Source organism: Mustela lutreola, chromosome 9 (genome assembly GCF_030435805.1).
Source record: "Mustela lutreola isolate mMusLut2 chromosome 9, mMusLut2.pri, whole genome shotgun sequence".
NCBI classification, from domain to species: Eukaryota; Metazoa; Chordata; class Mammalia; order Carnivora; family Mustelidae; genus Mustela; species Mustela lutreola.
Genome location: NC_081298.1, coordinates 132,661,537 through 132,733,625, shown reverse-complemented (window position 1 = coordinate 132,733,625; position 72,089 = coordinate 132,661,537). Strand labels below are relative to the sequence as shown.

Sequence of the window (72,089 nt, the reverse complement as noted above, 5' to 3'; positions counted from 1 at the left end):
GGATATTAACCATGGAGTATCCACCAGTGAGAGGCCCAGCCGTTGCAGGGGACAAGGAGCCTCGATCAAGGAGAACAGGCTGGAAATAAGTGAGCGTGCTTGTATGCTGGTCACTGGCTGCACTGGCCTGGGACACGACACCAGAACTCTTGTCTCTGGTGGGCTGTGCTTGGACTCCCAATGTCATCTCAGAGGTAAAGAGAGAAACAGCAATTGTGGAAGCTGTAAAACAATGCAGGTATCAGAGCTGCTTACGAAATCCAATGCCTACAGACCAGACAGATAAATATGTGTGAATCTGCCAATGGGACAGCACGTATTGCCCAAAGGAGGCTAGCCACGACTCAGCTGCAGCCCTGTGTGATCATCCAGGGTAGGGAGAAAGTGTGTGTGTGTGTGTGTGTGTGTGTGTGTGTGTCTGTATGTGTGTGTGTGTGTGTATTGTGTGTATATTGTGTGTCGCAGGAACGGCTTGGGTCATCAGCACGTCTATGGATGCAAAAGCAGAAGTAGCAGTGATGAGTAATTGTGTAACCACGAAACTACATGACATCTGTCCAGGAGCTGCCTCTGTCTAAACAGTGTCACCACAGTGCCACCCAGAGTTAACACCCTCCCCCCTCAGGCCTACAGGTGTCTCTCTCCCAGTACTGGAGGGCAAAAGTGTAGAAGTAAGTTTCTCAGGGCCAAATGTATGGCTCTGTTTCAAAGGGACTCTCCAAGCCAACCCTGATGGGGCCAAATAAAATTCCCATGACAGCAGGATGCCAGGAGTGACGGCAAGTCTGAGTCTCCTGCTCTTAAGGGATGTGAACCTGCTCAAAACCAGCAACTAAGGCAAAGCTTCACCTTTACTTCGACCGGTGGTTTTGTTCCTTTCTTTCTCTCTTTCCTCCTCTTTCCCCTCCTCCTCTTCTCCTCTTCCTCCTTCTCATTTTGAGAAAACACATTTTTCTTCCTTTCTCATGTCTCCTAATCCTAAATTTGTCTCCATACACCCAAAGAGCCCACGCTGAATTGGGTAGGAGAGACAGAAGCAGCAACTCTTAGAGGAGGTGAGAGAGGCCACTTCTTGGCATAGGAGGGAAAGGAGAAAGCTGGAAATTATTTGCTCTGAGTGATTCTAAGTGTCAAAGTCTCTCACATACTTCAGTACTTCAGAAATGATAACCAAACTCTTTTCAAATTTGCTTTTGGACCTTCCACTCAGAAGAGATAGCTGCTGACAGCGCTGTTTAGCATCCTGGGGCGGCAGAGGGCAGTTCTGCCACCAGACTCATCATTTCCCAGAAAAAAGACAGAGGCGCATCCCCCTGACTCCCCGATAGAGGGGAACCAAAGATAAATACCACCCAGGGTGCTGGCGTGAGTCTTTGGGGGACCCTCCAAGGTTTGTTAACAGTGTCGGAGCTCCCCACCAGCCATCGGGGCACATGCAGATGGTAGGACCCAACATCCTGTCAGACTTGACCCTCCAACCATTCAGAAACTGTCTCCGATGAGTGCCCAAGATCATCCCATGGAGCTTTAAGGAAGCAGCCTGCTGACCCATAACCACTCCCCCTTCCCCCAGTGCTTGGGGCTCTGTTTACAGATTAAATCTCAGGATGTGTATATTCAATGTTCTTATCCCAGGATGCGAATGGCAGGATGAATTTGTCCGGTGATGGCTCTCTCTGTCACATTAATGCCTGATGGACGGTTCCGATGTGAAAGGTGCACAGGCCGCGCCGCGGGCTCTGCGAGCGCGAGTCAGAGGCTGCTAGGCTGGAATGTGAGCTTGTTTCGAGTGAGCCCAAATGGAGTCGACTTAACCTGTAGGAGTCATCTTAAATTCCACAGCCCCAGAAGGCAGGGGCTTGATAAATAGAATGAAACATGCAAAATATTGACGCTGTGATTCACAATCTGCCTAATGTGGTCCGACAGCATTTTGAGGCAGCTTTGTGGGTTTTAACCATTATTTCAAAATCTCTAGTCAGTTCAGAGGTCAGCTAGCTACAGGGCTCTGCAGATTCTTTGTGCCTGTTTAAGCCTTCTCGAGGTACCTGGGGCATCTCCTGCCTGGAGAAATCTGGAGAGAAAGCTCACAGAAGGGGAGGGGCGTGATGAGGCTGGGGAGTTGTCTCTTGGATTTACTGAATAGTCCGTGAGCATCTGTACTGTGCCCATCACCGAGCTGGCTGATAAGTGGGAGAGATAGAGGTTTTGGTTCTAGAGTCTGACTGGGAAGTGAGGTCAAATTACAGGAAGAAAACAGGGAACCAAATCCAACAATGAAACCTAATGTTCAAGGATATGATCGAAGACGTAGCCAGACATTGAAAGACTCGGTAAGATCTGCTTTCAAAGTGTGTCAGCAAATTCAAGATATGTCTGAGGTGAACCAACCTGAAAAGCATTTGGTGTTTCTTCAACCGTCATCTTGAGCTAAAGATCTGCCAGCCTGTGTCTCATCTCTTGTCTTCCATCCTCTCCACACACCCTGCTTAGGATCCTTTAGACATGACAGAGTCACAGAGCTCAGAAACAAGAGACAGCTCTGAGTTTCCCCTGTGAGGCTGCTGCCTGGTTCATACCAAGCCTCAAGAAACCACCCTTCCCAGCGTCTGCGTGAGAACATGGTAAACCTCCTCTGTCTCACTGAGGTTACTCTAGAGTCTGGAGTCCTAAAACCAGTAGAAAAGAGAAGTCGTGATTTAAAAAAAAAAAAAAAAAAAAAAAAAGTTTAAGATTAAAAATATTGTTATAAAAGCCAGCTTTATTTCCCCCTGGTCTTGCTTTGTAATAACTAGTGAAAGCAAACATCACTGTACTGTATATATTTGTACAGTTTTAGTCAGTTCCAGAATATTTAACTAAATATAGAACTACTTTAAAAAGATGAACTTTTTTTTTGAGAGTGAGTTGCTTTGTCTCATGGACATATGAGAAAATTAAAAAAAAAAAAAAAAATATATATATATATATATATATATATATATATCAGCTCTTTAAAAACCTATTCCGATAGAGAGGCAAGGCTAAGAAGAATGGAGGCACACGCTTCCGGCCATTAATCCAGGCGACACTTGCCGAGTGTCCCTCTGTGCCACACCCTGCGTCAGAGACTGAGGGCAGAGTGGCTCAGACATTGAAAGTTCCTGGCCCCTCAAGAGGCAGGAGTTGAAGAGGAGGACTGTTTATGTGCGTTTCTTCTGTAAGACAAAGAGTATCCTAGAAAACTCTACCCAGAATCTTCTAACCTTCCATCCCTGCTCTTTTATAACTCACACTAAAAACCTTTAGTCTGGATCAAACAGAAGAGAAAAGAAAAGAAAAAAGGAAGAGAAGGGAAGAGAAGGAAGAATGAGAGGGAGGAAGGGAGAGACAATGAAAGAAAGAGAAAGAAAGAAAGAGAAGTAAATACGTTTGACAATAAATTTGAGATCACAAACCTTGGGATTCCTTTTATAACCCCATGTACTTTGAAATCACGCAGTCTTTTTCATTCAACATAGATTTCAAGGTAGCTCAAAGAAAACACAGGATTAACTATAAGTAGTGGGAGAGCAAGCAGGAGTCAAGCTTCCAAATAAACACATCCGAGGCTCAGTCTAAAAAAAGACAGAACACAAATAACCTCTCCTTGATGTGCCTACAGTTTCATTGAACTGTCCCCGGGTCAGGAACTAATTTGCCAAAACGAGGTTCCCGTCAGTGCAGCAAGGGAGCATTTCAGGAGACAGGTTTTATGCATGCGGTCTGCGGAGGCCGGGCCGCTCCAGGCCTGCAGGAGAACGGCTCTCACATGAGCACTTTTGAAAACTCCTCAGTATACATTAGTGAACGGGCAATGCTTTCAGAAGTTGGAGAATATGAGCCTTCATGAACATGGGCTTGGCTTAGACCCAAATGTTGATGTCTCCAAATCAGAAAGTTAGCCCAAATAAATGTGTTTCAAAAGGCTGCGTGAGCTCGGGCAGCCCCCCTCCCTTCCCAGGCCAGGTGTCCTCCCTATAAAGCAAGGAGCTTGCATGAGCTGCTCTTTCAAATCTCTTCCAGGATTCCGAGGCCCTTTCTCAAAGACTCAGCACAGGAAGGCTGGCCTCTACCCCTAGAAGCTTCCAAATGAAGGAGAGCCGTCAAGAAGCCAAAGTCCTCCGAGCTTAGCTGTGGGGTGGTTTCCGTTCCCGGTGATCGCTCAGAACTCTGGGACTGGAGGGCGAGCAGCAGCATTGCATCCTTTCCAAGCAAAGACCTAAGTTCTCATCCCAGGTCGCAGGATTTCTCCCCAAATTTTACGCTTCATCATCTGCTGCCTCGTCTGACCTAACTCAGTGAGTCTGCTGCTTTTAATGTGTGCAGAAGTTACCTGGGGATTTAGCTCAAATGCATGTTCCTGGGCCTGGCTTCAGATGATTCTCATCCAATAGGGCTGGGCCGGGGCCTGCAAAGAGGCCTGCTTCACATGACCCCCCCCCCCCAACCCTGCTCCCCCGACATGGATTCCTTGCTCCTGGGGCCACTTTTCTAACTATTCAGAATACGGGATCTGTCCCCTTCACGTACTTATTCTCTCACAGGCCAGGGACCGCTCTGACGCAGAGAGCATAGCCAAAGGGACAGGCCAGGCATCCAACCCCAGTCTGATGAGGGAATATATCAGTGAAGGAATAAGGCCCAGCTAACTGGGAAGGGCCTTGTCCCCGTGCACTCCCAAACACCGAGGTCAGCGGGAACCTGTCAGGCTATGCTTGAGAAGCTAAGACCAGCGAGAGAGGGATGCCAGATAGACTCCAAGGCTGGGTCTCTGTTGTGTCACCAAAAACAGTAGGCTGCTGGCTAAGGGATGCCGCTGCTTCTCGCAAACACATTTATCGGGAGGGAGTCCCTAAGCCTCCACTATATTTTAAGCTGCATCCTTCAAAACGTCAAAAGTGGGATTAAAGTGTAAATGATTGCCAATTCCCTCCTGTCCCCCTGGTCCTGTGCTGAGCCGTACAGGCCATCTGGGGATGTGGCGCGGCAGAGGGCGGGGCGTTGGGGACGCTCTTTCGATGTACGGGAATCGAGTGAGCTCCGGTGTGTCTTGGGAGGATAAAGCAGTTCACAGGCTGCTACTTTTTTGTGACATAGCTTTTATGGGGGGAGAGCCAGAATATTAAGCTCATTGCTTCCAGATGGGAAGGTTGGACAAGACAGAGAGGCCTTGGCTCGGGAAGCCTGGACGCCGCGGAGCGATATGGATGTGACATATTGAAGTAATCGAGATAGAAGATCTGGCTTTAGCCAAGGCTGTCAGATAGATACTTTTTAAAACATTACATGGTTTGTAACAAGGTATTGTGTATCCTCCCAGAAACCCTGCCGCCTCAGTCTCTGGGAAGGCGGTGGGGGGAAAAGTGTGCTTATTTTGCTTGAGTTACTAAAGCTCCTTTTATATATGAGGAATTTGGCATCTCCCCGGCTGAGCGGCTGAGCCAACAGTCGGATGCACTTGTAATGTAGATCATGCTGGTGACTCGCTAAGTAAGTCCAGGTGCTTGCAGAAGAGGCAGGGTCCTAAGCACTCCCTTATTTGAGCCCTGAAGCCATCATGGCCCAGCGCCTCCAATGAGCCTCAAATCTGTTTAATAAATCATCTATTTATAGAGTTAATTCAGGGAGAAATCTTTCAGGTTATCTGGCGGGGCCTCTTCCACCAGAGGGCGCACAATGCCCACCTCTTGTGGTCAGGGCGGCCCTCCGGTTACTGGGGATTTCAGCTCCCCTGGAAGGCCTTTGTCCAGTCCTTTCCTTCTCCTGTAACCTTCAGACCTTGGATGCAGACTAAAGGGTCAAAGCAGGCTGGGGATGGGGAAGAAAACCTCGCTTTCTCTGGAGGAGTCCTCCTTCAGAGTCCCAGCGAGCGTTTAGTTCTGGGTTGGCCTGCCCGTGCACACTTTGTAGAGGCGAAAAAGGTCCAGCTGCATTTGGAAATCCTTAGTGTGCAACACGCTGGTTTCCTTGTAATTCTCTTAGTCAGAGGACTGCCCCTTCCTTGAAGGAACTTCACACCTGAGAACAGGTTCGGAAGTCCCCACGGAACCAGTGTCTGCTTCACATTTCAAAGCCTGGGAACTGTTAAGCTTGTGTTTTGATTAAAATTTTGTATTAGCTTTTCTTCCCCTTTCAGTGTAATTTCAGGATATTTAATTTCAACCAATCATCCTAGGGGAGGGGGGAGAATGTATGTGATGTGAAACAGCACACAGGGAAAGCCAGCCAAGTCAGAAAAGAGAGCAGCTCTGGCTAGTTCCATGTGACAACTGAAATCTCTTTTGTTCTCTCAGGCAGGCTGTGAAACTAGAGCCCCTCAAGGACAGGAGATCTAGCCCCGGCTTCGAATCAAGGTGACCAGTCGTCCAGGCCAGCCTAGACTCTGCTGCCTTTGGGGCCTTGGGCACGTCCTTGAGATTTTCCTGGCTTTGGTCATCTGGTGGGGCTCTGGGGACAGGAGCTCCTACCATTGCCACTGGTCATGGGGATATGGAAACAAAAACAGCAAGTCTTCAGAAAAGCCAGTCTCCGGAGACTCTGGTGGGACATTAGCTACAATATCCTAGCCTCAGAATGATTCAAATTTCACGTTACGATAGTTCCACTAAAAAGAAGGAAGGGCCGTTTGTCACCATTAACCTGTCTCGGTTTTCTGTAGGACGGCAGTCACTGACTCAAATGTCTGCAGGGTCCAGGCAAGTAACGCCAACATAATTCTGAGGGCATTCTGGGCACACAGCAGGAATGTAGGAGATAAGTGTTGACTGGGTGAGGGAGTAGGTGCGTGTCTGGCATGAGGCGAACAAGGAGGTGGGGACTACGGTGTGCGCACCATCTTCGATGGTCAAGTTACAGTTCTTGAAAACACGAAATATCTTCTGAGCCAATGGCTACTGATATGTAGCGCTACACACCCTTTTAAAGATTTGGGGCCTATTTGCAATGCCAAGAAAGGGGTAAAATAAATTTGGTAGTATAGAGAGCCCCAAATCTGCCTAGTTGAGCCTGATTTTAATACTCCACTCTTGCTCATGCAGACAGTTCCATTTCTACTTGTCCTCTTCGGATTAGGTTAACACAGTCCCTCTGGAAACTGTGTATATGGGTCGTAGTACATAGAATGAAGGATCATAGAAATATTCTCGATTGCAGACCTCTCTACAGAAGACAGACTAATGAGCGAATGACCAATCCCTACATCATCTTCCTCAAAGAAAGCCCCCATCAACAAAACCACAAGCTTATGAGAGAGCCTGAGGGGTAGCTGGCCTGATTTTAGACCTGGTCATGGGACTGGGCTCTGCTTAGTTCATGGAGCTGTTCGTGAGGATTCGTGAGATAAGGTCACAGGAAAGGGCTTTGCCAATCGCCATGTGCTGAATGAATGAAAAGAGTTGACGCTCTCATTATGGGGGAGAGAAACTGGAAGAATTGTCATCTACTGGTTCATTGCATCCCTTAAATTGGATTATTGGCATGATCCTCTCCAAAGCTGAGTAAAATTCCTCTATTTATGGGCCAACCTTTTTTACCCCCTAATGTTATATCTGACGTGAACTAATGAGTCCGAAACTCACAGTTGCATGTTAGCCCTGACCCCCACCCTGTGCTCATGCTTGGCCTTGCTCCTTAGAGTGGATATGGGGTGAGGAGCTATGGGCCCAGATATTTCATAGGCTGCTCCTTGGCCTCTCTCTCGCCTTCCCACAGTGGACTCCTTCTCAGTCATCTGCTACTTGTATTTTTATTTTTTTTGTTTTCTTTTGTAGAGAGAGAGAGAGAGCAGGGGAGGAGCAGAAGGAGAGGGAGAGAGAGAGAATCAGAAGTGGGCTCCCTGCTGCATGTGGAGCCCTCTGCAAGGCTCCATCTCATGATGTCCTGAGCCAAAATCAAGAGTCAGATGCTTAACCAACTGAGCCACTCAGGCACTGTTTGCAGTTCTGTTGTTTCTGTGTTTACCTCAAGGATCTGAGGTTGCAGAATTCTTATATTGTATTCCAGGTAAACGTGCAATGTGATCTCATCCTAGATCCGAGGAAGAGTGCACCTAGCAGTGTTCATAAGCAGGTATAGCAGAGGGGGTGGCTAAAACCAGCTCTTTCTGCCAGAACCCAGCCCTGCTCCCTGCTCTGGTGGAGGCAGATGCTTGGAGTTATGTTTCTAATAAGAGGCATGGATTTGCACTGCCTAATGATCAAAGTCAAAGTCCTAAGCCTGGAATTCAAGGCTCTCCAAATCTGGCAATATCTTTCTTGCCTTATTCTCCCCCACCTCCTTAGAAGCACCCTGGGCTTCAGGCGTCACGGAGCACCCCCCTTCTGCACACACATTCCACATTTTCTCCCATCAAGCCTTTATATGTACAATATCTTCTGTCTGAAATTCTTTTCCGGATTGTCTGTCTACTACATTCACGAGCATTTTTAGGGAGAATTGCTAATTTGCCCCTCACATCTCCACAGAGAAGGAAAGGCAAGGCGGAGAGTTTCACCAGCCTCTCCCAGAATGCAAAAGTAGAGGAACATTTCTGCCATTCTCTCTATATTTCACAGGAAAGAGTTGACAGGGCTCAAGACCTCTGCACACTGGCTCTAGTGTTTCTTCTTCCCTATTTGGAGGGCTCCCACTGTCTGCAGACCAGTGGCTTCCTGCCTGGTCCCTACTAGCTGCCTTTGGCCAGGGTTCTGTGCCGCCTTCTAGAAGCAGTCACTAGACCCCACTCTCTGTGCCTGTCTATGCACTGTTGCAGGACTGGCCTGAGCTAGGGATGCCCCTGTGAGTAGACAGCCTAAGCACATGCGGCCTGCAGACCCTCACAGGGGGCCTCCCAAGCTTCAGACACAAAGGCGTGGGGTTCGGGGCCATGTTCTCCCATCCAGAGGTAGCAGCAGGAACGCCGATGTTTTTAGCTCCTTTATATGACTCCATCTCTCATGCTTGATCAGTTCTGAACCCTGAGAGCGAAGAGAGAAGTTATTAATTATATCCTCAGACCTCAACACCCAAATATCACGTCTTCAGAGAAGTCTTCTCCAGCTCTCTTACCAGATGGACAAATCCCCTCCCTTTTTCCTCTGAGCTTATGCCTTACAGAATTTCTATTTCAATTCATTTTTTTATCCTTATATTCAATACTCACAGGTGTTTGCAGCGTTGGGATTCTCCCGAATTTAGGAGATGACGAGAAGTCACATTTTAAATGATTGCATCTGAAAATCCAATTCTCGCATTCATGCAGTATCATGAGGACAATATTGGATAGCAGGCCTAGATTCAGGTCTTGGAGTGAGGTTTATAAAATACTGAGAGCCTATTAGATGCCAGCAAGGGTACTAGGTTTTTGTTTTTTTAAGATTTTTATTTATTTATTTATTTGACAGACAGAGACCACAAGTAGACAGAGAGAGAGGAGGAAGCAGGCTCCCCACTGAGCAGAGAGCCCGACATGGGGCTCAATCCCAGGACCCTGAGATCATGTCCTGAGCCAAAAGCAGAGGCTTTAACCCATGAACCACCCAGGCACCCCTAGGGTACTAGGTGCTTTTTGAGACACAATCTTGAGATAGCTGAGCACCATTATCTCTTTTTTATAAGAAAGATAGCTGAAGCTCAAAGACAGAAACAATACCCAAAACAAGAAAGATGCCGAGGCCTATGGTCAGCGGTTGGCAGAGCCAGGGCTTAGAGCCAAAGCTCAAGACCTAGAACATTATGCATCTGGTGCCACACCACCCTCCCCCTCAGTGCCCCTCAGAGTCCCTCTGTAGTGACCAGCGAAATCTAACAAACGTGACATGGGCAGTAAATGATACGCGCTTCAGGCTGTGATCCTGTGGAAAGCTTCCACGCAGAGCTCATCCCACAGCCTCACACACTTGTGGCAGGTTCAGTGGAAGGGGGACGGTTGACCAGATACTGGGAGGGGAAGACTCCAGAAGGCAGAGAGGACTGGGGGGAGCACCTAGGCAGCAGGTCCCATAGGAACAAAGCAGCAGAGTGGGGGATAAAACACTGGATTTACCAGCCCAGCAGGTCCACAGTGGCCACAGATGAGATGGGAGACAATCAGAAGGGACAGCTCAATCTCTCCTTGACCAGACAGACAGTGGTCATCAACTTAGGATACAATGCAGCATCACGGTTTTGAACATAGAATTCCCCAGGCCCCAGGTCTACTGAATCAGAGTCTCCCCGGCTGGTGCGGAGCACTGGTTCTTTTTTCCCTCCCCCCGACCCCAGATGACTCTGATGCAGCATAAAGGCTGGAAATCACTGAAAAAGGAAGAAAGGACATAAGGCCGATAAAGGGCCCTGGACTTAGATTCATGAAACCTCAACTGGAGTTCCGGGCTTGGCATTCACGATGCTCTTGGATGGGGCAGAATGCTGTCTGCACCTCATTTTTAAAATGGGGTGATAATAGGTCTGCGTACCTCCCTCAAAAGGTCATTATGACGGAAGAGCAAAATAAGGTCTCTGAGAGCCCCAGAGCAGGTCATGCCCAAGGGAACAGCCCAGTCGCCACGGGCTGATGCTGGGAACCAGGAGGGCCTGCAGGTCGCTCCTGAACCCGCCTGGGGCCGACAGGGCACCGCGCAGTAGCTGATGCAGTGCCGCAGGCGTGAGCTGACAGAGCGCAGCAGGGGTGAGGCCTCGAGGACATCTGTGTGGCCACAGGCCAAAAGCATCCAGATTCTCTGTGGGTGAAAGGTGAGGCAATATCCACACCTAAAAATAAAACGGGCCTTTCCCAACACTGGCCTGGGTGCCTGGAAACGACGGGAGGGCTCTGAGATGCAATTCTCATTTTGAAAAAAAAAAAAAAAAAAAAAAAAAAAAAGTCGGCTCTTTTAAAGCAAACTCAGAAGCAGTTTTGTTGGGGGCCGAGGGGGCCGTCATGTCCATGTACTGTGTCTTCTAGAGTATTGTCAGTGACCCCAAACAGATGTCAGGTACCGAAGGACTAGGAGAGAGGCTCTCCAGGCAGGAGGTCCTGGGGTCCATGGCTAAGGCATTTTTCAGCAGCGGAGAGGAGGCATAGAGAACCAAAGCTCTGGCGGGTTTTAAAAGTCTGACCTGGGGATGCCATATTCCTGATGCTCCCAACTTCTACCTCTGGCCAAAACAATCCCTTCTGATCCTGAAAGAGTTACTCCACCTCAGGGCCGGGGGCTGGGGTGTATGGACTGCCGCTCCCCATCTCCTCCTGGCTGCTAGCTACAGGACCCATTATCTCATGAACTTTCCCCATATCCCTTGGAGATAAGTATTTCCTTATGGTAATGATTGTTATTCTCATTTTAACAGCTGAGCACGTGCAGACAGAGGGATGGTCCTGAGAAGAGGGAGACATTTTCTTCCTTTTCTCTGGACTCCATCAAGTTCAAATCATAAAACGGGAAGCCCAGGGAAGGTCTCTGAGCATTTTCCAACCCAAGGCAGCAGGAGCAGCGTTGGGAGAAGGAAGACAGCGTGGGCTTCCGCCTTAAAATTTATGTTCACCAGTCTTATATAATACCCAGTACTCATTTTTAAGAACTTCACCATCATTTATTATAGCTAAAGCATACATAATTTGTCCGCCAAAAGTTTACGTTCCATTTCATGGGTGGGGGGGAAGCAGTAGGTAGTTCCTTTTTATTTGCATATGCTCCTGAAGAAACGTGGAGCTTTAGAAATAATTACGTGCAGTTTTTATTTTGCATATGAGGAAATGGAGGCCAAAAGAACTGATTAAACATGCTCTAGGGGCAAAGCTGGGTCCCCCCCCAAAACGCCTTCCCCCATGGTCACCCATATGACCTCCATCCTAGACACTTTCACATGCTCCAGGGGCGGACTCTTCCAGTGGAGGCACATCCAAGGGTAGCGCTGCCTTTCCTCAAGGTCACTGTGAGAGCCTGGCTGGAGGCCGGACTTATCTGTGAAGTTCGAGAAACATATTGAAATTATCAAGACTTGGAGCACAGCCGTTCTTCGCACTGAGCTTTCACCGCCTTATCGAGTTCCTACACTTGAACTTCTCAAGGTTTAGCCAGTCAGTTTTATTTGCCTCATCGGAAGCCCTGCAATCTTGGGCTTGTCCCCCAGGCCCGGGGTGAGGATTCTGGGAGGTATGGGAGCTCCGCTGGCTCCGTGGTTCTCCTAAGACTGAGCAGGAAAAGGGGCTCTGGAAAACTCCCCACAGGGGGAACTACCCCCGGCGGGAAGACAGAACACCAGCACAGAGCTAGGGCCTGGGTTACAAGAAGCGACAGAGAGGTCGGTACAGGGTGACTCCCTTCTAGGCGAGTGATTTATTACTAGAGACTTCCCATAATTACAAATTTGAATAATCTCAAACTCATTTCCTTATAGGCATAAGGAAGGAAGGATGTGCGTTTGAGATTTACAAATTTACAATAATCGTAAAACTGAATTTATTTTTTTTTTGCTTTGAATTTATTTTTAATATATTAAGTACATAATATATAAATAAAGACTTTCAGGACACTTAAAGATGTTTGTTGAGTGTTGTTTTTTTATTTTCTTGGGGTTAGTTCTAGTGTTTTCTTAAATCAACTCTGAATCAACAGCTGGAGTCATCCTCTCACATACTAGTCATCTTTGTGGTATTTTATCATATCTCAATCTATTTTCTAAGGTTCTTATTCTCAGGAATGTTTCCCAGCAAAAGCACTATCCCCACTGCTTAATGCACCCTTGGATGACATTGATGTAAAAGATAGAAAAAAACAAATTAAACGATGAGAACACAGAGCACGAAAGAAATGAGCAGCTAGAGTTCCCACCCCCCACCTTTTTGGGTCAACACCAGAATGGACAGGGGAGGGACTTGGGTGTGTCAACAGCTATCACGTTACCTTGGGCAATTGTTGAGCCTAAGTTACAACTAAGTCAGGACTAGGGCTCATTATGCCATTCTCAGTTTTTCTGAATTTTGGAGATTAGAGTTATTTTGAATTTTGATTATTTCACATAGTATGTTTATTTTAGTATTTTTTTAAGATTTTATTTTTGTATTTGAGAGAGAGGGAGAGAGAGAGCATGGGCAGGGTGGTGGGGAGAGATGCCAGGCAGAGGGAGAAGCAGACTCCCCGCTGAGCAGGGACCCTGATGTGGGGCTCCATCCCAGGATCCTGAGATCACAACCTGAGCTGAAGGCAGACACTTAAGTGACTGAGGCACTCAGGAGCCCTTCATGTACTCTGTTTAAATTCATCTGACTTTCTACCATACCATACAATATACAAAATAATGTGGAAGTTCAGAGAAGGGAATAGGGAAAAAAGACTAGAAATAGGATTAAAATTTCATTTATGATTTACCCAGCGATGTATCCTCTAGACACATGCCATTTTTATATTCTTAGCACATTTGCTACACCCCCTTGCCTATTTGGGGGAAAGTCACTATTGAGAAAGCACTGGAATGGGTACAATCATTTAATTCCATTCTTATGACAATGCCATGTCGGTTCCTGTATGGTCAGGTGCCCAGAGAGTACTTTTTTTTTTTTAAGATTTTTATTTATTTATTTGATAGACAGAGATCACAAGCAGGCAGAAGGCAGGCAGAGAGAGGGGGGAAGCAGGCTCCCCACTGAGCAGAGAGCCCGATGTGGGGCTCGATCCAGGACCCCGAGATCATGACCTGAGCAGAAGGCAGAGGCCTAAACCACTGAGCCACCCAGGTGCCCCCAGAGAGTACTTTTGTCACTTCCTTGAGTCTCTACTGTCTTCAGAATTGGGGCCCCCAGGTGGTCCTGGCTCCAGCAGTTCTAAACACCAGTGTTAATCTGCCCAGGCCATTAAATTTGCCTCTTAGCAGGTACCCTCCGCCAGACTTCCTGCCACCCACCCCCCACCGGCACCGAGAATTGGCAAACAGGCGGTATCGAAACAGCATTTAAAAAACTGTGCGTGCAGATCAGCCCAGAAAGTCCTGGCTGCTTCAGTAGCTCTCTGCTGCCTTTTTATCTATGTTTCTTCTTCCCAGCTACGGCAGTACGTGGTTGCAGCTACTGCGGCTTAACCAGAAGTGGAAGGCAACACATGTTTTTGAGATGTGTATATATATATAGTTCTGGGTCATTCTTTTTAACAGATGAATAGAATTTACATACATAGTGCACTGTATTTATTTATTTATAGATGGACGTTGGGGTGTTTTCCAATTTTTCGCTGTTAAGAACACTGCTGCAAGGAATCTTCTTGCACGTGTTTTCTTAGTGCACATCTCTGAGAATCCCTTTAGAATAAACATCTGGAAGTGGAATTGTAGAGCCAAAGAAGATGCTCATTTTTAATTTCATGACTTATTATTGCCAATTCTCTTTCCAAAGTAGAGAAGCCACTTTACATTTTCCCCAGCAGTGCATGAGTGTTTGTATAAAACATGACCATGAGCTTTGGTAATGTCTAACTTACAAGACCATTTAATTTTTGCTCATCAAGTGGAAATGGACTTGTATCTTCTTATTTGGATTATTAGCGGCGTTCTCAAGTTCATCACATTTCATGGTGCCTTTCCTGAAAATGCCTATTCCAGTCTCTGGCTTATTTCTCAATTAGGTTTTTGAGCCCACTAGACCACAGGCCTGACCTATGGGAGCAGTCCTTGTAGTTTCGAACGTCAAGGGTAACTTCCTCAAACAGGCTAAAAGCCCAAGAGGGCTCTCACCCTTTCATCCTAAGCAAGGAATAAATAGTGATGATTTCAGGTTTTAGTTTCTTTCTGCTGCTCTCTTATGATCTTTTCCCAACACTCTGACCAAGCTCATTTCTGACGGACTCCAGAAAGGCTTTCCAGACAGATCTCATCCACGAAGACCTCTCCTTCCTCTGAAAACCTACCTCTGCTATTTTCTGTGTTCTTTGTGTTTGGTACAGTCTAGAACCATCCACCCACCCCCCCCCCCCATCAGTGGAGTGCTTTGGAGTGTGGAAGCACACAGGTAGGCCATCTGGGCTCTGCCTTTACTGGTGTGTGATCTTGAGTAAGCCACATAAACTCTTGGCATTGTTTCCTCATCTGCACAGTGAGAATAGCAAGACCAACCTCATAGAAACAACGTGAAAATCATGTCTTTACACCTTTAGCAAAATGCTTGACTTAATAATCACTCAAAATATCTTTGCCACTTCCATTATTATCATGACTTTGTTTCATTCCATGCTTGTGTAACTAGGTTCTAAAAGGAATTCCACATGCACTAGGTGGGACTCGACACCCATGGAGTGCTCTTATGTATGCATGGATGTTCACTTTCTCTCTGTTACCTCCTGCCCATTTGCTGTCTTGTATTCCTGCCCCTGGACCACAGGCAGTGCATAAGTGTACTCTAAAATTTGGGTACTGCAATAGTAGCAGATAGGGAATATGATTGAGGGTGGTGGTTACTGGACTCAGGTAACACGTGGAACTCATTTCATAGTAAAACCAAGATGGTGGTCCCACTGCCTGTTGCCCCTAGGAAACATTTTTTAGGTTGGGGGCCCCAGCCCAGCTCAGTTCTTGACTGCAACTCCAACTGTACCAAGTCTCTGAAGCACATTTTTTTCCTTCATCAGTTTATCCAGGTCAAAAGCTTCTGAAAATATAAGACCTTCATGAGATTATTTGCTTTGTAACAAGAAGAATCCCACTGACGATGGGCAAGAAACTTGTACCTCTTTGATGTCACACAGTCTCCAAAGTAATGCTTGAAGATAGTTAGAGATTGTTGACTCCGTGCTAGACGACTTAGAGGAGAATTACTTGCTCAGGTCTGTAAAACGGAGAAGCGACAGAGCAGGGCTTCAGTTCAGGGCTTTTAAATCTAAGGGCTTATAGATAGAGATAATATTCAGAGTGCCCCACATTGAGTATTTTACTTATATCCCACTTATACTCATTTTGTATGCCCACGAGTAAGTTCAGAGCGATGGGGGGACTCAGCTCCAGCACACAGTGGCAGCAGAGCTGAGACTGAAATCCAGCTCTCTGGTTCTAGAACCACTGTTTTTACCCACACACCAGGCAGCTTTCGAAGACCAAGGTGACAGGGCATCAAAAGGCAGGAGGACACTCTCCTCAGACCCTCTAGGTTTGAGGTGACCCTAATATCCAGCTGTCATTGAGTGGGGTCCCCCATTGTCACTCTTCATCTGCCCCCTGGCCACCTCCCTAGCCCTGGGGCCAAACCCTTTGCACGTGCCAGCATAGCTCTGGGGGACTCACTGAGTGTAGAGACCACCCCCCCCAAAAAAAGAGGATAATTTTTATGGATTTTTTTATCTATTATTTGAAAGAGAGAGAGAGAGCACAAGCAGAGGGAGGGGCAAAGAGAAAAGCAGACTCCCCACGGAGCAGGAAGCCAGACTCCAGGGCTCCATCCGAGGACCCTGGGATCATGTAAATGTCACCCTCTCAAAGAGACATGCCCTGTGAACTTTATAATTACTATCATTTCTGCAGGTACCCCTTAACCTCCCCAAGTTTTTCCTAGCACCTTCTTAGTATGTTATTTATGTGTTTATATGATCCATAGAATTTGATTCTTTATTGATGTCCTTCTCAACCACAATTCAATCTTCCTTACAGTAGTGTCGTCGTTTTGTTCATTCACCGATTCTTCCTAGCACAGTGCTTAGCATATAGCCAGAAACTGTGGTTGACAATGTAATAAATGAATACATGGTGCATGTAAGCTGCTTAACTTCTCCAAATCTGCTTCCCCTTCTCTGAATAGGAGTAACAATAATACTGCCAGGAGCAGCTACTGCTTTTGCCTACAGGGTATTCCTTCTCGGTGCAGTAACGCAGCAGCTCCTCCTTCCTGTGTAAAAGCCATTCCCTGTGGTTCAGATGACATTGACCACAGGCCTCGTATTTTTACCCAGGCTAGTCTGGCTCACTGGGGAGCACCACTTCCCTGGCTATGGTGGACATATGTTTCAAGCAGGGCCAATCTGTGAAATTAAATCAGTGTGCTCTAGGTCGAGGGGCAGCTTGGAGGAACTCAGGCTGGCAGGATCATGCCGGCTGGAGGCTCTCAGCAGCCATCCTACAAACACGTGTAGGCAGCTTGCCTGAGGAAGAAGCCAAGCAGAGGCAGGCAGAGTAGAGTCTGGGCCCCCGAGAAAGATTGGGCTTTGGGTTCTCTCTGTTAGTAATGACTGGCTGAGGACAAGTAGGGGCAAACAAAACCTTCACGATGGACCGGAAGACTAGCGCAAAGACAGGGACCAAGGAGCCAGAAAGACAGAATTCCTTGTATCTGGGATATCATCCTTCAGTTTTAGCTTGGCAAACTCCTACTCAGCGTTCAAAACCTCATCAGAGAATTTATTCATTCCCTAGCTGGCCCAGGCAGAACTGATCATGATTCCCTCATGCTCCATGGTACAGGTTTAGACTTTATCACATTCTTTACTACAAATTACAATTAACCATCATATAAGACTGCTAGAGCTGCCATAATAAATACCACAGACTGGGGGGCTTGAACAACAGAAACTTCTTTTTTTTTTTTTTTTTTTTGGTAAAGATTTTTATTTATTTATTTAACAGAGAGCAAGACAGTGAGAAAGGAAACACAAGCAGGGGGAGTGTGAGAGGGAGAAAGCTTCCCGCTGAGCAGAAAGCCCAATGGACGACTTGATCCGAGGACCCTGGGATCAGGACCTGAGATGGAGGCAGATGCTTAATGCACCCAGAAACTTATTTTCTCACAGTTCTAGAGGCTGAAAGTCTAAGATCAAGGTGTCAGGGGGCTTGGTTTTTTCAGAGGCCTCTCTCCTTGGCTTGCAGATGGGTGCCATCTCAATGAGTCTTGGTGGCCATCCCTCTGTCTGTGATGTCTGTGTCCTGACTTCCACTTTTTGTGGGGACATCAATCATATTAGATTAGGAAACACCCATTTAGTCTCATTTTACTTCAATGACCTCATTAAGGGCTCTGTCTCCACATACAGTCACATTCTAAGGTACTAGGGGTTATGACTTCAACATATGAGTTTGTGGGCGGGGTGGGGGAAGTGGTGGGGAGACACAATTCAGCCCAAACATCCATTTATCTGCCTGTTTCCTCCAAGTTCACTGAAGTCACAGGGAAGCTGCTGTGTAGACATGTAAGGAACAATGGAATGAAAGAATGAGTGAGTGAGTGATTGGAAAACGTACTTCCCCAGGGCAAACAGACCCTTTGTTCATGGGCAGTGGCCGCCCTCCTGGTCTTTCCTCCTCTGGTGGGTCTAGAGAAGATCCTCCTGACTTCACTAAAGTCTACCAGAGACAGGATTCTACCTGGGGTAAGAGTTCCTTCGGCCCGTTTCAGGGAAGGGCAGTGCCATCAGGATGCTTGTATTCAAATGCTCAAGCATCATCAGATTAATTATTTTAATGCATCTGAAGTCCTCCTCACCTCCACACTTCTGCTCTCTTCCAACACCCGATAAATCTCCCCAAGCTGTCAATTCTCCTTCCAAAGTAGCTATCACTTTTGACTCGCTCCGGCTCGGACAAAGAGCTTCAACCCCGTAACTGGTCTGTCTGCTCCATGTCTCCCACTTCAGTGACCTCGCCCTTGTGATCACAACTTATCGGAAACACAGAGCTAGCTGTGCCATCCATCTGCTAAAAAGACTCCAAATATGTCCCACAGTGAAAGCCTAAGTCGCCTTTCCACCTCTCAGTTGCCCTTCATGCATTCGTGACCCTTGCCTCATGGATCTCTCCGGCATCTTCCTTAGTGTCTAGCTTCCTGCCACACCATGGGCAAGTCCCTGTGCCTCAGCCTGTGCTTCTCCCCATGCTGTGATTCTCTTCTGTCCCTTGCTCCCCGAGGAACCCATGCTTTCCAGACCGACACAAAATCACGTACTTAACCAAAGCTTTCCCTCTGGGTGCTGTTAGCTGTCCTGTGAGTTCTTTATCACAGAATCCAATCACTTAGCATTCAGCTCCGTTGTAAGCCTATGTTTATCTCTGCCTGCTAGACTGCGGGTATACCTGGGCAAAAAATCCGTCTGGACAAAAATCCGTCTTATTCATCCATGCATTGCCAGGACCCAGCATAGTAGCTGGTGTATAATAGATACTCAGAAATAGTAGAATTTTTCTGGATGCCTAACACATGCCAGGCCCAGAGATGCTTGTATGTGGGTTTGATCCAGAGACAGATGTGACTTACAGTAGTGAGTTGGGGCCCAAAAGGACATGGGGGTGGGAAAGACTTCCTGTCAAGGTGGCATGTGATCTGGGGTTCATCACACGGCTAGTGATTTTATGAAGGAAGTGAAAAACAATCCCTTACCCGTGGAGGGTGAAAACAAAGGGAAGCTTTCCCAGCAGAAATAAGTGGCCCGTTTGGAGGAAAAGAAGCAGCAGCCAAAAAAGCTTCAAGAATACTGAGTGGCTGACGTTAGCCAAGGAGTAAGCATCGTTTACTGAAAGTCTTCATGCTGAAGTGAAGGTCCTTGGCTTGCAACGCCGGTCACCTGTTTGCATGAACTTCCAGAGAGCAGAATAAAAGGCGAGGGCCCACATATGGGATGACTTACATGGGTGCGAGGGAATGTGTGTGTCACTCTGATCAGGGGTGGTACGTGCTGTGTTATTAGGCCCAGGCTGAGGCCACAGTACAGCCATAAATCAAGGAGCGGGTGTTTAAAAAACAGTGGAAGTGTTAAGGAAACATGAAGTGGCTGACCTGTGGGGCTGGCTGTTACTCCCTACAAGAATTTCGATGACTAATGATGTGGATAAATAAGTACTTAACTTGCTCATAACCACACGTGTAATTTATTTAATTCTGGGGGTATTATGCAGTTCTGGAAGCCCTTTAAGATGATGGTGATCAGTTGCAAAAGGTTTCCCGCTACACAGAGGAGGCCGGAGCCTTTTCCTCCCAGACAAGACCTTCTCCCCACCCCCCACCCCCGGGTAACTGGGATTCATGCATCGAAGGATGTAGCTACCCCCTTTCCCAGGTTAATTTACGGTTTCTGAACATCTACCAGGACATCATAATCATTCCATCGGGTCTTTCAGGCAGAGCCTTTCTAAAAAAGTAAAACTAACCCAGAAAGAGGTGAGTCACCTCAAGATTTATTGGCTCACACTGACAGAGATTTGTGGATCTGCTGAGGGAAAGGCCTAACTGCGGGTGAGGCAGAAGCACGGTGGCAGGTGAGGGAAACCTGAGGCTGCCCACCCTGCTGCTCATTAGCTGCCTCTGTGACCACTGAGCCTCGATTTCTTCATCTCTAGAAGGGGCTGATGACACTGGCCTCACAGTGTCTTTTGAAGTTCAAAAGACAGGGGCGTCTGGGTGGCTCAGTTGGTTAGGCAACTGCCTTCAGCTCAGGTCATGGTTCCGGAGTCCTGGGATCCAGTCCCGCATCGGGCTCCTGACTCCATGGGGAACTTCTTCTCCCTCTGACCTTCTCTGCTCTCATGCTCTCTCTCTCTCTCTCAAATAAATAAATAAAATATTTTAAAAAAGAAAAAGACAAAGTTAAAATCATGTAGCTATTTCCATACATGATATGTTTCTTGGAGTGTAGGAAAGCCAGCTATTTTTAGGCTGAACAACCAATATAGATGTATTATAAGAAATAGTTGATCCTAGATCATTATAAATGACAAAGTCCCTAACTGGACCTATTTTGATGCAATCTTAAAGGTAATATTTTTAGTATTTTGTTTATATCCATATATATAAAAATATATATGTATATCTTATATATATCTCCCTATTTATAAATATATACTCATATATATATCATCTATATATGTTATATGTAAATCTATAACTGAATACAGAGGTAATGAGCTTAAAGCCAATGAACATATGATTGAGATTATAAGTTGTTTGCTTTCAGCACTCATTTTGTTCATTCATTCAACAAACACCAACGAAGAATGAATATCCACTACTTGACAATTGAATCTCAGGTGTTTTAGTATTCTGAGATTTGCGTTAACTTATTGCTTCTCTTCCAAAAAAGATTTTGAGCAATTTTTTTTTAAGATTATTGATCAAATGCTGTCCATAACCAAGTAAGTTCTCAAACTTCTTCCAATACTCAACCTTGTTTTCCTTATCTCTTTATAGGAAATAAGTGCTCTATGATAAACCACTTACATGCACATCTCTACTTCAGAATCTGCTTCCCAGGGAAACTTTCTTGTGATGTGAAAAAGACATATAAAACGGTATTTTGGGGGTAGTCAGCAATTAGGGAATGTTAATACAGGTAGATTATAAATTTTAGAGACAGAGTCTGTAACACTTGCGATCATTCTGGTGTATCTATAAATAAAAACAATCTGAGTTTTAATTTTCAGAATACCATAATTAAGGCTACTCTAGGCAGGTAGTAGATTATCATAGAAAAAAATGATTCATATTTGTGAGAAGGGCTACTATGGACCATTATTTATAAACTAGAAATTCCTTTTCCAATCCACACATGTCCATAGAAGAAAAACTTTAAATGAAATATGATGATCTTTAGATATGCCTGTTATTTATATGTTTGAGAACGATTTCTCTTGACCGAGTTAAGCACTGCACTGCATGTTCATTTGCTTGATAAGCTTTGTCCTCAGAGAATGTGAAGTCACCTCATTTCATCTTCAAACCTGCTATTTCTGAATCTCAATTAATTACGTCTAAATAATGAGGTTTTATTTCATTTACAACTACTTCAAGAAAAGGATGCATTTCTAGGATACAAATGTGACTTAGCAATAGTTTTAGTAATATTAAAGTTATCATGTAAGGATCTGAAAACTAACCTTAGCTCTGAATTCAATCACTTTCCTATTTTAGTTTTTATTTAAAAAATAACATATAGGGGCACCTGGGTGGCTCAGTGGGTTAAGCTGCTGCCTTCGGCTCAGGTCATGATCTCAGGGTCCTGGGATTGAGTCCCGCATTGGGCTCTCTGCTCAGCAGGGAGCCTGCTTCTCTCTCTCTCTCTCTCTCTCTCTCTCTGCCTGCCTCTCTGCCTACTTGTGATCTCTCTCTGTCAAATAAATAAATAAAAAAATTTAAAAAATAAAAAAAAAACATATATACCAAAAAAAGCATAACACATATGCAAATAGTTTAAAGTGTCTCTACCCAACCATTCAAGAGACAAACATTCTCAGGACCCCAGACACCCAGATCACAATTCTCTCCCTCCCTCCTGTTGTTATTCACTATCCTGCCTTTGAGATGTTCATTTCCTTAGTTTGCTGTTTTGTTTTACCACTCACATATGTGTATCGCAGATCACAGATGATTACGAATGATATGAAACTCCTCGGTCTGAAAGGTTGGGTTTTAATGCTCTTTCCCCTCAAGTCTCATGGGATCTACCATTAGGTTAACTAATAGAATCTGACAAAAGCGATGCTATGTTATCAGATTTTCAGGCCCAGGCCTTAGGACTAACAGCAGCTGCCATTTGAGTAGTCAAGCCATCAGATGGAGACGTCCACAGGGAGAGGAACCACACCCCCACCCCTGGCTGAGCAGCCAGCACCAACCGCCCAGCACCAACTCCTACCCCTGTGAAGGAGTTCTCTTGCAACGGCATCTCCCGTTTCAGATAAGTTGCCCAATTGGGGTTGGCTAATTTGTAGGGCCCAGTGCAACTGAAAATTCAGAGATCCATGTTCTCAAAGTAGGAGAAAAGCTTTTTCTTCTTCTTTTTTTTTAATGGCCTCTTGGTTAACCTGTTATGGATTTTTATTGTTGTTGTTGTTTGCTATTTAATACCATGCATCCTTTGGCACAGGCACAGAAGTCAAGTGAGGGCAGACCTCCAAAGGTACCTGGGAAGGCTGGAAGAATAGCCATGGTTCAGGTGGGTGCCTTCTGGAGGCAGCAGTCAGGCAGCTAGGACCCCTCCTCGGGATTCTGGGAGGTGGCAGAGGCTAACCTATGTGCAATCTTTTCATCACATGTTTCATTGTCCCATCAGACTTCACATACAAAACATAAATTCAAGTGTAAAACTATTAAGAAGTTGAATAAAGAGACTACAGAGACTTAGAACCCCCCCCCGTAGGCCCCCTGCACCTCCATGTACTGCATACCCCAAAACCAGTTTGGGTCCCAGCTAAGGCCAAGAGGAAACGACATGAGCCCCCCACACAGAGCCCAGTTTCAAATTGCCGACAGAGGAGCAAAATGCACAGTTGCTATTATTTTAAGTAACTAAGTTCTAGAGTACTTTATTTCACAACAATGGAGAAGCAGAAGAAATTTTGGTACCTAGAAGCTGAATGGCATAAAATAAATAAATAAATATAAAGGTTATGTGGGTTTTGGGACTAGATAACAGGCAGAACTTGGAAGAGCCTCACAGACATCATTAGCCAATTTTTTTTTTTTTTTTTGGACAGAGAAAGAGATCTCAAGTAGGCAGAGAGGCAGGCAAAGAGATTGAGGGAAGCAGGCTCCTTGCTGAGCAGAGAACTCAATGCGGGGCTCGATCCCAGGACCCTGAGATCATGACCTCAGTCGAAGGCAGAGGTTTAACCCTCTGAGCTACCTAGACACCCTCAAAACAGGAAAGATCTTAAAGAAGTAAGAGCTTGAGGGGCTGTTAAGTGACAATTTTTTTTTTTTTTTTTGTGCCTTCTCTTCAAAAGGCAGGCCAATTTTATAAATCTTTTCAGAGATCTAACGTTGTCAATTTTCTCTGTTGTAAATTTATTTTCTTTTTCATTAATATCTGCTCTTATCTATAATTTTTTCACTTTTCTTGAGCTAATATTTGCTGTACTTTCTTTAACCTCTAGAAATGAATACCTAGCTGATTGATTCCTGAGTATTCTCTATTTTTAATATATTCATTCAAGGCTATTATTTCATTATAATTTTTTCAAATATTTAAAAATTTCTATATTGATTTCTCATTTGATCCATTGATAATTTAGATGTAAATTTCTTAATTTTGAAATTAAAGGGAATTTCTGATTATTAATTTAACTCCTTATGTTTATCTTAACTGCATTGTGATTGAGGAATATATTCTTTTTTAAATTTTTAAAAATTTTTTATTAACATATAATGTATTACTAGCCCCAGGGGTACAGGTCTGTGAATCTCCAGGTTTACACACTTCACAGCACTCACCATAGCACATACCTTCCCCAATGTCCATAACCCACCAACCCCCCCACTCACCCCCATAACCCTCAGTTTGTTTTGTGAGATTAAGAGTCTCTTATGGCTCGTCTCCCTCCTGATCCCACCTTGTTTCATTTATTCCTTTCCTAACACCCAAACCCCCCACTTTGCCTCTCAATGTCCTCATATCAAGGAGATCATATGATAATTGTCTTTCTCTGATTGACTTATTTCGCTCAGCATAATACCCTCTAGTTTCATCCATGTCATTACTAAAGGCAAAATTTCTTTTGATGGCTGCATAGTATTCCATAGTATATATAGATACATCACATTTTCTTTATCCATTCATCTGTTGATGAACATCTTGGTTCTTTCCATAGTTTGGCTATTGTGGACATTGCTGCTATAAACATTTGGGTGCACATGCCCCTTCAGATCACTACATTTGTATCTTTAGGATAAATACCCAGTAATGCGATTGCTGGGTGGAAGGGTAGCTCTATTTTCAACTTTTTGAGGAACTGCCATCCTGTTTTCCAGAGTGAATGCACCAGCTTGCATTCCCACCAATGCAATTCATACAATGCAATGTAGGAGGTTTCCCTTTTCTGAGGAATATATTCTATATGACCTCAAATTTATGAGATAAATTGAAACTTGCTTTATACCCCGATAAAAAAAGCACTTTGAAATTCTTCTGAATATGCTTGAAAGTTCATGTATTCTTCAGCTGTTGAGTGCAGTGTTCTTTAGTCGCCCATTAAATTAACTTTTTTAATCAAATACTGTTCAAATCTCCTACAGACTCACTGACATTTGGTCAGCTTTCTGTATCAACTACTGACTGATATGTATTTAAAAAGAACACTGTGACAGTAAATATGCTTTTTTGTTTTTTGCTTTGTATATTTTGAGGCTCTATAATTTTTAAATTTTCATACAATTAAGTTCATGCGATGTTTGAAAACAAAAAACCATCATATCTTCCTGGTGAATTAAAACTTTTATCATTATGAAGTGACCTTCTTTACCTATAATAATGTTTTTTGGCTTAGGTTTTAGAATAGAATTATGTCAGTTTCCATATGGTAACCTTTTTTTTTTTTTTTTGATGCATCTTTTCCCCTACTTTGTTTTCAATATTTTCATACTTACATTTAGGATGTGTCTCTTGAAACAATGCATAACTGCACTTTAAAAAGAAATATAAAAATCTTTGGTTTTGATACAGGAGTATTTAACCACTTACGTTTATTATAACTATACATTTTAGGTTAAATCTACCATCTTATTTTGTGTTCTATATTTGTCTCACATTTTCTACTCTTTTTTAATATTTCTACTTTTCTTTTAAAAAGATTATTTTTTAACTTTTTATTTATTTAAGTAATCTCTACACACAATGTGAAGCTCAAACTCACGACCCTGAGATCCAGAGCTGCACACTCTTCTAACTGAGTCAGCCAGGTGCTCCTAGAAAGATGATTTTTTATTCTGTTTTGTGTGTCTGTGTGTGTGTTTTCTGCTGTATTAATTTGGAGATTATACCTTTTAAAAATTATTTCAGTGATGACATTCTAGTGCGCATGCATTCTTTAATTCCAAACCTGACTTTTTCATCTTACTCCTGGATAACGGAAAACCTTTAGAACACTTTAACTCAGCTCAGCTCTTCCCGATTTCTACCTAAATCTTCTCAGGTATATTAAGACTATCTTTCACATTATTATCTTTATACAATAAATATTCATAGAGCTCTTATTTTCTCAATAATTATCTATTTTGTACTTAATATTTTCTTTGGTCGTATCTCCTCAGGACTTCCATCTGGAATTACTTTCCTTATGCCTGAGTGAATTGTTTAGAATGTCCTCTGGTGGGGTTCAGCTGTGGCCGTCCTCTCCATTTTGGTATGTTTATGTTTGTTCACGTTTTTACTTTACACCCATTCTGGATCTATACTTTGATTGAGTGTCGAATTCTAGGTTGGCAGTTAGTTTCATTCAGTCCATTACTACCTTTCACATATGTGTATATTTCAAATGTGGCTTTTTCAGATTGAGTTCTTCCACTTAACAATATACACTGAAGGTCCCCCTCTATCTTCTCGTGGCTTCAGATCTCAGTTCTTTTTCGTGCTGAGTAACACTGTGTTGCTTGGATATACACAGTTTACTTAACCATTTACCCACTGAAGTACATCTTGGTTGCTTCCAAGTTTTGGAAGTTTGCTCAGGAGTAAGCCTGTTCGAAATCCCTGTTGTGCGGTTTGTAGTGTGGACCTAAGTTTTCAGTGTATGCCTTTTTAATACTCCTTTTAGAATTAGGCTTGTTAAATTATGGGTTATTGTTTTTCATCAGTTCTGGAAAATTTTCTGTCACTATCTCTTCAAATATCGCCTCTGTCCCTATTCTCTCTTTGTGTTCTTCTATACCTCCAATAAAAATATTTTAATTTTTAAAGGCTTTATTTATTAATTTGACAGAGAGAGACAGCAAGAGTGGGAACATAAGCAGGGGGAGCAGGAGAGGGAGAAGCAGCCTCCCACTGAGCAGGGAGCCCGATGCAGGACTTGATGTGGGGCTTGATCCTAGGACCCTGGGATCATGACCTGAGCTGAAGGCAGACACTTAATGACTGAGCCACCCAGGCACCCAAATACACACACACACACACACACACACACACACACACACACACATATATATATTTTTTTTTTCCGAGAGAGAGTGAGCGCACACCTTTGTGTGCAAGTGGAGCGAGGGGCAGAGAGAGAGGGGAGAGAGAATCTCAAGTGGGCTCCACACTCAGAACAGAGCCTAATTTGAGAACCTGACCTGAGCAGAAACAGAGTCTGATGCTTAATCGCCCGAGCCACCCAGGTGACCATAAAAATTTATTATTTTCTATCAACCACATTCATTTTCTTTCCCATAAAATGTCTATCCTTATGCTCCCTTTGCAGCTTTCTGCATTGTTTCTTCTGATCTGTCTCTTTATTACTTCTTTCCTCTGCTGTGTTCAATCAGCAGTCAAATCCACCTTCTGAATTTTTCATTTGTTTGAGTTTTGTTATAAATTATGTTTGTTACAAATGGCTACAAAATATATAAATAAATTCATTTCTGGAAGTATTCTGTAGTTCCAAAAGTTGTCACTTTCATAGTTTCTCTCTAATGAAATGTTCAAGTTTGTTTTTATTTTTCTGAGCATAGTAAACATAGTTATTACATCATCTGTGTCTGATAATTTCTGTATCTGAAATTCTTGGATCAGTGTTGCCAATTCTTACTCATGGTACCTAAGCATGTACCTTAGCTACTCACTGACTTGGAAAAACATTAATTATGGAGGTTGTCCAAGCCCTTTGATGAACATCTCTTCCTCAGAAAAGGATTTGGGTTTCTCTCTGCTGGTCATCTAGGGTACTGCCAGTCCTAAATGACTTTAGACCTAATTGATAGTTTGAACTTCTTTTGCACTGCTCTGGTGAAACCCATGTGCACTTTTGCCTGGGGACTAGGGCTTAGCCTTCCTTCCAGGAATGGGTTTTCTCTTCTTTTATATGCTCCGTCTTCTCAGTGTGAAGAGAACTTCCTTGCTCCTCAGGACAGTCAGGAATATGACTCAATGTTAATTCTTCTTCCTACTTACCATGAGTGTGGAGTCCTTAAGAATCCCAGCTTGATGTGAATTTGGATGTATATCAAATCCCAGATTTTGTGCAGGCTTTCACTTTTATCCTCCAATCCTAGATTATGTAGAGCCTTCCACTTCTATCCTCTTCAGGTTCTGGGAAGTCAAAACAAAACTTCACATTCATTATTGTTTCTGCTAAGGAGATAAATATCCTCTGGGCAAAGGTAACTTTGCCTTCTCTCTTAACTTCTAGGGTTCTTACTTCATGTTTGCCTGATTTTGATCTAAAAATTTCTCACCATCTTGTTCACATATTTGTTCTATTTTTATCCAGAATTGTCAGTTGTCCTAAAATAAGTATTGGTCTAAGTAACCTAGCTTGTCATGTCCAGAAGCCAAAGTTCCATCAAATATTTTTTTTTAAACAAAACACAAAAAGTATTTTCCCTGCCACCTCTTACTTTATTCAGAAAATTTTACATGGAATAATATTGATATGTCAAATGTGTTATCAATTGTGAAGTGGGAAAACTATTCTAAGTATTTGAACTCTTTAGAGTGTTTTCACTAATAAGATATGTATAATCTGAATTTTCAGCAGATGTTGGAGAGTTAACACTGCTTTATTTCAAAAGAAATGGATGCATTTACTATAAAGTATAGTAATACAGCTCTTTTGATCATTGTATTATGATTTAACTCAGACATTTCATTGTTTGTGCAGTTTCTGCAAACCCATGAAAAATGATATATATCCCTTTGGCAGGAAACCAAAGCTCTGGATGGGGCGCTGTTTTTTTTTTAACCACCCTGATAAATAATTTACACTTAGGGATATTATGCAGAAACCTTTTCAATTAACTTGTGTTGACAGAGAAACTAAATATAGTAGTCAAAGAAAAAAAATTAACACATTCTTGACCTATCCAGCAGAAATAACCTTATTTAAAATATTATCTACTCTAGAAAATGAATACATTAATGGGTCAGACTAAGAAAAACAATTATGAATATGAAAATGAAATATTTACTATTGTTTCTTTTAGAGAAAATTTTAGTTTTTTCTATAGACCTTATTTTAGTTCACTAAAAGAAGGGTACACCAGTAGGAAGGAGCCAGACCTTCTAAAAATCTGAAAAAAATTTGGTTCTAATTCTGGGCCTATCAGTTTCCAAGCAAGTCACTTGGACTTCTGACACTTTCTTCCCTTTTCTGCAAATTAGGACTAAGACTACCTCGCAGTGTTGTTACAAGGATTAGAGATAATATATGTGAAATAGCGCACATAAATAATAATTATTCTAGAAAGAACTTTCTCTAGTGAGTTTAATCACATTTCCTAATTTGTCCTGCGAATTGATGATCTTAGGGATTTGCAAGAATGGTGGCATTATTTTAAAAAGAAAATAAGCCCTCTTAATTTTTTTCATACACATATACTTATTTGAAAATTAATTATGAGCCAGAGTAAATACATACTGCTTGTGGCAGAATTAATTGTGTTGGTTTTGGCAAATCTTCTCTTGTCAACCAAAGGCAGCCTACTTACTAGAATCCACAGGAATTCTGCAGAAAGAACTGGAAGGCACTAGTCAATAATTTCAATGAAATATATAGATGTTTCCAGGGGAATTTGTGGCAAGGTTAACTTTTTTTTAGCTTGTGAGCTTTCTTTGTTGACATTCTAGTTTCCCTCCTATGAAGTCCCAATTACTATGAACTATAGCTGTCAAAAATGATGGCACACTTACTCAAGGCTCTTTCATATATATCATTCCATGTTTTGAGTAAGAGTGTACAGGGTAGCCCAGCATTTCTGTCACAAGCTAAAAGAGTCCTCTACTCTCTGTGAAGGTTGAGTTTATTTTCTAGGTGTAGGAACAGACCATCTGTCAGGCCAGTTAAATCGGTTCCATCTCCCCTGGCCATCAATAGGATGGTGGACACCTTAGATTTTGGTCATTAAATAACTAATTAAATAATCAATCTTATATCTTGTGAGTAGTTGATATATTATATCCCCATTCCAGATGTTAACAGGAAGCAGAAAATGTTCAAACATGCCCTTGCCTTCAAAGCACTATAGTCCAGTTCTTAAAAACTCACATGTAGCCTTTGAATCCCCTCTTACCTGTACTTCTCTGATTTGATTTGCAACAGATAAATAGAAATAAATATTCTTAGGGTAACCAGGGTTTCAGTTATGAATGTCTTTCTAATCCGTTCACACTGCCCCAAACACTTATACAGGATTATCTATCACACGTCATTCTACAATCTTAATCAAATTGCCTGCTGAAGGAAGCCCAGTATTTATTACATTTTTCCTAAATGGAAAACAGCTGTGATAAATTAATCTGTTCACCAGAAATCTCATATTAGGAAAGATTCGCAGATACTCTCTCACATGTTAGCCTTTCCAACTATGAATAATATATTCCTCTACCCGTACCTGTGTCTTTGAGTGTGGCTAATTCACTTGGCCTCTTTTACATCTCTGTGGGGTATAATAGAGGTGAAATGTTTCCTGAGGCAGACTAGCAATATTTAGGTGATAAACACATATTTAAAAAAAGAAAAAAGAAACTATCACTCTGAAGATGGCGTGGTCAGCAATGACAGAACACATCCTTACAAGGCCCACTACAAGAGTCATGGCTATCCAGAACAGAAAACTCCTGCTTATGAATTCGCCTAATACAGGTATCACCACTCATGCCACCTAACATTCAACCTCCAATAGGATTAACTTCTTCTCTTCTGACCCTATAATAACGAATCATATATCTGGCTATGATTTGGTTCCCCATAGTATCCTTCACTGGGATACTCTGTGCTATCCAAATTCCGTTTGTAGATTCCCAGTTCCTTTGGTTGTTTCACATGGTCAGCTGACATTCTGTTAAGTTCAAGTATGTGAAGCTGCTAAGCTTGGGCCCAAGCATTGCATGTCAGTGATTTCCCCAAAGAAATGCCATGATGGCTGCCTCTCCTTCATCAGCCCCCTCCCTTTCAAGCTGGCACACCCAAATTTCTTTGTGTTTTCTGTCTACTGTCTATGCCATTGCTTGCTCATTGGTAAGGTGGTTTTTATTCAGAACTTTGTGTTTCTTCTCTCTGGTCAGTCACCCTGTTAATCTGCTTTGTTGCTGTTGTTTTTAAAGAGGAAACAGAATCCTCTCAGATATTTTAAGGAGAAAGGGATAGAAAGTAGGAAAGTAGGTGCCTACAAAATCATGGGAAGAGCTGAAAGAGTGGGTTAGGTTACAGTAAGAGGAATGAATCCTGAAATTGTACAGAGCTGACCTATAAGAAGAAGCTGCTCCTTCTGCCATGCTCAGGAAGGTGGGAACCCGGAGGATGCCGACAGAAATACTTAGTTAGGAGACATCTCTCTGATTCTGGGATCAGGAAACCAGAACAGGGATGCTGCTGCTACTGCCACCCCCTCTCAAGACCCAGGGAGAAGCGAGTGGACACAGAACTACAGGGTCTACCTCAATTGGCTCTTGTCCTCAAAACACAAAACAAAACAAGAAGAGCAAAAATGAATAAAAAGAAGCAACTCTTATTTCCAGGACCCAGAAAATAGCCAAAAACAGTAGGAAGGAGGCCTCCTTTAAATTCTTACTTCAAAATCTTGCACTAGGACACCTATGTGTCGGAGACTGGTTTTCATGCAGAATGTGTATCATGTCATTTTTTGTGTTCATTTTTAGGAGAGAAAACTGAATGTCAGTCAAATATGCCCAAGATATTTCTGGTTCTATGTGTCTTCCTGTGTTCCTATAAACTTAATACAAGGTGTATTGAAGGTATCCTGTTTTGCACATAGCCTGTCGCTCACATGCAATCTTTTAATGCATATGTAAGCATTTGTGGCTATGATAAGAATTAGGCACTAGAGTGAGTCATTATACTCAGTGTAATGTACTGAGTGAGATCCTACATCATTCCATGCCCAGAAAGGTTACAACTAAGGATTAGGTACATGATGTGTATATCTTTGAAGGTCCCATATGACACATGGTGTAAAACAAAACAAAAAACAGGAAAGTCCCCACTGAAAATTAAAGTACACTCCTCTGACTTCTTGCAATCCCACATTTGCTCTAATGAGATATAGCACCCCCCTCCAGTCTACTGTTCCTTTCCATTCTACTCTGCTGCATACTTTTCTAATTTAGCTATTGTCACTTTTTTGTAGCTTCAATTATTTCTTTCAAAATATTCCAATATGGGTATCTTCCTCTTTTCCGGGTCACAAAGAGAACTACAGATTTTAAAATGTGTGTTCAGAGAAGAATGAAAAGTATACATCCCAGCCTTCTCCACCCTCCTGCAAAAATCTCCGCTGACTTTTGCAACACCCCCAACTTCATTTATCTATAGGATGGCTCATGATAGCTTTGTGTGAGCTTTTTAAAGTTCAGCCAAGCCAGCTGCATGATCAACACAAAGACAATAGCTCCCACACACAGGGCTACATGGATTAAAGCCCCCGATCCATCAGTAAATCTGCCAGATGGCAGTGGAAGAAAGCTTGTAACTCTCTCACTTTCATTTCAACAGCAGCAAACAATGTTCAATGTTTAAAATAAACTCTTCCAGATGAGCTAAAGATAAACTCTGAGGTGGGTGTACTTGAGCTTGTGAGGCTGCAGCTCTGAAGTCTTTGATTACATGAACACAAAACCCCTGGGTAGAACCCGCTTCTGTCAACAGAATGCTTAAACTCCAACACCTACTACATGAAGCCATTTCCTGTGCTTTCATGGGTTGGTGGCAGAAACTCGCTTTGCTTTTTTCACAAACTAATAATGATTATGTATTTCTCTGTGCTCAGCATTTCCTCAAACCATGTGCACAACTTCAAGATAGTCCTAAAATGCCTAACACTGTATGTAGGTCTGTACTGATAAAGATCTGAATATATTTACAACTTAAACTCCTATTTACTCATTCAGCTCACTGCTCTCATAGTAGAAAAGGTACCATTAGGATTTAAAAGGTACCATTAGGATTAGGTTTTTAATCCTACATAACTGGATAACTGGATAACTACCTAGACTAGGGGATATATGTCCTCCAAAGAATAAAAAAAGGTACAAGTATTTTTTTTTTTTTTAAGTCAGAATCTATAGCCAAAGTTAGCGTCTTCTTTTTTCTTATTTTTTGAACAGACCTAAAGCTTGCATCTTAGGATAGAACAGGCTATCATACATCATTTGTTACATGGCAACTTCTAAAGGTAAAATGACATACTGAAAAAAATCACTTAAATATTTAGGAACTTACCTATTTAACACAATTAGTAGGAGCTTTAAATGAAGCAGAGAAACAAACACGGGGTTGAAGATGAAAATAAATCCTAGGCTGTAAAAACCCATCAGGATGAAATAAATCTATAAGAATCAAGTATATTGGGGGCACAAATAATAAGTATATCTCAAATGTAGATGAGGAGTCTTTGGGAAAATATGACTTCTTATGCAGAACACATTTATTACCAATTCCTCCAAACTGAAACTTCCCTGATGTCCGTGATAGCTCTATTTTATATAGCACTAGCCTCTTATTTGGAATTGGCTGGTAACATGGACAAGTTGATTAAAGAAGGAAATCATAAAGATGAAACAAATGCACCTGAGATTTATTATCTGAACTTGAAACATACGGCACATTCATTCATTTGCCTATCTTCTGATACAAGGCTAAGGGCTTTCCTTTGTTGTTCTTCTGAGTATGAGTTCATTTGGAATTCCGTCTTCTTGCATTTTACTCACTTAAACAATATAGTCCATGACTTCCAACTTTTGTGTCTTTAAACTGGAGTCAAAGTTTAAAGTCACTTGCAAAGCACTAAAGAAAGTGCTTTTAGATTTTTATAGTATCTATTTTTAGTATTTGATGGTTGTTACGAAATTTTATTCGATATTGTTTCTAGTGATTTGCCTTCATTTAGTTTTTAGAAAGCACTCAGCTTACTTTTCATAGAAACTCTTTCTCGTTTTGCATTGGTTTGTTTTATGATGAATAACTTCTGTTATGATTAATAACAAGCACAACTAACACACACATTGGTGTTTTACTTGTTGCCTCCTGTGTCCCCAAAGCCTGGAATAATGTCTGGCACATAACAGACATTCAATAAATATATGTTAAATGAAGAACTGAAAGCTACACAGCTCTCTTCCTCATTATATGATACAGCAGGTGGGAACAACAGTGCCAGGGGTGTGCTGGAGGGGAGCCTGCCAGCTTAGAGCATTTACAGGCTACAGGCATCAGTCAGTATGTTTTCCAAAAAGAATGGAATTATTACAGTAAATCTATTCAACAATCGTTAGTTAAATGTGTTTCTCTGTACTTTGGTTAAACATCTAATTTCGCAAAAATTCTTCCTTACCGTCTGCATAAAAAGGAGCATTTCACCTAACTACCTTCCTCCATGTTAACCTGTAACTAATTTAACTCCCTATTGTCCAGATAAGCTTCGTGAAACATCTGAAGCTGTCTGTGGGCGCCAAGCTCCTGAAGGGTGATTAGTAACATGTTCTCTCTTCAGTGTTCCTTAGCACATTTGGAATCAATTAAATATTCAAATAGAGGTTCTCTCAGATCTTGGGCCAGGCCCAGCAGGTTTGGTGAGGGGAGAGAGCTGAAGGCGGATAAGTACGATTTCCTCACACCAGAATCGATAGCTGGAGAGACATTTAAGAAATACATACTCTAGACTTCCTGGGTCTGCAAACGAACAGTCATACAAGATTAGATGATATAAAGAAACAACGGGAGCCGTATTAAAAAAAAAAAAAGAAAATAAAAATAAACTAGAATTACAGTACATGCAAGAACTGCTACCATGCACAGTGTCTGAAAGGCAAAAGAAAAAAAAAAAAGCCAGTCCATTAAGCTATTGCATCAGTATAATGGTATAGCCTGCATGAGCTAAGAATGGATTTACATTTTTAAAGAACTGTAAAAGAAAAAAAGGAAAGAAAAAAGAACATGTAACAGATTGTATATGGCCTAGTAATGTTAAATATTTAGTCTGGCCTTTTATAAAAAGTTTGCTGATCCTTGGTTTAGTCTTGTTTCCATCATATGTACTCCTGTAAGCATTACTATTACTAATTACTATTAACAGTAATGATCAGGTGCATTGGGGAAGGGGAAACTGATGACTGCCCATTGTATGCCAGCTACATTGCTAAATGCCTTATATATCCTACTCATTCATTCACTGAGCAATCCTTTAAAGGATTATCTCAATGACAAAGTCAAGAAAACAGAAGCTGAGGGGTGGGTGGGGGGTGGGGTGGTGAAGTGTCTTGCCCGTGTGGTCCTGTGGTCAGGAAAACTGAGTGGTGAGCTGTTAATCAAACCCGAAGTGGTGGTGTGTTTACACCCTGAGATCCCTATCCCAGATAAATGCTACTGGGAACCTCCTATTAAGAAACAGCTACTCTGAGTTGAGACAGAAGAGTTATAATCACACTTCTTTTCCGAACAAGTCGCTTGAAGTAGAAGTCAACATTTCAAAAGATGAAGCCAGAAACCAACATGAAAAAGGGATTCCGGCTTGATGAGTCCATTATCGGGCATGCTGCATCCTTCTAAGAATATACTGCTAAGGCTGAGGATAAATATCAATATAACAAAAGTCAGCAGAACAGAAGGGTTTAATCATCTCCCGATCCAACGAGTCATGCTATAACTATTAGTCCTCGATTCCATCTAACACAGGGTGAGAAGGACATCTTCCAAATGGCGGCTCAGTTTACCTAAATACTGGGTGTTTCCAGATGAGTTTCTAGTTTTCCATCATGATAAATTAATATATCCTATTTTATTATGGTGCCACAAACAAGAACTCTGAAAGGCTTGACTCTTAAAAAAGACCCAACTCCCCTGAAAAGCATCGGGTATCAAAATGCAGCCAGAAAAGATGGTATTAACTGAATAAAAAAGAAAAAGAAAGGAAAAATTAAAAAAAAAAAAGCATTCTTTTTAATGAAGTCGAGGTGTAGGACAGATTTATTAGCTTCCATTTTTCCAAGTTGCATTCTGGTGTATTTCCTGCCCATATTTCTAAGTTCAGCAAGTCTTTTTGTAGGATTCTTTTTTAAAAATATGTTTCAAAGAACATGACACAGATATACCCACTACACCTGCAAAGATACACCTGTAACAGTACAAACATTTAAGTGTTTCTCATATTCCCAACCCAATGCTCTAATGGCAAACAGATCTTCTGTGTGATCTGCCAAGATCCTGCCATTCTCAGAAAGAACTGATACAGGTAACCAAATAATAGAAAGTCTTAAAAACAATAACCAATCGAGGATTACTCCTGACCAAAAGGGTCATTGAATTCAGTGTAGTACAGTCTATCCTTAATAACTCCTTTTTCCAGTAACAGATGGTTAAGACAAAGAATTACTAATTATTTTTGATGCTTTAACAGATACCTAAAATATCCCTATTCGGCCTTTTGTATGTGCACACCACTGATTTATTACTTTAGTTATTCATTCAAACATCATTATTCTATGTTTACTGTGTGTCAGGTACGACACTTGATACTTGAGGAAGGAAAACTAGTAAGACTAGAATAAAATCTTTCCTTGGAGAATTCTAATTATTCAACTGGATTTTTGAACAAATAATTAGCAAAGCGGCTATGATCAATTAAAACAAAGTAGATAAAGGACTGGTTCTTCCTACAGGAATTAAAAGAATATAAGGAAAGGCGAGAGACAAGTGAGTATGGTCTATACTGAGGATGTTGTTATACAATTAAGCAAACAGATGTGCTGCCTAAGACAGTAGTCCTATTTAAATGTGCCTATTTAAATTAACATAAGAATAGAAATTCAGTTGTTGTATCTCAAGCACTCCATAACCATAAATGTGTAAAGTGTACATTATAGGATAGTGTGGACACAATTATTTCTGTCATTGACTAAAGTTCTATTGGACTGCACAAAGAGGACAAGGTAAGCCTATGGCCAGCTCATGGGCAGTCTCATATTAAGGAATTTAAACAGGCACAAGACACCGTGACACAGATTTGGGTTTTAGAAATCTTACTTCTTAAGGCAGCATGCAAGATATGCATGCGGGAAGAAAGACACTGGGCACACCAAGGTCAGTGGAGGTTAGTAAGATGATAAAGGACTCATTTCAGTGAAACTAGTAAAAAAAAAAAAAACCCGAAAAACACAATTAAGGATTTGCACTATTAAATTTATTCCACATAAGAATTGTGCACACAACAGGCATGTTATTTTCACACAAAAACCGGCACGGCAATAAAAATATTTAGCACTTTGGTCACGAAACTCAAAAGGTATTTGAAAAAGTTTGCAAGGTGTTTAAGTCAGTGGATTCTTTAATATTCGTAATCCATGCTTGCTCAATTATAATTTCTAAAGTATATTATACTGCTCATTTTACTACTCATTATGCTTACTGTATATTTAAGACATCTTTTCTGAAATCTTATGTTCTCCAAAAAATAACTTTTTAGTAACTTCAAAATATCCATTATGTACCTCTCAGCAGTACTAGCGTAAAACCAAAAGTTTTCAAGTAGCAAGTAGTCAAGCCACCCCAGTTCTGATTACAGATATAACTGGCAGCCAGTTTTATAAATAGCTCTCTTCCACTCCTTGTTCCTATTTTAAAAGGCCAACCATTACTTCACTGATATCCCAGAGCTTTCTCGCCACAGACTCATCCATAGCTTTGGGCAATAGTTCTTCCTCTTTACAATCTCCAAAGTACTTTCCTGACACACCTTCTACTTCAGGTGAAGAGGCTAAATAAACTGAAGTCTGGGCACCTTCTACTGGGCTTTTGAAAAAAGCCCATGACACCAAATTGAAAAGTGGTTTGACCAACAGTGGAATGTGGATGTGTCTGCCAAGATTAGTCCGCACAATACCAGGGTGTAACACGTTGACAGTCACGTTTGTGCCTTCTAAGCGGCGGGCTAGTTCTCTGGTAAAAAGAATGTTAGCCAGTTTGCTCCGACTGTAACAAAAGCTTTTATTATAGCTCTGTTCACTGTTCAAGTCTTCAAAGTTGATGTCTCCATATTTATAAAGTTTGGAAGAAACTACCACAATCCTGCTGGGAGCTGAACTTTTGAGGAGTCCAAGGAGAAGATTGGTGAGTAGAAAGTGCCCCAGATGGTTCACGCCAAACTGCATCTCAAACCCATCTTCGGTCTTCATATAAGGGCACTGGAAGATTCCTGCGTTGTTGATTAAGACGTCCAGTCTAGGTTCTTCCTTTAAATGTCAAAGAGAATGAGGCGATTATGAACACAGGCCTAAAATGAAATTTTAGTTCCTGCCACTACTAAAATTCTATAAAGTGCCTCTGTGGGTTTTCAACAATGGGGGCGTAGGAAAGACTTGTATGTTTAATGTGGACCAGGCATTGTGCTTTTCACATGCCCTCTTATCTACCCTCACCAACTCTGTGAGCAAACTAAGCACCCAATGTTAGGTGATCTGTGCAGTATCACAGGGCTCTTGGGTGGCAAACAAAAACTGGAAGATGAAAACTTCTGATACTGAAAGACCCCTCCCCTAGAAGATAGATAGGATAACTAACCGCTTGTTTCCTTTTCTGTGAACCGCTGGCTTTTAGGCATAAATTAGGTTATTAATTGCTCTTTTGCCCTTCTGTAACTGCTTGGCTTACAGAAATAATAGAAGACACCATGATGGCATTCCTACCTTCCCCCTTCTTGTTCCCCCTCCCTGCCTCTCTCCTCCCGTGCGCGGGCCCTCAGAACCAATCAGCTTGTTCCCCCTTCCCGCCTCTCTCTTCGCATGCACGGGTCCCCCAAAGCCAATCAGCAAACTCCACGTATGCCTTTTTCAAAAGTTGACCACCCGCAGGCGCCTGCGTAACAATAAAGAACCTCTTGCTGATTGCATCCAGTGGCAGTGTTGGATTCTTGGGTAAGGGGATCCGCGGGTCTTTCATTACCAATGCTCCCGTTTGGAATCAGTAAGCTATTTTGCTTTTCTAATTGGGAAAGCTAGAGAGTCGATGTCAGCTAGAAGTGGAAATATGGCAGAAGGCAGGTCAGCACTGTTTATTCCCAGAGCTGTTATTATCATCACCAGGGGCAAACTAGGACTTTTTAATTCTGTACTTTTCTAAGGGCAAATGGGGATGGAGCACCTCCAAGTGGCTCCCTTAAAATCGGGACATATAATACAAAGGGCCAGGGCTGTAAATTAAAACTAAAGAAAACATCATGACTAAATCAAAGAAATGTTAAGAAAAATATTAAATAGGTAATATAAAAATATCAGAAACAAGTATGAATCATACATAAATACTAAGTCTTACAGTAACAGCAAAGGACATTTAGGGAGGAGTTAGGACCAAGAAACACCTTTAACCTCTACTATAAATTTAAGATTCAGTTCTTTGGGACACCTGGGTGGCTCAGTCAGTTAAGGGGCTGCCTTTAGCTCAGGTCATGATCCCAGAGTCCTGGGATCGAGTCCCGCATCAGGCTCCTTGCTCAGAGGGGATCCTGCTTCTCCGTCTGTCTGCTGCTCCCCCTGCTTGTGCTCTCTCTCTCTGACAAATAAAATTAAAGAAAAAAAAAAGATTCAGTTCTTTTTCTTCTCCCTATATAACATCTACCTTTTTTAAACTCTGAAGGGCCCCAGCTTAGAGGATCTATATAGTCAGAATCTTATACTTTGTCTATACCCTCCTGCATCTCTCCAGGGTAAAATGCTAAAATTTAGATTGTCCTCAAAAGGAAGTCTTTTCATTCCTTAATTCACGTAAGTTGGTTTTCCCTAGCCCTTTCTTGGCTCCTCTCTTCTCTTTTGATGGGCAGAGAAAAAGAAATGTACAACATGTTCCAGGTGTAAAGACACAGTGATGACCTACGATTAAATTAACTTGAGGTCAAATTTCAAATTTCACTGGCCCTTTTGCCAAGTGTAAGGAAAAAGAAAAATGTGTTAAATTTCACAACTGTTATCACAGCCTACCTGTCAGAGGATTAACTATTTATCATTCTGTCTGTCTAAGCACCTTTGGCTTTTCCAACAGTCAACTTCAAAAAGAAGGCAAAAGTTCACCCATGGGGGAAAGAAAGGAGTGTTCTTTTTTCCCTAATCCTTTGGAAGAGTTTCCTGTATTAATCATTTCTGAGCCATCATTCTTTGCTGGCCTTGTGTTATTTTAAGACTTTATCATTCACTATTTTTTTTTTTTAATTCTAGGAGATAAATGACATAAATACCATGAATACCAACCTGTGGGAAATTTATACTTCCATTAAAAAAAAAAATCTGGTTATAGTCATTGGGCTTTAGAGCCAGAAAGAAACTTAGTAAAGTTTATCTCCTTAACTTTTAATTGGTTCTGTCTCAAGTGGCCAAAGTAATAAAATGCCTTAAGACTCAGAAATGAGAAGCATACCCAGACCAATCTACATTTTTAATGAATAATAAGACCCACTTTTATTGCTTCAGCATCTTTTATACACTAGCATTCTTATTTCTTAACCTGTTTTACCTGATAATGAAATACTAGCCATTAAGATAAACAAACAAACAGAAAACTTCTCTAGATCTGCAACAGTTCCCAGACTGTGCATCAAGGCTTCCCAGAGCCTCACAAGGATCTCCACAGGGTGCTATGGATTTTAAATTTTCCAGGAAAACTTTGCTCAACAACTCAAAAACTACTAGCTGCAAATGGTTCACACCATCAACATTAAATTGTGCTAAATTTCTTTCAATGGTGTCCCATCTTCGTAAACCTGAGTTTTTAGTAAAATGCAAGTACAATGTTAAATATCAGTTTAGAACAAGAAATGGGGATGGACATTTCCAACCTGATTCCAAAGACTGCGAAGTTTATGCAGTGAACGACAGGTGCACATTTCCCATTAGTAATTATGGTTACTGAAGAATGAAATATCTTCTTTTCTTTCAATTATGTGTATTATTTTCTCAAACAGCTACTAAATTGTTAGGACATCAATACTTACTAGGTTGTTTGGACTTAATTACTTAATAAACAGATAGTTTCTTTGGCCTCCTGGCATCATGTCAGCATTAGAAAGTTTGGGAACCTCTGCTGTAAACCCAAGAGGCCCCACTTCATACTGGCACCTTTCCCAATTTTAAATTTCATTCTTCTATATGCCCTTTTACAAGTCACCTCTGTGGGAAACTGTTCTACCTATTTCAACAAAGGACACCCACTTCAGTGGAATATTTATCATCTAAACAAAGATTCCTACACCTCACAGGCAGGCAGCAGAAGTACGTAAGTTAAAAGCAAGGGCTCTGGATACAGATCCTGGGCCAATTATTTGGCCTACCTATGCCTTTGTTGTCTAACATTGTAAAATGGGTATAATTTGCCTAACAGAGTTACTGAGGATTCGATGACAATAATAGCCAAAGGCACTTTAATTTCATTAAAAGAAAAATTTTTTAAGTATCTGAAATTCTGAGAACAACTCCCGGCATGTAGGAAACCTTCAATAAATACTAAGTATTATATTTATTTCTCTTCCCGTGTAGAGCACATGGCTACTGGGATTCCGAGGTCCAATCTATCTAGAAATCAGGCCAGAGACTGTTTAAGCTGCTGGTACTAATGAGTGCACTGGTGGCAGAGAGCTAAATTTCCTACCCAGCAGGGAAGGGGGAAAAAAATTGCTTCAAGGTCCCTGGCTCTCGGGCTCTGAAAGATGGCTTGGTGCACTGACTTCAGACACAGAAAACAAAAATCTGAAGACCTGACAGGTTCCCCCCGCCCAATTTCCCGAGTCTGCACTCCCAAACCCTCTCACACCATTTGACAGTTTCCACTCTTAGACTCGGTCTTTCCCAAGGTCACACCCCCGGGAGTCCGGGCGGTACCACCCCCAACCCACCCCGCCAGCCTTCGGCCCCGCCTCGCGCATCCGCCGAGGCCCGCGCCCGTCCTCGATCAGCAGGGGCTCTCGGAGACCCACACCTGGAGCATCTCCTGACAGAAGGCGCGCACCGAGCGCAGGGAGGCGAGGTCCAACTCCTTAACGACGAGCTCCCCAGCCTCGCCGGCGTCAGAGCCGGGCTCCGGGCCCCCGGCCTCGCGGAGCTCGCGGCGGAGCTGACCCGCGGCCTCCTCGGCGCGCGCACGGTCGCGGCAGCCCATGATCACCCTCGCCCCCAGGCGCAGCAGCTCGGCGGCCGTGGCGCGGCCCAGGCCGCTGTTCGCCCCCGTGATCAGCACGGTCTTCCCGTGCATGAGGCTCGAGTTTCCGCCTCCGTGCAGGCGCTGGACACTGGGCCCCACGAACCGTCGGGCCGCCAGCCACAGGGCCCCACCCAGGGCGGCCAGGAGTGCAGCTACAGTAGCCACGGCCATAGCCGCCGGGGCCAAAGGCCCACCGGCCCCCGCGCGGGACTTCTGGGATCGCCGCTCGCCGGGGGCTGAGGCTGCCACCTGCACGCCAGGAACTCTGGGGCGGGGCCTGTTGCCGCCTGACGGGGTAGCGTGAGGCATGCTGGGATTTGTAGTTTTCCTTCCGAGGGCACCGGATTGGGTAGGCTGTGCAGCGCCCTGAGTTGCGGTGACTCGGTGGAGCCGGCCCCCAGCCTGAACGTGGAGGGTGAGCGCAGGCCTCGGAGTGGTGGCGGTTGACCCGGTGGGAATGCCGTATGAATATTTTGAATTTACAAATCCCACATATCAGGGCTTGCTTAGTGTGCTTTCCGATAAGGATCCCTGGGACTTGTTATCCCTCAGTGCCGTTTTCTCACCCTCAGGAGAATGAGGGGTTCCTACCCTCTGGAGTCCGAGGAAGAGCTCCTTTTTTATTATAATTAAGGCAAAGAGCTTAGCAGCGCGAACCAGTTGGAAACAGAATGGGCTAGTGGTTCTCAGACGTTGGCGTAATATCAGAATCCCCTGCAGAGCTCGTAAAAACCCAACACCCTCCCCACCCCCCACCCTCCTCGCCACACACACACACACGGTAATCCAAGGACCCCAGTACCAGAGTTTAGGATTCAATAGGTTCCAGATGGGACCTGAGACTTTGGATTTCTAGAACGTTCCCAGATGATTCGGTCGCCGCTGGTTTGTGGACCACAGTCTGAGAACTGAAAACCATGACGGCATTGATCTCTATGGAAAGGTCATCAGCCAGTGGTCTTATTTGATACGGGTAGAGATACAGTAGGGAAGCCTGGACTTTCTCTAGACACAGACTTCTGAGTAGGCCCATTCACAGGTGCTTCCGCATCTCCTCCTGGAGACAATCAAATGTAAGAAGTGCTTTCTACACTACAAAGTGATCGAAAAACGTGAGGGCTTATTACCACAGGGAACCATCTTCAAGCTGCAAACTTCATAGCTTTAGACCAAGCTCTTCCAAGTCCTCATTCATTCCATCTACTCCCCCGTCCTGTATGTGCGAGGCCCCGTGCCCTGTGACAGTCACAGAGAAATAGGACACCATTTCTGCCCTCAAAGTCCTTACCGTCTGGCACAGACACAGAGACCTCCCCGCCACGGTCCCCATTCTAGAATCTTCAGGACAAGAGATGAGACACACAACCTGTATAGTTTGAGATGGACTCCCTAGATAATTTTGATTAAACTCTCCTCCACTCCTGTGCATTTGGGAAGGATGTAACATGCAGTGAACAGTCACATTACAAATAGAAGAGCATTAGGATGCCAGAAGAACTGCCAGAGATAAAGCTCACAGGAGGGAAGGAGCACTGTCCCTGGGGATTCCACGTGGCACAAGCAGAAATCACCAGGGATGGGCTTTTTTCCCCACCCTTTCTGTAATTTGACACTGCCTCTCAAACTCACTGATCCCAGAGCACATCTGTTCCTCTTTGTCTATCTATTTTTTCCATCCTTCAAAGTTCACCTCAATTCTATTGTCTGACCACTTCCAACCCATGCAGATGTCTGCCTCACTTTCCTGGGGGACCCTCACTTGGCACTGAGGACAAACAGCCCTCTAGTGTCAACTGTTTCAGTCTACATGCTTGACTTATTCTACAGGATTGTTCAAGGTTTTAAAATTTCCAAGAGAATGGGACTATGTCTGAATTTCTTTTGTGGTCTTCACACTGGAGAATGCATAGAAAACAGTAGGTACTCAGTGAGTGTCATGACTGATATATTTTGGACTAGCTTACATCAAATTAAGCAGAGCAAAAGCTATATATCAGCAGCAGTTTTCTTTAACTAGAGCTGGGGTGAAATATGTATATATGAGTGCACTGGAGAGAGAGGTGGGGGTAGAAGGAACAAGAGAGGGCATGAAGAGGGGAGGAGGAGGGGAATCCCCAGATCTGCTAAGTAACTGCTGTGTATTTTAAGCATAGAACTTAATGGAATGACTAATCTGTTCAGGAAAGGTCCTATGGCCATGGAATTAATAAGGACTTGATGTGGAAGGCTATACAACACAGAGAAAATAGAATATAACTTTTGAAGTAAGACCTGATTTTGAATCTTAGTTCTGCTATTTATTAGCTGCTCATTATTGGACGAGCTACTTTTTCTTTGTGAATGTTAAGTTCTTCATTGATTTAAAAAAATGAGGGTATTAATACTATTCTGTTACAAACCTTTGGTTTGTATGAAAATGAGGTGGCATAGAAATAACCAGATCACTGTGCCTATTATGTAATAGAGTATGGTTAAAAACCAGTCAATGTTCTTGAAAACAAAACAAAAATAACAAAAGAATGGTAACAGTAAAAGGCTAGGATACTACACTTCATGTTACATTTTGAAGTGGTAGCCAAGGCTTTTTTTTTTTTTTTTTTTTCCCACGTAAACGTTGGACCTACCTGCCAGGCCCAGAGCCAGAGACTTCAAATATGAAGCCTTGTGGTCCAGAGGCAACACACCCAAGAGATAAGCTTCTTTGAAGCTCTCCCAGGAGCTTCTGTCTGGAGCTCATCTTAAATGGAAAGTGCCCTATATGAATAATCTGCTGATTTATTTTTGAATGAACAGTGTCAGAATTGGTATACTTATGCAGGTAGAGTGACCTTTTAATTTTGCATTGATTAAAAAGCTGGTCACAGAGGCAACAGAATAAAAAAACTCTAATTTTCAAGAGTGTGTTTAACCCTACTCTTTCCTTCTTTGAGGACCAATATTCTACAATGATGAAAGGGTAAAAATTCATTCTATTTACTAACATCCAAAAATGAGCAATGCTTTGTAAAACTTACTGGGCTTTGGCCCTTTCAGCATTCAAACATTCTAATTCTAAACTTACCCTGAGGAGTCATCAGTATGACTTACACACAAGGGTAGGGGCACTGGTGTTCAACAGTACTGAGAGCTCAAAGAAGAAGTTTGAAGGGTTAAAAATGTTAAACAAAAACAAAACAAAACAACAACAACAAAAACAGAGGAAATCTTTCCAAATGAACTAAGTTCTGGTCCAGTCTTCTGAAGTACCTGTCTAATTACCCTAGAGATCCACAAGAAGTGGCTTCTGTAATACCGGACTTACTGCTTTATTTCTCCTCCCCATCCCTAATTGTTCATTTTTTGATTAATGCCATAAGGTACATGAGCTGTGATGGTGCCAAACTTCTGTGCCCCTTCAATGTGGAACATGTGGTCATCAAAGAAAATGTGCGGCCTTATCTTCACCAAAATAGGACCCTTGGGGGCTCCAGCAAGGAAAAGAGCTTCGTCTATCTCTAGACCCCAGCGGCGAAGGGTTTTCAGCACTCGGGCGCCTGAACTGGCTGCACTCCTGGCTGTAACCAGGTAGGTCCTGATAGGGCAAAGTAACCGTTCGTCTTTGGCATAAAACTTCTTTTGCAGTCTGCCTAAATCTTCCAGAAAGCCTTTTAAGGGACCCTGTAAAAGGAACATATGTCACAGCTGTGATCCAGTGAGCTAAAGTGAATGCTAAAAAAGCAGAGGCTTATAAGAGCTTATAAAAGGTTATAGTACTGCCAATGGAACAATCCTGAAACTCCTTGCATTTTATGTAAGTATATTTCCTTATAAAGAACTATCCTTGCATTACTAAAATAAATGTAGGATGACCATATAATTTATTATCTAAACATTGATGCTTTAATAGTGAAAGTTTCTATAAAAAGTATAAGGGCAACAGACATAAATTATCCATGGCAAAAATGGGATACTCTATTTAAATGAGATTTGGTTAATCCCCAAAAGAACTATTTTAGTTTTCTTTTTGTGAATTGCACACTTTAATATTATGAAGTTACACTCCTTTATCTAGTTCAGTGCCCTCTTGTCTTTTTTTTTTTTTTTTTTAAGATTTTATTTGACAGATAGAGATCACAAGTAGGTAGAAAGGCAGAAGAGAGAGAGAAAGAGAGAGGAGGAAGCAGGCTCCCTGTCGAGCAGAGAGCCCAATGCGGGGCTTGATCCCAGGACTCTGGGATCATGACCCAAGCTGAAGACAGAGGCTTTAACCCACTGAGCCACCCAGGCACCCCGAATCTAGACTTGTCTTATATTTACAATTGCCTGTGCATATCTTCAGTCTTTCTGAACACTCAGTTTTAGCTGTTTCTCTGGAATAGAGCAAGATTTGGATTCTGCTGTTTTCCAATCTGGAAGTCTTGATTTTTAAAACAGAGTACAGTTTTAGGCCATTTATATTTATCGTTATTACAAGTATATGTCATAATGGTTCTTCTGATTTTTATTGCATTTTCCTTGTTTAAAGATTTTAAAGGATTGTTCATTGGGTATTTGTTTTTTCCTTTGTGCATGTGTATGTGTGCTTCATCTAAGATTTAAGAAGGTTTGTATTATTTCTTTCTATTGGTTACCTTTTTGACTATACCTTTTTATAGTACTGTTAGTTCTTTTTTTTTAAATCCAGGATCTATTATTTTTTACAGTGATAAATAATGAAATTACAGCACTTCATCTCTCTCTTATTCTGGATTTCTTTTGCAACCATAGAATTTACTTGTTTGGTAAAAGACTGAGGACAACCAAACAATTTACTTTTTTCCTTTTTCTCAGTGTTTATATTTTCATTATTAAATATTTTCATCTGTTTATCAGCTTTACATCTTATCCTTTGATCACTTATTATAACTGAAGATATTAACATACTCTTCCTTAGGCCTTTTTCCTCCACATTTTTCCAGTTTTCATTAGTTATATAAGTTCCCCATTGTTAGGACAAACAATGTGTACTTTCTTTTCTGCCATCCTATTCCCTACAATTGTTTTAGTTTTAGTTCTCTGATTAAATATATTTTGTATTCATTTGTCCCTTTGTGTTTCTGGCCATCTACATATGGGCCAAAATGTTGTCTTCTAGTTTTCTCATGAAAATATTATGGAAATAACAAACCATGACATTTTGAACTGTTGTTCTGTTTTCTTTTTACCTAAATGAACTTTTAGCTGGATAATAGAATCTGTGATTTAGATTTTCTTTCCATTTTCTTAGATTTTTATAAGTAGTGCTCTAGTGTCTTTTGCTATTGAGTACTGTTATGGAAAAGACTGAGGACAACGTGATTTTCTTCTCCACCCATAGGTAAAGTCTCCCCAAAGAATTACTATTTCATCTTTGATGTCAAAAAATTTTACTAGGGCAGGTCTTGATGATGATCATTTTTTTCAATTTCTTTTGCAACTTTGCAACATTTGCAACTTTGTATTTACCACACACAACCCTTTTCTCCCCTCAGAACATAATGCCACTTTTTTTTTTTTTTTTTCCTTTCAGGGATTCCAGTTATGCATATGTTGGATTTCCTTTAACTGTGATATATTTTCTATTATTTTTCTTTCTAAAATCCTATTTTTCAATTCTCCTCATTTCCAGAGTTTTACCATTCAATTTTTACCTTCTCTCCCCTGATTCTAACATTTCTATTTTATGACCCTGACATGCTTTGTTAAGTTTTTAAAAGTTACAGTAAATGTTTAGTAACAATTTTTACCTATACTTTGGCTACTGTTTCTAGTGAGAGATCTACATCTCTTATTAGATTTTGCCCTTCTTACCCTTTCTCAGTATCTTTGCTTATATTCTGTGCTGGTTCTGTTTTTATTACTCATCACTGAAGCAGGTTGGTTTTCCTTGGAACAATTAGAGGGTTTATGGCAAAGGTTAAGGATAATATTTTCAGGCTGATTTGATTTCATAATTTAAAAGATCCCTTTTTCTCTGCTGTCCAGAAAAAAACTGTTTCTTAATAAACATGCCTTATTCATTTTTCTGTTTAGATTTAAACATTGTCTAGACCACTGTTTCTCTGAGGCAGCATATATCAGGGGGAAAAACAAATAAAATTCACTTTTTAACAGTGAAAGATCTATATCTATATATATGTGAAAAAAACTACTATCATTTTTATTTTATTTTTTAATTTTTTTTTTATTTTTTGGAAAAAGCTGCAAAGGTGATATAGTGACTGTTGGCAGGAGTCACCCAACTTGTGATTAATTTGACTTTGAAACACAGGGGCATATAGTTCTCCTTGCTGCTTTTGAGTAGTTTCCAAAGGGAATAAATAGAAACCAGTCCATATATGTCACCATATTGAAACCAGGTATCCATATCATCCCTTCTTATTTATATTTTTGGGTATTTTTATAATTTAAACATTTGTGCAGAAGAACAGTATATAATTTGTCAATAAAAATATATAAATAGGTAAAGTTACTAAAAAATACCTTTTTGATAAGCTGTATGACTTAAAACATTTAGAACCTGCCTAAGATGGAGAACGTTGGAAAGACTGATGATACTCCTATCTTAACAAGAAAAACCCAGATAATCTAAAAAGAAAAATCTTAACATTTATTGACCCCATTAGGGAACTGAGGTAACAGGACAATAGACTAACATGAAACTTAAAGAAAAAAAAAAAAAGAAAATCTAAGGTTCTCTTCAAGGACATATGGAATTCAAGAATTGACACATCTTTGCTTTGGCAAATCAATGGAAGACTATATACCAGACACCATATAAGCAAGTATGAAAAATTGAAATAATTTAAAAAAATTGATAAAGGTCAAATGTGGACTAATAAGAGAACAAAGAAGCCCTGAAAGTTACAGACCCAAAACACTCTTTTACAGGGTTTTGTTTGTTTGTTTGTTTGTTTGTTTGTTTTCATGGACTTTCCTAATTGTTTATGAGAAAGACTTTAGGCAGGATAGAAAGTGAGAGAATTCAGTCCTTGGTAGTGCAGGCTGCAGGACAGGAGCAGCTACCACTGTGAGAAAAGACTAAAACTCTACCTTGCCCCATGTTTCCTAAGTAACAAAAGTTACACTGCCAGAAGAGGGGCTTCAAACACTGTCACCCTTAGGGCATAGGTAAAGATCCACTGCTATAGGGAAAGGAAAACAAAACAAAACAAAACAAAACCTCCACCACTGAAGTGGTATTGGAGACTGTTATGGAAGTCAGAAAATAATGAATGGGTATTTTCAAAGTCCTGAAAGAAAAATATGGTAAATACAAAAAAAAATATGTAGTCAAATAAAATATTTTTCAAAAATGAAGGAGAATAAGGAGTTTTTCAGACAAAGAAAAGTAGAGCTTTTGGTAATAGCATATAAGCTCTACATGAAGTGTTAAAAATGGTTTTATGGCAAATTGATTATGATACCTGGGAGAAAGTTGGATTCACACAAAGAAATGAAGATTCCCTGGAAATGATTAAAATAAAGATGAATAATAAAGACATTTTTTCTCTTATCCATCTTCATTCTAAATATAATTGTTCAGTCAAATAAAAAATAATAGCAAGTTGATAGTATAGCTGAAAATAAAATGTATGACAATAGCACAAAATATGGAAGGAATGTGTTGAGGATATACTGTTTTAAGATTCTTACATTATACATGATGTGGCATTATATTGTTTGCAAATAGACTGTGATTACTTAAAGTTGTATGTTGTCAATCCTAGGGTAATCACTGAAAAATTTAAAATGGGTTATAAGTCAATAATGGAGAAAAAATGGAATCCTGGAAATATATAATACCTATAATAAATCCAAAAGCAAAAAAGTAAGAAAAGGGAAAACAAACAACAGATGAAACATATAGGAAAAAGGAGGAAGATGATAGGTTTCAGTCCAACCAGAGTAATGATCACATTAAATGTAAATGGTCTAAAAATAGCAATTAAAACACAGGGATTGTCAGACCGTACCAAAAAAGCAACACGAGATAGGGGTGTGTGTGTGTGTGTGTGTGTGTGTGTGTGTGTGTAATCATTCTACAAGAAAGCCAATTTAAATAGAAAAGCAATCTACATGTAAAAACATAATCAGTTAAAATAAAATTATAGAAAATATATACAATAAAAACACTAGTTTAAAAACAAAACAAAAACAAAAACGAAAAAAGCAAAAATTGGGGTGGTTTTAGGACTATCAGACAGAAAGAGACATTACATAATGAAAAGGGATTATTTCACTAAGAAGATCGAACAATCCTAAATATTTGGGCATTAAGTGAAAGAGATTAAAAATGCATGAAGCAAAATGCATATATTTAAAAGGAAAAATAGATTAATCCTCAAAATATTCTTGAAGACTTCAACACTGCCTCCTCAGTAGTGGATAGAATAAATAGAAAATCATTGGCAATACGGAAAACTTGGGCAATATTACTTGACTAATACACTGTCAACTTAAGCTAATTGACATTTTGACTACTCAATAGCACAGAATCAACGTTCTCCTCAACTACACATAAAACATTCACCATGATAGGCCATATTCTGCGCATAAAACACTCCTCAACAAACTTAGAGGACTGAAATTATACAAAATATATTTTCTCTATGTACTTAGGAGTCAAAGAGTGAATGATCTGCCCTGGAGATCAGGGACAAGGCAAGGATGTGCCCTCTTATCACTCTTGTTGAATACTGTACTGAATGAACTAGCAAAAGTAATAAGGCAAGAAAGATGCTTAAAACACATATAGAATGGAAATATAGAAATAAGTGTTTTTATTCATAGTATTGTCTATGGAGAAAATCTCAAATAATCTACAAAATTTTTACTATACTAACTAGTCAATTTATCAAAGTTGTAAGATACAGAGTTGATATGCAAAAGCTAGTTGTATTTCTGTATATTACAACAAACAGATTAGAAATCAAAAATTTAATATATCACTCACAATAGCACCAAAAATTATGAAAAACTTAGGTAGAAATCTAACAAAGTGATATCTGGACACAAAAATATTTGAAACACTGATGGAAAAAATCAAAGAAAACCTAAATAAATGGAGAGATATACCATGTCCATGGATTGAAAAACTTGCTATTAAGCTGTCCCCCACCCAAGATTAAGCTAAAAATTCAACACAATCAAAATAAAAATTCCAGCAGATTTTTTTTCCAGGAATGCACAAGGTCATTGTTAAATCCGTATAAAAATGCAAAAGAATCAGAAAATCCAAAAGAATTTTGAAATATAACAGATTTGAAGAACTCACACTACCTGATCTCAGGACTTACTATAAAACTGCACTAATCAATACAGTGTGATATTGGTAAAAGCATAGACACCTATGTTAAAGGAATAGAAAGCCAGTCTTTTTGACAAATAATCCTGGAACAATTAGGATACCCATAAGCATTAAAAGTCAACTTAATCAATACTTTGCATAAATATAAAAGTTAATTCAAAATAGGTCATAATCCTTAAGAAAAACTAAAATTACAAAATGTACAAAAACATAGGAAATTTATGAGACTTTGTCAGTTTTTGGATATGACATTAGAAACACAAGTAATAAAGGCATTAACTGACAAGTTGAACTTCCAACAGAATTATAAGTTTCTGTTCATCAACATACACTGAAAGATAAAAAGAATAAAAAGATATGCTTGTCTTGGGCCTGAGAGAAAATATTTGCAAAACACATCTGATAATATACTTCTCTCCAGAATATGTTAACTCTCAAACTTCAATAATAAACAAGCCCAATACAAGTGAGCAAGAGATTTGAACAGATATATTTGCCAAAAAGTATAAATGATGGCAGATAAACACCTAATAACATATTCAATATCATTTTTCATTAGAGATATGCAAATTTAAACCACAGATACCATTATATAATCACTAGAATAGCTTAGAAGAAGCAAACAAAAAACAACTTACCAGTGCAAAATATAGAGCAACAAAATCTCACATATAGTGCTATTGAGAATTCAAAGTGGTCTTGTCACTTTGGAAAATACTTTGGCAGAATCTTATAAAGTTAAATATATGACCTAGTGACACATATACTGTGTGACCTAGTAATCCTACTCCTAGGTATTTATCCAAGAGAAATCAGATCTTAAGTTTACACAGAACCCTGTATACAAATGTTAAAATGGCTTTATTTATAAAAGTCAAACATTTGGAAACAACTTAAATATCCTTCAACAGGTAAATGGCTAAAGAAAATGTGGTACATCCATAGAAGAGACTCAACAATAAAAAGGAACAGACACTACTAACACATGGACTGACATGGATGTATCTCAAGAACATAATGCTAATAAAAGAAGTCAGATTCAAAAGATTGTATCCTGTGTGGTTCCATTTAAGTGACATCTGGAAAAGGCAAAACTAGAGGCGCAGAAATCAGATTAGTAGTAGATAGATCCTAGAGATAGCAGGATAGGATGGCTACAAAGAGGCATGAGAGAATTTTGTGAGTATTATGAATATTTTGAGTTTGGTCATAGTTTCATAACTGCATCCATTTGTCAAAACTCTTAGAAGCATCTACTAAAAACTATGAATTTTACTGTATATAAATTATATCTCAACAGTTCTGATTAAAATACACACATGTGCACACACACAAACACACACAACAGTTGGAGAACAACTGTCTGAGAATGGTGAGACAAGGTAGGGATCAATCAGGAAATGTCCACTACTTGTTATGGTGCCACACTGGAGGCTTTTAATAAAGTTACAAGAGTGGCCAAGTTAATCCTCTTCAGCTGTCTCCTCCATTTGAGACAATGTCATGAGCAAGCCTTAAGTCCCATGACCAACATACTTGAAAGCTTGGGTAATAATCATACCCCATAACTTCTTTCTCATGAGTGGAACACATTGGCAAAGCCTGTTTATAGAAAAGCTACCTGGTCTGTGTAAAAAGCAGCATCTTTATCCACTGCCAGAAGGACTGCATAATGAAAACAAGTATGTTTAATAGAAATGTGGTGGGTATTCCAGCAATAACTAGTGTTGGGCTTCACAATTTCAATTGTTTAACGGGAAGAACAAGTTCTTTAACTTGGAAAAGGGAAATAATTAATGGCAAGTCTAAAAGAAATTTCAATTCTTTACCTGTAATGAGAAAATGATATTTTAAGATCATCTTTAAGTATGCTTTTGAAAGTTCTTTTTTTTTTTTTAAGTGTTCTTTTTATGGAAATCTTCCAAATTTCAGTAGTAGTTAGAGGCTACTACACAGTGGGCACTGAATTTCAGCAAAGCAGACTTAAGTAAAATACAACAAAGGATTTTCCTTTCAATTTGTTAACATTGAACAACTTCATAATCTAAGATCAAGGCTTCTGAAGAAGCTATTAGGGAGGGAGTATGAAGTTACATGTGTGTGCATTCTCATGCACACACACACACACATACACACAATTTAAATATCACTTGCTGTGATATGAGGTGAGCTAGTGAAACTTTTTGACTTTCATTTAGTCTATATATACTTTTATAAGTGTAACAAAAATAATAACATTTAAGTTTGTCTTACATTCAAGAAAAGCTGAGAAAAAAAGATGAATTCTTTGCTAAAATTCTTAGATTGAAACTCATCTGTCAGTTCAGATTCAGTTTGGAGAATATTTTGAGGTTTCGGATTTCCTTTGGTTCAGAAGTTGTAGGTTTTGTTCATTTTAAAACTGTGACTTTAACACTTCAGTTCATGGATTGATTCCAAAAATCCTAAATATTCGGTTTCATTTTGATTAGGTGTTCATAGCTTGCACTTGTTTGAGGCTCATTATTGTGATTCAATTTGAGCTCTCATTTGTGCAGATTTTCTCAATTAAGTAATGCCATTAGTGAGTTTGAGGTTTATGGGCAGAGAGGTCCACAAATGTTTACTGACCTATTGGAAATCACTTTACTATTCTGAGAACTTATGTAGAAATAGCTTACGGTAAGCCATATTACCTCTATTACTTGTAATTTTGAGGTGAACTCATTATCATGAGAAGACCATAGAAACACTTCCAAAAAGGATAGATAAAAAATGCTGAAACAAAACAAAACAAACAAACAAACAAAAATCCCAAGTGGGCAGTAGATGTTTCAAAATGAAGAGTTCATGAAAGGAAGAAAAGTATGAAGGATAAGAAAGGGAACAAAGTATAAAGGGTAAGAAATGAAGATTGGCTTGCCTAAAATAATTTTAAAAATATGTGCATATATATGTTGGAAAATAAGTAGATAAAAATTAAATTAGACTCACTGGACCTACCTGAGCAAGAGGCTTATTCTCAAATAGTGTTTCATGTTGAAAGAATTTGTCCAGCCCGTGCTCCTTGGCAATATGTTCAGATTCATCAGAGAAGAGTACGGCGTCCCCATCAAAGGCCACACGGAGCTGTGTGTCACAGTAAGCCATGTCTTTGGCTCCATCAAACATTGTTGCAGAGGCAATGCCTGGCAGACCATGGAGATTTATTAATACTCTTCTCAGGGGCATCACTTTCTTCTACCATTTTAATGATTAAAAAAAGAAAAAAAGATCCTCCCAGACCTTGAAATATATATATATATATATTTTTTTTTTCTAGCTAACCTGATGACTCAATTGCTATTTATAACCGCACATCTCAAAATAGTTGTTTACACATTGCCTCCATTTCTATAATAGATGAGGAAGTGTAAAATAGAGTGTAGGACAATCGCTGAGAATGTCCACCTCCAATAAAGTCAAAGCTCTAAAAGACAGATTTAGGGGCTGCTACATGTGGAAACACCTTAGCAGAAAATTTAACAAGGACATAAGCGGCATAATCATATAAGAAGCCCAATGAAAGTCACACTAGTGCAAACCTCTCTATTAAGTTGAGAGATAAAACCAAATGAATACCTTCCTGTATTGCTTCTTGTACTTTTTCAGAATCTGCAGAAAGATACAAGTTGGTAAGATATGCCTTCAAATAGCCAATGGGGCTTTTTCCACCAGTCAGACAGAAGCGGTCAATTAATAAACCTATTATTGGGCAAGAAAGATTTTTTATGTCAGAGATTCAAGACAATATGCTTAAATGTAAATGTAAATCAGAGTTGTCTTAGAAATAATTGAGTGCTTACTGAGGTTTTAGAATTAGCTTTGTAACGCTAATATTGAAAAATTGCTATATTATATATAAAAAAGCTGTTTTTAAATAAAGTATGTCCATGTAGACCATGCTAATTTGGTCTCACAACAATTGTATGATGGAAATTATTATCATTACAGAAAAGGAAATTGAGACATAACAACTTGTTTACGCCCACTGACTCACATTGACTCTTGTCTAAATTAGACAGAGTTCTTTTTCTTCAACCATAGGCTATTTACTTATTGAAAGAGATAGTTCATGTGTGCCTCTATTTTAAGTACCCTCTGTATTTCTTCAGGAACAATATAATGGTAATGACAAGCAGTGCTAGGATTTAAACTGTTTTCTAAAAACAACAACAGGTCTGAAATTTTTTTCCTTGATTTGAAATTGTACTTATTATTTATTTTTAAAGATTTATTTATTCAAAAGAGGGAGAAAGCAGACACGAATCAGGTTGGTGGAGGGGGCAGAGGGAAAGGGAGAGAGAGACTCCTGAGGCAGACTCCTAGTTTGAATCAGGGCTTGATCCCAGGACTCCATGATCATGACCTGAGCCAAAACCAAGAGCCTGCTGCTTAACTGACCAAGCCACCCATGTGTCCCTTGACTTGACATTTTAAATGTGATTATTTAGGAGACTAAATATTAAAATACCATTAAATGTCTTTCAAATCAACAACAATTAAAAAACAAATGCTAGACATTGGTTAAAGTTTTATAAAATAGGCACCCATTTTCACTTTAGAAGAAAATCCAAATTGGTACAAACTACCTAGAAAGTAATTTGACGATATGTATTAAGAAATGTAATTGGCTTTTACCCTTTGACCTGTTAGTTTTATTCTAAGGGAATAATCTGAAACTCTGATAAAGATTGATGTGTAAATGTCTCCCAGTTCAGGATAATTTATAAAAGCAGAACGCTGTTTAATGATTTGAGAACAGTTAAAGTATAACATTATGCCTATAAGATAGTATATACCCATTCAAAGTTTTTTTAAAGCCATAATAAACTGGGTAGCTGCACATGATATAAAGCAGAATGTTGAGTCTAGTCAGTTGTTTTTCATCTGTGTGGACCCACAGAGTGGATACGGTCCATTGACAATTGAGATGGAAGGGTTTGCTATGATGTTAATGAAATACTCTCAGTTTTTCACTTAAGTTGACATTGGGCATAAGTGGCAAAAGTATATTCTGCAAACCCTTAAGTAATATAAATTAATATTAATATATGAGCATAAATTATTTGGTGACATTGGGGACTTCAGAAACAATTAAAACATCTTCCCCCATCTTAAGGAGATCATAGTTCACTGAGCAGCTGGGCATGTAAAACAGAGAATGATAATGAAACAGCCATAGAAGAGGGAGATACAAATTGCATTCAACACCTAGAGAAGAGAAACAACTAACTACCTTTTCCAGGTGAAAGGCTGTTGGTGTTTCATGAATAAGGCTGCATGAGAAGATGGAGCTCAGTCAATTTATTAGCAGAATTGATGGGTGATAACTATGCTTCTTTATGCTACTAGCCTTGTTGGGCTCAGTTTGGTGAGGGATAGATAGACCTAAGTCACCTACTAAACTGTGTAAGATTGTGTGTTGTAAAAAGTAATAGTTGCTATTTACTGAGTGATTATGGGACTCATCTATGCTAAACATTTTATCTGTGTTCCTTTCCATGTCATAACACTGAAAGCTGCATTTTTGAAAGCCAAGTATTTTTTAAAATGTATCTCAGACATCAGCCTTTTTTTTTAATTTTAAAAGATTTTATTTATTTGAAACAGAGAGAGAGTGAGAAAGCACAAGCAGGGGGAGTGGAAGAGGGAGATGGAGAAGCAGGCTCCCTGTTTAGCAGGGACCCCAGGACCCTGGGATCATGACCTGAGCCAAAGGCAGAAAGATGCCTAACTGACTGAGCCACCCAGGGACCCCTCAGACATCAGCCTTATAATTAGGATAATGGAAAACTCATTAGTTATAATACATCTTGATTATTCATAAACATGCCTACTTTAAACCTTGAATTTAAATATGCCAAAGTTCAATCTTATTTTGACTTGATGTACCCATAAACCTGGATAGGTCACTTAGAAAATAGTCTAAAGATCCCCAAATAACAAGTCATATAATTCCATACCAGGAAATTGGGGTTTTTCTCTTCAAGAATCCAACACACTGATGGAAATGCTAGGAGGGGACTAGAGTCAGTCAAAATTTCCACGTAAAGGAACAAAGATAATTTTGCTGACATGGGTATGGATTTGATGTGTGGGGAGAGCAGTCAGGGAGAATCAGATTGTAAGAGTGGAAAGGGAAGGTGAAAACCCACAAACCTTAAACACAGATCTGTGGTGAGCAAGAAGTTTGATCACACAGAGAATGCCTCTGGGTTGATAGCTCCTTGAAGTCAAGTTCAGAAGTGAAGAACATAAAGCAGAGAAATATATTGCAGGAGCTGGGATTAAGACTTTGAAATTCACACTTGACAAGTTAAGTCCAGGGCTTTGGGCCCAACTCTGTGCTAAAGTTAAAAATGAACATGGCCTCTCTTTCTCTGACATAGGCAAATAAACATTCCTCACGCAGAAGGGGGTGTCAGTATCAAAGACACTGCATTAGTGAGGCCACAGTTAGCAAAATAACATGGCTTCTCTCTCCCAGAGCAGCAAGCTGTTCTTCCACATGGTATTTATTTTACTTACCATAGTGATTGACGCTGTTTATAAGCCGCACTCCCACTTGGGCATGGTTATTAGTCATCAGTACAATATCAAATAAGTCCTGTTCACTAGGATACAGCTCACGGAGTCTAGCATTGACATGCTGCAGTGCCTGCAGGTTACAAACATGAGTGCATGTAAAGAGGGCCAGGCAAGGTGGCTATTGGAGTCTGGGGTCTGGGGAGAAAGGATATCACTGGTGTCAAATTCAAACTCTGGAGACTCTTCACTGAGAGATTATGGCTCCTTTAAGGCACGGTTATGCCATTTGTTTCTCTATTTTCAGACTCATATACAGAACCTCGTTAATATTTGCTGAATAGGTAGCTAATGTTTGTTGAAAAAATTGTTAACAACATTTGATTTTCTAAAATTCTCTCTCTGGGGTAGGTAGAGAGAAGGATCAGGCTAACTTTTCCAAGCTTTGCCAATTTTTTTTCTTTCTTTGATTCCTAAAATCTGCTTTTCTTTTCTTGATCATCTTGAGATTATCATTTATTGTGAAAATATAGAATATAGAATGCTTCATGAATTAGCATGCTATCCTTGCACAGGAGCAATACCAATTATCTCTGTATTGTTCCAATTTTAGGATATGTGCTACCAATGTACTTTGTCTATTTTTTAACCTTGAATCTTTAGGTTAGTGGTTTCCCCTGATGCTTCTATCATGCCTCATAAGTACTTTCTATTCACAGCTTGTAGATGTCGTTTTTTCTACCTAGTTATGATGTTATTGTATAACATTTCCCTAAGTTATGTAGAGGATCAGTGTTATAAGTGCTATACATTTCAGCATAAGTTCAGAGAACCTTACTTTTTCTATTAAAATCATGTCCCCACCCCCAACCAAGTGCCAACCAAGATCATCTTGATTTTTGTTAATATGTTAGGTTTGGGGAAAAAACCATCTAAAGTGAATTTTATTTCACTTTAATGAGGCATTTTGTTTCTACTACTGGGATTGTAAGCTTATTATTGCTTCTGGTGCCACTCCTAGGAAGGGAACAAAGGTGTTTCTAACAGGTGTCATGATTAGAACTCTATTGAAGGCCTTCTCAACCCAAATCTAGAACTGGAGGCCCTTCCTCACCAGTCTTGGAGCCTCTGTGGGAAGCATAAACTGACCTGGGGTCCACGTGAAAAGGGCAAGAATTGCAACAGGGTGCAAGGAATGATAAGGGACACTGGATGAGATCCCAAGGGTCTGCCTGGGTCCTTCCCTCTCCATCCAGGGTCCTGACATTCCAAACACAGTTTTTCAGGGTACCTTAACAAAGCGGAAGGCAGGTCCTGGGGTCAGGATGACATTTTCGTTGTTGAGTTGATATTCCATGTACTTTTCTAGACCCTCCTCCTCGTAGATTTTTCTCCCGTCCACCATGTTGAAAAGCGCCCGGGATGACACAGCGATGGTGATGGCATTCTTGGGTTTGGGCTGCAGAAAGGGCCGCCAATGGGAGGAGAGTCAGTCACAGGACCGAAGGGATCAGAAAAGGGGCTGATGCCAGAGCAAGGTGGGAAGAAAACAGCTAGGCCCCACTTGGAGCACTGGGATGCTGGAGACAGTCAAGAGTTAGGATTCCCTCCCAACTGAGGCTGCAGGAGTAGGGGAGATGCAGGGCCAGCGCAGGACTTGCCCACACGTTAGAGAGAAGGGAGGCTAGGAGAGACTCAGGTTTGCAGGCTAGAATGGGTCTGGGGGCGGAGGTGGGAGGTGGAGGGGGATGGGGAGGCAGATTTCCAGTACCAGGTCTGTGGGACTTGCTTACCGGTCGGGGGCGGGAGCAGCTGGGGATCTTCTCATACAGAGTTTTCACTGAGGCCCAGTAGGCTTCGTCCTCGTCCTCCTCTTCCTCGCGTTGGTGATGCTGCCGGGGCAGTTCTGACAGACAGTCCTGATCTAGCTGGGAAGAGTAGGTTGATCTGCGCTGGGTATAGGCCTTCCATTCAGTAGGGGGTGTGCGCGGGTAATCTCTCTGCGGCATGGGGTCCCGGGAGTCCCGGATTTCCCGCACGATGCCATGTGCCCAGGCTTCAGGATTCTCGTGCATCTTGGTGCTGCGCCTGGAGGAGCTAAAGGGCTCCGGCGGGGTGGGGGGATGCGAGTCCAGAGGCATAGGTGGAGTGGAAGGCAAAGGTGGTGTGGGCGGCGAGGGCTCCTCTGACAGCTGCTTCAGGGACTCTTGCTGGCTGGGGGAGGTGGATGAAGTCCGGGAGGTTGTGGAGCTACTGGGGAGCTGGAGCAATAAAGTAGGAGTCTGAGTTAGATGTTCACCTGTCCCCATCTCTGCCCAGCAGGAGTCAAGAAGCGTTCCCCTTCCCTCTGTTCCATTCTTAGCCGTTAGTAGGATCCTGGTTCATCCTAGCTCCTTTCAGTAGGGCTGGAAGGGGCTCAGATGTTTCAGTTATTGGGTACGTCTCTTATACAGACACAGAGATAGACTGCTTTTATTTTCCCCCACCTTCCCCATCAGCAACTAACACTTTTTTTTTTTTTTTTTTCCTTTTTTTCTGGAGTGGATAGGGCACAGGTCTTCTTCCCTGCCCTTAGGCATCTGGTCTGTAGTTTGCAAAGTTCTGTTGCTTGCTTCCCTTAAACTTGCTCAGTCAGTGACCTCCAGGTAGGATGTTCTTGTTCACCTCTACCTTCATCTGTGACCTCCAGTTAACTCTATGAGCAACTAAGACCAGATGTTCTTACCAGCAGATTCTACAAAACACCTGGAGGCATCTCTTTATACATTTGCCCTATAATTAATGCAGTGATTGCTGGGAAGGTTGGTAGACTGGAAAGCCGAGTATCTTCCCATCGCCTTTAGAACTCTGTTTGCCAATGGAACTCTTTTATTTAGGAATCATCTTCCTAAATAAAAAGGAAGGATTCTACAAAAAAATATCTTTACTAAAGTGCGCAATAAATTATTAGGCATCTATATATTATTTCACTTTTTATGATTGTTTCACGTGTCTCAGAAGGCATATTCCTGGTTAGACTATTTAGCCCCTTTTCACAGAGACACATGTTCTCCCAGTGGTGAGGTCTGTGTCACTCTCTCTCTGCATCCAAAAACTTAATCTCAGAAATAGCATTTTCTCCTCCTGGGGCCAGGCCTATTTAAGGGACCAAAGCACCACACAATCCAATACTTTTCAACAATTTATCTACTTCGTTGATTTTTTTCCACCCCTTCTTCATTTTTTTTTTCAATTTAAATCCAATTAACATATAGTATATTATTAGTTTCAGAGTATATTATTAACATATAGTATATTATTATTTTCAGTGATTCATCAGTTGCATATAACGCCCAGTGCTCATTACATCATGTGCCCTCCTTAATCTCCATCATCCAGTGACCCCATCCTCCCAGCCTCGTCCCTGCCTCCAGCACCCTCAGTTTGTTTCCTATAGTTAAGAGTCTCCTGTGGTTTTTCCTCCCTCTCAGATCTCATCTTATTTTATTTTTCTCTCCCTTCTCCTATGATTCTCCGTTTTGTTTCTTAAATTCCACATGAGTGAGATCATATGATAATTATATCTTTCTGATTTACTTATTTTGCTTAGCATAATACCCTCCAGTTCCATCCACATCATTGCAAATAGCAAGATTTTCTTGATGGCTGAGTAGTATTCCATTGTATATAAACACCACATCTTTTTTATCCATTCATCTGTCAATGGACATCTGGGCTCTTTCCACAGTTTGGCTATTGTGGACATTGCTGCTGTAAACATTGGCCCATCCCACCTTGTAAGTCTTGATTACTCAGCAAATAATCATTGAATGAATGAAGGAAAGATGGAGAAGTCAGAGGGCTTAATCATTAAGTTAGTGCACAGCTTATAGACTTAGTGACCCTGGGTTTTAATCTACCTCAATTAGTGTTATTAATGTGAGATCTTAGGCAGGTTACTCTGTGTTTCAATTTTCTCAACTGTAGAATGGGGCTTATGGGTTTATTGTTTGTTTTAATGATCACTGAGTTAGCTAAAACATGTGAAGCACATAGGATAGGTCCTGGCACAAAGAAAGCATCAATAATTGCTAACTATTATTATTATCATTATCATTATCATCATCATTATTATATCACATTCTTCTTCATTTCATCTCCCATCTCTACCTTAAGACTGGTGTTCTTGCTTCTGGGTTCTTCTACTGATGGAGCTCTGGTGGATGGACTCCGTGAAGTTCGGGACCACTGATTTCGCACAACGTACCCCCGGGAATCAGTCTTTGGCAATGATAATTCCTGTGATCCCTTTGGAGGAAAGAAGAGACCCAGGGGTGTAATACCCCACTACCCACTCCTGCTGCACATGTGCCTACAGAACCACCATTTCAAGCTAAACATAGCAGAACCCAATGAGAAGGTCCCTGTCCTATATGACCTTAATTCAGTATTGACCCTTATGTACTATTCTAGCTCTGGCCCAATCCTAAATTTCATGATGAGAAAAAAGTGGAGATCCACCTGGAGGAGAATCCAAAACTAAGAAACAAACCTGATGTCTCATATTTTTTCATCTGTGACTCTTATATGGACCATGGTAGCGTTGACCATTTTTCTGACCTTTTCCCCACTTCTTCCTTTAAGTCTAAGCCTTTTAGCTGAAGCTAAGAAGACATTTTTGTCATTTTTGACTACAAAGATGAGGGCAGCTAACATCTAAAGGAGGCTGAATCAGGGCTCTCAATCAGCTGCCCAAGGGGAGGTAGAATACTCTAGCATTTCCTTTGGGAGGAGTCAAACTGGAAGACTCTATGGAGAGGCAAGTGGAAATTTCTATTCCCCATATCCTTCCCCTCACCCAGATTGCCTGTGGCTCCCCTCCAAAATCAGTAGTTTGATCTCTGCTCACCCTGATCATGGTGATCTGCCGGCCCTGCTCCCACAACAGGCACATGTGAATATAAATACGTATTGTGCGGCAGGGGCCAAGAGGTACTGTTCCCTCAGCTGCACAAAGGCAGCGTCTACACGACGAGTGACCTCGCATGGGGCAACATCTCAGCAAGTGATTCGGATTGACTGCACGCCTCATCTGAAAGATTGTGCAGAAAATGGTCAATGCGATGGCCAGACTCCCCTTCCCTCCCTGATCTGAACAAAGACCAGTCTCCTCCCATAGGCTGAACAGAGAAGATGGCTATGGAGATGTCTACTGGTGGGGAAGGCAGGGACTAGCTTCTCCTAGTTTGTCCTTAACCTCTCCATGAGGACATTAGGTATCCCTTAATAGAAATCTTGGCAGCTCAGTCTTCCCTCCCAGAACATTCTTGCCCCCTTAAATTTTCTATTGTGTTTTTCTTCTCTTTAATTCTCTAACCAACTCTACAGAGGTCAGCTCACCTGAGTGCTCAGACGAACTCCTGATTTCTCAGAATCTTTTCTTTTCTCTGTGTCTAAGCTGTCTTTTGAGTTCCTCGATCCAGTCTCATTCTTAATATGGAAACAAAGAATGTTTATTAATTAATCTCAGGAGCATTAGAAACCTTGAGTTTGGGAATAAAAGGATGAATAAAAATTAGAATTTGCCTCTTTTCCAATATAATTAATATATATGATATACATATCATATATATATAAATTTTAGACATTTTCTTTCTGTTCTAACAGATGTTAATAAAAATAACACATATCAAAGAACTATATAAACATTTTTTAATATAGAAATATTTTGGTTTGTAGATTTGAGGCATGAGGCATTTATCACTTAAAAAAAAAAAAGGTAGCAGGCAAAAATCCTACAGGAGAATTTTCCAGAGCTCAGCAGGACCTTGATTTAAATGTGAAATTTCCCCCACAGAATAACTTTTATTTTCTCTAATACTCTGAATGTTGCTACTTAGGGAACTTTTCCTTTGGCCATGTAGAATTGAAACTTGTTTGTTTTCTTAATAAACCCTAACTCCAATCTTCTGTGAATCTAAGCCTCACCAATAGTAGCTTGATTTTTAAAATCAAGGTTCTTAATCCTATGCAGATCTCTTGACAGAACTACATATTCTGTAATTATTCATACCAGCTAGAGTGAAAGGAGGTCTCTTGTGAACAAACTGATAGGGAAGACTTTGTGGGGGAGCCCAGGGAGATGATTTGTGTCATGGACACTATTCAAATATGTTCCTTTGCAATTGTAGGAAATACCATTGTATTGGAGCATTATTTGTATTGCTTCATGCTAATTTGGTAGGTATATTGTGATCAAGATTAGTGTTATTAGTTTTAAGAGCTCAGCTTCTAGCTTAGACCAATGTGGTCAGGACCAGTCTGTGCATTAATACTCTGCATTAGTGTAAGTTGGATGATTGAGTCTATGACTGCAGAGAATGGCAGAGCTATGTGGTCCTAGAACTAGATCCTAAAATCCTTCCAGCCACTCTCCACATCATCACCATAAAATCCTGCCACTTATAACTGCAAAAGATATTTAAAAATAATCCCTTTTCTCCGTCCTTATTATCATTGTCTTGTTCCAGATCTCAGAACATTATGGGCCTGCATTCCTAATATTATAGACTTTTAATTAGATTTCATAACCTCAAATCCTCCCAACTTCTAGATCCATCCACTCCATCCATCTGTTTAAAGTGCTATTTATAAAACATAAATATAGTTATGCTTCATTTCTAGATACACTCTTCATTCACTTGGCTTTACAGACCAAGAGTCTCATGGTGTATCCTGTCTACCTCCAACTTGCCCACCATGGTACACATTTATCTGTATGTTCACTTGTGCTAAATGACTTGTATTTGTCTACATATCACCCTATTTCCTCGTAACCTCCTCTTTAATCTTCTTCAAAACCCAGCTCAGCATGACCTGGGAGAAGTTCCCAGAGTTAAACATTCCTTTGTGTTGCCTGTGTCTTTTGTACATACTTTTATTGAGCACTGAATTGTACTTTGTTTATGTATTCTCTTCCCTACTAGGCTGTGCATTCTTCAAAGATAGCAACAGTGTTTTCTCCTCTTGCCACTAACATATGAGCACATGCTTAATAAATGCTATATTATTAGATAGGCTGATTCTGAATGCTTTAATCTCACTTTTCTCCATTCTTTATATTCTTTATTTTCCTTTCCTTTACTCCAGATATATTCATTATCTGAAGTGATTTAATTGTTACAGAACATTCCCAGAGGTAATGATAGCTACATTTGTTGATGTCTACATTTCTTTAGCTCGTTGGCAGGATTCTAGGACATTCAATTCACTCACCTTCTTTTTCTGTTTCAGGGATGTTTGACTCATTTCTTTTAAGTCCTGAATTTCTTTCGTTGTTATGCAGGTTTTCTTCTCCCCAGCTCCATTTCCTGATGTTTCGGTTACTCTGCCTAGGTTTGCATTTAGAATGTCAAATTTATGACATCATATGTGATTCCATAGTAACAAACTGACTCTGAATATGTGACTATAAAAAAAAGCAATAGTATTTCTTCATAGTTGAGTACATCCTCTCATAACCATTCTTAAAGTTTTTAGGAAGTGATGTCTAAACAATTTTAAAATGTTTAATATGAAGCAATATGAGTATTACTGCTTCTTTCTTTTTAAACATTACTATATTACTCATCATATAAACCCCACTGTGGCTGTACATTTTCTGGCAGTGCCAAAATGAATGGTAAACTCATTTGTGGACCCAATCATTTATTATTGTTCATCCCAATAGATTTTGGAGAACTTCCTGCAATCTGCAGACTATTTTTGACAGCTGAGATTTCGTTCTAGACATGAAGTTTAGACTTGTTTTTAGCTTTTGTGTTGGGTATTTCTTTCACAGTGCCAAGGCCATTTGGCCATATGTCACATTTCAAAGCATTTTCCCTATGTCCAGACACAGTGTAGTAGAATGATAGCTGTACTGTCTTTCTTGCCATGCTTGAACTTTTAAACACACATTTGTCCCTCTTGTATGCACACAGAAGATATGTAAAATCCAGCCCCCAACCCTGGTTTACAGGGTCTACTAATGCAATGCATTTTATGGCTCTGATTTTATCTTCACCCAAGCTTTAGATAAGACTCACAAAGGAGCCTGAGTTGGTCAGACCATCATGAGCTAAGGCAGATTTCTACCTCTCTTAATTGGAGTTCATAACTTTGTTTGGAAATCAAAAGTTCTTGACAGCTTTAAGCAAAGTTCTCCAAAGGGTCTTCCAGAAAGTGAAACATGCAGCCTCAAGTTTAGAGGACCTGGGTTTGAATTCTTTCTCCACTCTCCTCCTGCATCCTAGCCCTTGCCAGTATCTCACAGCAATCTTGAACAAGTGTGTTTAATCTTCCTAAACCTCAATTTCCATATTTACAACGTGGAGAAAATGATGGTATCAACATCAAATTGTAGTTGTGATAGTTGAGCTAGTATGAAGTACTTAAGACAGTGCCTGGTATTTATAAGTGATTAATGAATATTTGCTTCACTGTTTTAATCATAATTCTGCTGTAGCTATACTAGAGAGTTCAAATAGAAATCTCTAATCCCCAGTGCAATCTGGTTGTAGGAACAGAAGTTTAAAAATACTTACTATTCCTAAACATGTATAATCAATCAAATGTTAGTTTGGTGATTCTTCCCATATCCTAAACTCTCTAGACCTACTGATGGAGACAAGAGCAAGGAGGGCAGGCTAGGAGGGGATAGTTAAAAGATATTATCCCCCATCTGCCCATTTCCAGCATGAGGTGATCACCTAATCTGCTTTCTTCACAGCCCATTTTACAGATCTATGCACCACTCTCCAATAGAGTTCTGAATTTAGGAGTAAGACTGAGCTGGATTAAAATTCAACTTCTGCTAGTCAGTATCTTTGGACCACTTAACTTCATCCAAACTTTAATTCTGTTGACCTCCAAATTGGAATAATATCTACCTTTCATAGAGGTTGTGAAGGTTACTGATAGTATAATAAGGTGCCTAGCAATAATGGGTATTATCATTTTGTTTTGGTGAATTATGAACAGAATATTGCATAGAGCATTGATATAATCCTATGACTGATGTTCTACTACCTAAGTAAGGTGAAGTATTGAAAATGAAAATATGTGGAACATGTGGTCTAATGATAAATTTCAAATCAATACTATAATAGAAAATGTAGTATAGTGAGCCATGGACACTGTCCATATCACAGAGTAAATAGTTTGGGGAATATCAGGCTTAAGATAAGTCAACACAGGTATGCCTTGCCTGATATTACAGAGAGGGGTTGGGGAGAAAAGGAAAGACTCAGGTTTTCCTAATGCTTCCATCTGCCGCTTGGATCAGCTTGCTGTTTTTTCATTTTCCACTGCTGTATGACAAATCCTCACTCATTTAGCAGCTTTAAAAAATGTCAGTTTATTATCTCACTGTTCTGCAAAACAGAAATCAAGATCGGCTCATCTGGGTTCTTTGCTCAAGGTCTCCTAAGGCTGAAATCAAGGTGTCAGCCAGGCTGGGCTCTTATCTAGAAGCTCTGGGGAAAAATCTGCTTCCAAGCCCATTCATGTTGTTGGCAGAATCTAGTATCTTGTGATCGTGGTACTGAAGTCCAAGTTGTTGGATGTTGGTCAAGGGTTACTCTCAGCTCCTGGAGGTCATTCTCGTTCTCCGTCTCATTAATGGAGAACCTGTCTTGTTTGAATTCCTCATGTTTTGAATCTCTCTGCCTTTCTCTTCTGTTAGCAGACAGAGAAAACTCTGTTTTTAAAAAACTCACATGATGAGGTTATGCCTACTTGGATAATCTCCTTTTCAGTTAACTCAGAGTCAAATGATATGTACCCTTAATTATAGCTACAAAATCCCTTTTGCCATGTACAATAACATAATCATGGGAGTAACGTCCCCTTGTATTCACAGGGGAGGGAATTATTCAAGGGTGAGGGTTTTTTTGTGGAGGAGTTACCGTAAAATATTGCCTATACCTGGTGATTCACAGACCTGTACCCCTGGGGATAAAAATATATGTTTATAAAAAATAAAAAATTAAAAAAAATAAAAAAAAATATATTGCCTATAGCACTCATTTAACTGACATCATCCGTCTCTGTGAACATGGGCTAGCTAAGGCACTTGATTTAAAGACATTTCCTATGGTTTGAGAATATGGGCTGGGAAAAGTAATATGTGAAGAGTTGTTTGAGTCTGTTCCTATGTTCCTTGGATTCATATATTTGGACACTTTTGGAGGAATGGTGGACACTTCCCTATAGATTGTTGAGACTGGCATTGAACAGACTTGGAAGCACCTTGACACCTAAATAGAGAGTTTGTATACTCAAGATGTTTTCTTTGGAACAGTCCTAGGAAATAAATGTAAAGACAAAGTAATGTGTTTTTCTTAGCTCCTTCCTATAGAAACAGAGGACTTGCTCATGATTGGCCTTTCAAATATATATCTAAGTTATCAGTGTTGATTTTGGAGTAAAAGCTCTGTTTAAAATCCAGATCTGCTAGTAACTACTTGGTTAATCTCAGATAAGTTCTTAATATCTCTAAGCCTTGTTTATCATGTTTTAGAATGGGTGCATAACACCTAGTTTGAAGGTTTCTTAGGGAGAAATACATAGGCAATACCTATAGTATGTTTGGCTCAGAGTACCTGGTTCTGTGGCTGACTGAGTCACGCACCTTATTTTTCAGCCATTCCCAACAGGAAGTAGAGTCTCTTTCCCACCCCTTGAATTTAGGCCTGCCCATGGCTTGCTTTATCTGATATAATTCTGAGGAAGTGAAATTGTGTAAGTGTTCAGGTCTTCAAAGTTTTGGAGAGACTAATTTTCTTTCCCTCTTTGGGATGCTGCTGCTATTGGGATGGTTTGAAATCTTTAGGAATTAAAAGACATTTTATGCATTTTATACTATTTACTACTTTTTCAGCTACCAAGCAGAGTGAGGTAACATCCAAAGTCACAAAACTGACAATGGGTAGAATCAAGATTCTCAGTCCTAGAGGCGCCTGGATGGCTCAAGTGGGTTAAGCCTCTGCTTTCGGCTCAGGTCATGATCTTAGGGTCCTGGGATCAAGCCCCCAATTGGGCTCTCTTTTCAGCAGGGAGCCTGCTCTCCCCCACCCCCACCTGCCTCTCTGCCTACTTGTGATCTCTGTCTGTCAAATAAATAAGTAAAATCTTAAACAAACAAATGAACAAACAGTCCTACCTGCCTCTGCTTAATTGTACTTTCCCTTGAGGGAACTTCTCCAATACCCAGGTTAACAGCAGGTCAATCTGAAATCCTATGCAGTTAATTCAATACTCCAAAGAATGAGTCTTCATATTTCTAAATATAAACCCTATTGGATGAGACCATGTCTTTACAGGTCTGAGAGCATGATTAAGGAGCAACCTCTCTTCATATCAACCCTATTCATAGTGCATATGCAGAGTACTCTTGCTGAAAGCTGATAAGTGGAAATTCTTTGTTCAAAATATTGACTGGAGGCCAATTGCATATATACTAAGCTCTGCTCAGATGACTTTTATGTCAGACTTCCACCTATGTAGGTCATGGCTACAATGTACAAGTTCTGGGAAGGCTGTCCAGAGAAGAGAGTATGACAGTCAGACTTCACTAGTGAAGAATAAGCTGTTTTCCAAGTTCATATTTCTTGGGCCAGTCCATCTTGATTACCCCCATGACTTAGAGGTTACAATGAATTCAAAGGGCCAGAGAACTCTTTCTGTGGGACACTGGAATGGAATGTGTCAGATGGGTTGGGAAAGAATTAAAAGAAAAGAAAAACACTAGTACTTTAGAAAATAAGTGTTAAACATTATCCTGAGGAAGTCTTAAAGGTAAACATGCTCTATAAAACATAAGGCCTTGAAGAATAAAAATGCCACGTAGTTGTGTAGATTAGGGCTTTGGGCTTCAATCTTCATCTGTAAAATGGGAATTAGATGCATATCTACATCTCACAATTGTGTTGTAAAACTTGAATGAAATCATTCAAGTCAAAGCAAGGAATACAGTTCACAGTAAGTTCTTAATAACACATGCTTCCAAGACAACTTCCATTTAAAAATCTGCGTGTTGAACAGGGAGAAAAAGGTCAACTGGAAGAGGGCCAAAGGGACTGAAAAGCAGGAAGGCAAAGTAGAAGTTGGTGACCACTTTCTTATCAAGGTGAGGGAGCTTGGTACCCATGTGAAATCGGGGTCTTGCTTTCCTAAAGAAAATCATGAGGAGTTTTTTCCACTTTTCGTTTGGCTTAGCCAGAATGGGCCTTGCTCACCTTTTTTTCTCCATCCTGCCGTCAACACTCACTTTCCTAAGTAAAGTTAACAAATGATCCCATTTCTCCCATTAGTAACAGCCATTAGCAGGAATGTTCGACACTCACCAGCATTAAGCAAACCCTAATTAGCCAACACTGCCTGCCACCTTCTCACAATGCACACCCTTCGTTCCCCATGCCTGCCGTGGCTCTCAGAAAGGAAACATTTGTAGCACTCCCCTCCTTAGGCCACTCTCCCTCACATCATTAATCAGCTTGCTACGCCTCATCCAAGGGGAAAAAAGAAATGATCCAGTTCCCTGCCACATGCCGGTCAGATGAACCAAGTGCTAAATAGGACTTCAGTATGTGCCCTCCTCAGGTTCGGGGCACACAAGTGGGGCACCTGGAACTGCCGTGTGGAGAGGAGGACGTGTTCCGGACTTCGCAGCAGCCGTCCGAGCGGTCTGGTTCTGTGCGATGTCCTGATGCTTCTGTTTTCCAGAGTCAAATTTTGAGTAAAAACAAAACAGGGAAATGCCTCCTGGCCGGAGGCTTTCAGTACTTTATCAGCTGAGAGAAGCTGTGGGGACTAAGGGGCTTTCTCTATTAGATTATTTGAGGAAAGAGAGGGGGAAAAGAAGGAAAAGGAAAGGAAAGGAGGGGAGAGGAAAGGAAAAGAGAGGAAGGGAAGGAAGAAGAAAGAAAGAAAGAAAGAAAGAAAGAAAGAAAGAAAGAAAGAAAGAAAGAAAGAAAGAAAGAAGGAAGGAAGGAAGAAGGACAAACAACAAAAGAGGAGACACCTGCGCATACGCATGTTCATCATACCGCCCCTGCATTTTCCTCAAGTTATTTCCTGTGTGGAGGTGATATAGTCCTTGGAGTAGTGTTGTTGGGTTGGGAGCTGACCACCAAGAAAGAATTCTTGAGATCTCTTTGGTGCAAAAAGGTGGTTTTATTAAAGCATGGATACAGCACCCCTGGGCAGAAAGAGCAGCTGCCCCGGGAACAACGGATTATATAGTTTGGGGTTGGGGGAAGTAAAAGTAAGGGAAGCTCCAAAAGGATTTTCACAGGCTAAAGAAGACTCCCAGGATACTGGAGACCTTGCTGTTCTCAAACCAAGGTTATTTTAGCCCCTAGCCTCTAGGTAGGTGTGAAAATTAAGACTGTTGGGAGCTTTCTGGAGGAATTTGTACTTTGCCGGCCTCAAGTATTTGTCAGTGGGCTACAGGTTATATGGACCTTTCATGTTATCTCCATTGCCTTCTGCCTTTGCTTCCCACGTCAGAGGTGGCGGTTCTTGGTGCTTCCCTTCCAGCCACCAGGAGCTCCCAGCAAGCACACTTACCTCTTTGAGACAGACAACACATTGCTGAGAAAAGAAGCAGCTTTGTCATCTGCAGGCTTGGCTTTGAACATTAGTGTTGCCACTGCCAAGGGGCCTCTGCTGGTTGCTTAACCTCACAGCCTGTTTCCTCATTTGTGAAACAGGAATGATAATAATACTGACCTCCTAGAGAGACAGGAAACAAGCAACAGTGAAGGCTGAAACCCAGTGCCTGGCACCGAGCAGGCAGTCAGTAACCACCTCTTCCCAGGGCCCCTGCCTCCTGATTCACCTGCATAAACAAATTTCAGGGTCTCTGGGAGGATTTTATCTGGACCCCATGAAGAGGGCCTTGCCCCGAACTTCAGGGCCTCATGAACAGGAGACTAGGAGGCTTGTCTCTTTGTTTTCCTTTGGCTTGTTTTAGACTTGGGGTCTGTGCAATTTCCTGGTGAGAAAATATGTGTGTTTGCTATTTAAGGAGCAAGCAGCTTGTTTCTAGTGGTGCTCCCCTTGATATTACTGCAAAATATAGGTCAGCGATGAATGTCCGTCTGTGCTGCGCAGATCAGAATAGAGTGCCACGTCCAGTCCAGGTTGCTTTTGGTATTTTTGGGAATGCATATGGACAAAATGG

The 72,089-nt window shown here is 40.9% G+C and overlaps 2 protein-coding genes and 1 non-coding gene across 5 annotated transcripts; all 3 read right to left on the bottom strand.

Annotated features, from left to right (window-relative positions):
• Window positions 1–37,011: 37,011 nt before the first annotated feature.
• RDH14 (retinol dehydrogenase 14) lies at window positions 37,012–42,317 on the bottom strand. The gene is made up of 2 exons (XM_059132591.1): window positions 41,809–42,317; window positions 37,012–38,081 (listed from the first exon to the last, which is right to left on the bottom strand). The coding sequence occupies exons 1-2, from the start codon at window positions 42,199–42,201 to the stop codon at window positions 37,464–37,466; spliced, it is 1,011 nt and encodes a 336-aa protein (XP_058988574.1). The 5' UTR covers window positions 42,202–42,317; the 3' UTR covers window positions 37,012–37,463.
• Window positions 42,318–43,967: 1,650 nt separating this feature from the next.
• On the bottom strand, window positions 43,968–65,258 carry NT5C1B (5'-nucleotidase, cytosolic IB). Of its 3 annotated transcripts, none has more exons than XM_059132587.1 (10): window positions 65,138–65,258; window positions 63,263–63,352; window positions 62,772–62,954; window positions 62,033–62,170; window positions 59,677–60,144; window positions 59,175–59,342; window positions 57,887–58,016; window positions 54,938–55,060; window positions 54,320–54,504; window positions 43,968–45,687 (listed from the first exon to the last, which is right to left on the bottom strand). In XM_059132587.1, the coding sequence occupies exons 1-10, from the start codon at window positions 65,168–65,170 to the stop codon at window positions 45,355–45,357; spliced, it is 1,851 nt and encodes a 616-aa protein (XP_058988570.1). In that variant the 5' UTR covers window positions 65,171–65,258; the 3' UTR covers window positions 43,968–45,354. The 3 variants fall into 3 exon arrangements, with proteins under 3 accessions (XP_058988570.1, XP_058988571.1, XP_058988572.1); XM_059132588.1 differs by having other exon boundaries at window positions 63,263–63,405; window positions 65,138–65,226; XM_059132589.1 differs by lacking the exon at window positions 62,772–62,954 and having other exon boundaries at window positions 43,969–45,687.
• Window positions 58,414–58,516, bottom strand: LOC131808698 (U6 spliceosomal RNA). Its single transcript, XR_009344905.1, has one exon. It is a non-coding gene; the product is annotated as a U6 spliceosomal RNA (small nuclear RNA).
• Window positions 65,259–72,089: the final 6,831 nt, after the last annotated feature.

Coding starts and splice junctions, on each gene's coding strand:
- RDH14 (XM_059132591.1), bottom strand. CDS start 42,201: ATGGCCGTGGCTACTGTAGCTGCACTCCTGGCCGCCCTGGGTGGGGCC. Junction 38,082..41,808: donor TCTGTCAGGAGATGCTCCAG/GTGTGGGTCTCC, acceptor TGACATTTAAAG/GAAGAACCTAGACTGGACGT.
- NT5C1B (XM_059132587.1), bottom strand. CDS start 65,170: ATGAGTCAAACATCCCTGAAACAGAAAAAGAAG. Junction 60,145..62,032: donor GCAAGAACACCAGTCTTAAG/GTAGAGATGGGA, acceptor TTATTGCTCCAG/CTCCCCAGTAGCTCCACAAC. Junction 54,505..54,937: donor ACAAGAAGCAATACAGGAAG/GTATTCATTTGG, acceptor ATGGTCTGCCAG/GCATTGCCTCTGCAACAATG.